We start from the raw sequence: 66,842 nt of genomic DNA, 5'->3' as shown, positions 1-66,842 counted from the left end.
GAGACATAATAAAGCTCTCTGCGGTCAGGGCGTGACAGTGACAGAGACATGGTTGTTGCATTCATTAATTTTCCGTCCTGTGGCTTTCATCAAGTGAGATCCTAAGTGAATGAGGGTGTCATCAAAATGTAATTATTAAGACAATACAATACACACTACAGGACAATACAATACATACTTCAAAAGGCCTTTTTTTGAGTGCCTGGTTTTAGCCTAACACAGTGGACTGAAACTCATAGTTTACAGGCCACACCAGGCCTGCAAGACACATTATATTGGCTCGCAAAGTGATGTGTAATTCCTATTAAGCCAAAGTGGGGACATCCAGCATTTTGAATATTAATTCCACAGCAACCTGCATTCAGAATGACTGCCAGGGTCGGGAAGACTAAGATATGAGACTGCCTTAAACATCTTAACTGGAACAACCATTTCTGTAACGGGTGCAAAAAGTCCAAGTAACAGATTGCAATAGTTTAGAAAAATGTATAAGATTAATTAGTCCATCAATGTAAAAAAACATATATCTTGAAACAAACAATTGTAAAAATCAACCTGCAATAGCACGTGCTGGGAAATATGATAATGATGGGCAAGGTTTTGGTTCAACTCTGGTTATTAACACCGACACTGAGCTTCTTTTACACCACTGCTTTTTGAATCATCAGGATGATGTGGCAGTTGACACTTTGCTTCTTGAAAGTCCAACATCTTGAAAACTTGACTACTGGCATGCAAGACATTTTGGGACTGTATTAACAGTGAAATACCAACGTGTTTATTTTTGAAAGGAGTTTTCCTTATGAAGGAACCTTATGAGCTGAGGAAGAACCATTTAAGAATGTTTCTTTTTTTCTGTGTAGGGAAAGGGGATGGTAATGGTAAAAATGCTTCCAAGACCCAGAGTTCTCTCTGAATGAGATCATTACTGATTGTTCTTATCTGCTCTCGAGATTCTAATGTAAAACACGACACTAATCATTTTATGTGCTTGGAAAGCTAGTTTTTGAAGGAACGTTGTTCTAGATATTTTTTTTCCAGTATCTTCTAATGCAATGAATGCTATCAGCTTTTCAACTTCCATCTTGAGGAAGAAGTTGCTCATAGGGAAAGGAATTTGGACACCAGTGATGTTAAGTAACAAGAACAGCTACAGCTGGATTGTTGCGTCACTTGTTCTTGAAATGGCAAACGGCAGAGTACCAAATTACATAGCCGCTTCTACTGACACTGTTCCCCCATACTTCTGCCTAACTACAGCCTCTGTCAGAGGCCTGTAATATTCTCAGCTGAAACAGGCCTAGAACTAGTGACTAGCAGCTGTGTGTGTTCCCTAGCATGTGTTCTGACTCATCCAGTGACTCACTGGATCACGTGACTCATCCAGGTGACCTACGCAATCCTGCTCCCTCCTCAGGGATGTTCAGCTGCCATTTTAAAATCCAAAAACCCTTCCAGCAGCTCATTCACTCACCTTATTAGTCCAGCCAATCTGTCACAGCTCGGCTGTTGCTACAAGTCTGGTGTGACGGCTGGTTGCCCACGGCAGGTGTCTGACAGGGTGATTAGTCAAAGGGCCAATCCCTGGCTTCCCAGGGTGAGAGGTGACCTGTACTGGGAAGCAGGTGTGTCTGTGTAAATCACTGGGTACAGTAGTCACCTGAGGGCTGTCACTCATCATAGTGGGGATGGAGCTCTGGGCAGTTAAACAGCTATGGGCCAATGCCAATGGCCAGACAAAGGTAATTAAGAGTAACATGAGCCTGCGTTCCTCGTCCATTTGCGGTCTCCTCTCCTCTGAGCCGGACAGTGCTAGCTGCTAGCAGTAACGAGGCTCATAGGTCCAGGCAGGGGCCAGAAATCACCTCAGCGTATATGTAGGTCACCGGCACGGAATGCGTGTGGCTTTGGCTGGGATCCGGCCTAATCTAAGGGCTTTTTCTCCAGTCAACCACTTTCATCTGTGGTGGAGATGGAGCGTGTGTTTGTAGCCCTCCACTCTGCGGCTGGTGGTTTAGGTTTAGCAAGGCTGGCTGGCTGCAGAGACGCTGGCTGTAGTCCTGTGATATTTCAACCAAGTGGAATGAATGATATTCTAACTCCGGGGGCCAGAGATTCCTCTCTTTAATCACCATTCCTGCTGTTCCTTTAGATCTCGCTCTGTACTTTGAGGTGCATATTAAAAAGCTATATCTAAGACCACATGGACCTGTTAGAGTAGTATCGTTGCATGGTGAAATATCTAGCCTTTCCTCTCCTTCAACGCCTGTCCTGTACAATTCTCCTACCCTCTTTCCTCCTTGATTAACGATTCAGCAGCTTCAGCGCGAGCAGGCCAGTCGTTGAAACAATGAAAAACCATCTTAATGACTTCTGTTTGGCTTCCCTCCCCTGGCCTAGAATGGGACGCAGGATTCTCTGGAAAGTTTGACTGTTGGGTTTGAAAGGCTCTGCATGGCTAAAACGCCAGTCGCCCATCAAGACATCTGCAGACCCCCTCTGGCTCAGCTTCCTGCTATCTTTCTGTTTCGGCCCAAGATGCACTGGAGTGGAGCATCATGGGATGGCATTTTGTTCAGCTGTATCTGAACTCCAGAATGTTCTGTAGAATCACTTAGAGTTTTTAGCTGTCTGCTACAAATTCCGTCTGGTCGTCAGAGTCAGACTGGGTTGGATGCGTCAATGTGACCTGCTGGGCCTTCAACAGTAATGATATGGGAAACGGTTCCACATGGCTGAAGTGTGTGATTATTATCAATGGAAAAAGTAGATGATTCTTGATATTGCAATAGTAAATCAAAGACGGGATTTGATGACATAACAGATCAAGGAGCATAGAATATGGCCATCATGTGGAGCTAATGTAGTCAGCTTCATTTATTGACAAAGCACGGTGACCCTTTGACATTCCATGACCCCCAGCATGGGTATCCACTCCACTGTGTTTGCTGGCTCCTGGTTTGAAGAGAAAATGTGACTCAAGAATTTCTCACTGTGGCACCAAAGACTCACGTGAACGGAGCAAACATGACATTTCTGTTTATCTTCCCAGAACAAACCTTGTGCCCACGCAGACAGGAAAACACCTGGTCAGTCTGCTCCTTTTGAAAGCAGGGATGGTGTTTGTTTGTGTCAGGGTCAGATGTGCCTTTGGAATGTCTCATGCTTCCCCTCTTCTGCCCTTTCTCCCCACACTCTCGTTATGCGCTTGGTGGGTCTCTGGGCATTGCATGTGTTTGTGTTCAGTTGGGAGTGACTGAATGTGCATGTTGGGCTTGAGCGTCTAAGCACATACAGTGTTCACTACGACAAGAGTGTGCACTTTTGTTTGACAACAGCCTACTAAAGTGCAAATATGGACCTAAAAAATGTGGGTCTTTAGTATCATAGTGTTTCAATGAGCGTGGAGTTCTGTGCATGTGCAGACACAACAACAGTGGCTTGGCTCTGGATATCAAACAACTTATGTCTCAGAATGCGTGGTTTCTGTTACCCTGTTATCCTTCATCAGCACTGCTAGAGCAGACCCCAGGTGTGGGAATGAATATTTGTAATACAATACAAATGTGGGTTGTGCTGCTAAACTGCACGATATTGATTGGAATAAATCATGGCAATTTGGGAATATGAGGCAATTTAGTCTATGGGGCAATTTCAGATGTGTTCAAACTCTCATGTAGAATGAAAAACTCATATGATAAACAATTAATTTTTATCAGAATTTGTTTGTTTTTTACACAGCTGTTTATTGGTCACTACCTTATTATATAGGAGTAAAGACAAGTACAGTAAAATGACAGAGTACTGTAAGTCAATACAAAACAGTGACTGCTGTTAGTACTGTGCAAGTACGGGTAGGCTGTAAGAACAACTTAATGTTAAGTGTTCCTATAATGACAGTAGTCAAATGAATTTAAAGGAATAAATGATACTGTTTTTATAGGCCAAGCCAACACTATACTTTTTTATTGTATCCATATCATGTTTACTAGGTGAACCCCCACATGGTTTCCTGACGTGTCCAAGACAACCTTCTGTGTTGTTGGTAATTAAATACCTGTGCAGATGCCGGAGTACATGAGTTGACTGTGGGAGCCCCAGGCTATGAGTGAGGACTCACATCGTTTCACCTAGTTTATGTTGCTATGTCTGAACCGTGACTGACTCACATCACATTAGGAGGATTTCGCAACTATAGGCTTTTTGTGTTTCAGGGGAAGATTTATATATATATATATATATTTTCTTTTTACATACTGTATATTAAGTAGACACTTAAATAATCTTAAGCATAATCTTTCAGTTCAAAATTTTGATTTGGTGTTTATTTTGTAAAGCATATGGATTTCACTCTTTTAAAATGTTTTTGCCTTGTCTCACAACTAGACTTTTAATATTCTGTTATATATTATATTTAGAAAAATTCTGATAATTTGAAAATATGTAATGCACCTGTTTACGAAAATACCATATAAATATTTGATGTGCATAAGCCGTTTGTTACTTTATTTTAAAAAAATACTGTCGTCTCACAGTATTTCGTCATGACCATCACTCTGAACAAAACGATTAATTCACACACAAACTGGTAAGTGACTGAGGAGAACAAGGACATAACAAGGAGAGTGTATGATATTATATTTCCACGTATCAAATGACAGCTGATCATATTAACCAAGTAAACTTTACTACCTGGCAGTCAAATCCCAAAATGGTGCAAATTGTCATTACAAACACTCATTACTAAAACAAAATGTGTCTGTAATGACGATTTCCAGGTTATTGCCATCAGAAAGTAGCAACTTTTTGTATAACTTTTGTATAAAATGGGTATACCCCTGCTCAATACTGCGTATCAAATTGTACAGTATTTTACTGTCTTTATAGCAATCAGTGATATTGTAGATATCCATTTCCACCCACTAATGCAATTTAACATTACCCTGTTATTTAATGCCACACAGTCATTACCACCCAGGGCCGCCAGGGGGCCCCCAACCCCAAAAATGTAATAAAATACACTGCACTTTAATAACAAATGGGCCTCACAATGGGCCTCCGGATATCGTCATGGTATTTCTGTGCATTCAAATTGCCATCGATAAAATGTAAAAGTGTGCCTGCCCATACCGTAACCCCACCGCCACCATGGGGCAGTCTGTTCACAACGTTGACATCAGCAAACCGCTCGCCCACACGATGACGTATACATGGTCTGTGGTTGTGAGGCCGGGTTGGACGTACTACCAAATTCTCTAAAACTGCTTACGGCAGAGAAATTAACATTCAATTATCTGGTAACAGCTCTGGTGGACATTCCTGCAGTCAGCATGCCAATTGCACGCTCCCTCAAACCTTGAGACATCTGTGACATCTGTGGCACTGCACATTTGAGAGTGGTATTTTATTGTCCCAAGCACAAGGTGCACCTGTGTAATGATCATGCTGTTAAATCAACTTCTTGATATGCCACACCTGTCAGGTGGATGGATTATCTTGGCAAAGCAGAAATCCTCACTAAAAGGGATGTAAACTAATTTGAGCACAACATTTGAGAGAAAAGCTTTTTGTGCATATGGAACATTTCTGGGATCTTTTATTTCAGCTCATGAAACATGGGACCAACACTTTACATGTTGCATTTATATTGTTGTGTATCTGTGACCAACACATGCATGTCTGTATTTCCAGTCATGTGAAATCTATAGATTAGGGCCTAATTTATTTGTTTCAATTGACTGATTTCCTCATATGAACTGTAACTCAGTAATATATATATATATACAGTTTATAAAAAGAAATTAAACTAAGTCGGGGTCTCAATTTACTATTGAGAGTAGAAATAGTACAATAAACCATGTGCAATTTCAAAATTTGGTTGTGCATCAGCAGTTTTTCTCTGGTTATGTCAGAAGTGTTGGTGCCCAGAGTTTTACCTGGTTCGGTTAGCCTACAAGATCAGGAAAACACTACCCCCGTCCCCTCCACCACTCTGGGATGCCACCTCTGAAACCAGCACACAATGTTACAAATTAAGAAGCATGTGTGATCTACTGTCGAACATTTTACATACTATCTCAAAATGCTGACGTAGTACCTAAACATTTAGACTCATGTATCTCGAATTTTCGACTTAGTATATAAAAATGTTGTCTTGCGTATCTCTTAAAACTTTTTAAAAAAAACTGAAGCTGAGTATTTTTCTAATTTAGTGGAGATTTTGTTTTTGTTACATTCATTATTTTTGTATTGTGATGTATCAGGGGGTGCTGCAGCACCCTCAGCACCCCTAATCCCCGCGGCTATGCACACAGGCCTACGATTCGACACTTACTATAATACTATTAGTGTATCTGTAATATAGTACTGGCAATTAGAGACGTTCGCGAAGCCTTTTCAAGGAGGAACGAAAGGAAAACCATATATGTGCTTGAGTTTTCAGAGGCGGTGGGAAATCGGACTTTTCCTCGGCTCGGTGTACTTTGATCATACCCCTTCACTTTCACCAGTGCTGAGCTACATTGATGTGCCACATTTTCCCGGGATTGTCATACAATTGCGAACGCGGATGTGAAACCGTTACTTTATGGGGATGATCCATCAGGTGAAGCAGTGATTCAAGCCAAAGGGGATGGTTCTTGGCATCAAGCAGCAAGCGAGGCTTGTGCCAAGAAGGGGGAAGACCAAGAATTGAAAGCGGAGTTTAATTTCTCGTTTTTTGGAGCTCTTGTGTGCGGAAGACACCGAAATAAAACTGTTTTCCTTTTAGGGAAACGCGTTATCCACCCCAAAGCGTCCGGACTGTGTGATAAATCAACAACATAGCAGAGTGACAAAGTACAGGTTGAGTCAAAGGAGTTTATCGGGCTGCGGTTGGAAGAGGAACACTGATCAAGACAGCAGTGCAGCGGCATAGGTTCATGTCTCCTCTCCACACACCTGTAAAGGTAAGTTTATGCTCTCTATAATAATGCATTATTAGATGATAATGCCAAGTGATTTATTTAGTTTCACCACAGGATGACAACATCGCATGTTTAACACCGCTGGACAAACCTATGATAAAAATATGTTTATGTTTTTAGTTTTTCTGTTTGATGTACATGTTAGTAATAGCTATCCCCTCAATCTACGTACATTAGGCTTCATGTTTCATGTTATTAATGGCACGTGTTTGTCTGCCACAAAGTGAACGAGGATAGCCTTTGTATAGCAGATAAGACACAGACAGTACAGTATAGGGTGTTACTGATCATATACATGATTTACTGGTGTAATAATAACAAACTGTCTGAGCATGTCAAACAAAACTAATTCATGTGACTGAATACCGGGCAGCCTCATTGAGTCATTGGTAGCATATTCTAATTAGTGCGCAGAGACACAGTTTAATAAAAAATACTTTTTTTGGCACAGTAACATTTCTGTAGCTGTTCACCATAATCTACACCACAATTTCAAGTGTTTAAATGAGTCTTTCTTTGCCGGTTTTGATTGCCTGCACCCCGCCCTTTTGCCAAAACCGCACTTTAGCCTAGAGTACTGCAAGCAGGAAAATGTCCAAGATCTCACTCAGAGATGCTGAAACAATGTACTCATTGCGGACTTTTTGGTCTGGTTTCCTGGACAGAGATTAAGCCTATAGTCCTGGACTAAAAATAACTTTAAATGGAAATGATCCTTAAAGTCGCTCAGGAGGTGCCTTCTTGCTCGACCAACATGAAGTTATCCAGCAAATCAACTGGAATGTCATCTATCCAGAGTGAACAAATAAAACATCTCATGATCCCTTACGATTTTAATTAAAGCCATGAAGACTCTATTAAATGACAAGAGGGGCTATGTCATAATCTCTCACAATGCCATAATGGGGCAAAAATGGCAGCCATCTAATTGCAAATGAATGGCAGTAGAGGCTAGGTGATGCATTTCCTGCGTTTACTTATGCAGAAAAATAAAAGTAAGGCATGTGATGTATCAGAATTGGTGTAATAGAATTATAGTCAATCTAAAATATTGTCATATACAGTTGAAGTCGGAAGTTTACATACACTTAGGTTGGAGTCATTAAGATTTGTTTTTCAACCACTCTACAAATGTATTGTTAACAAACTATAGTTTTGGCAAGTCGGTTAGGACATCTACTTTGTGCATGACACAAGTCATTTTTCCAACTATTGTTTACAGACAGATTATTTCACTTATGATTCACTGTATCACAATTCCAGTGGGTCAGAAGTTTACATACACTAAGTTGACTGTGCCTTTAAAAAGCTTGAGAAACTCCAGAAAATGATGTCATGGCTTTAGAAGCTTCTAATAGGCAAATTGACATAATTTGAGTCAATTGGAGGTGTCCCTGTGGATGTATTTCAAGGCCTACCTTCAAACTCAGTGCCACTGCTTGTCATCATGGGAAAATCAAAAGAAATCAACCAAGACCTCAGAAAAAAATGGTAGACCTCCACAAGTCTGGTTCATCATTGGGAGCAATTTCCAAACGCCTGAAGGTACCACGTTCATCTGTACAAACAATAGCATGCAAGTATAAACACCATGGGACCACGCAGCCGTCATACTGCTCAGGAAGGAGACCTGTTCTGTCTCCTAGAGATGAACGTACTTTGGTGCGAAAAGTGCAAATCAATCCCAGAACAACAGCAAAGGACCTTGTGATGATGCTGTAGGAAACAGGTACAAAAGTATCTATATCCACAATAAAACACTTTCTATATCGACATAACCTGAAAGGCCGCTCAGCAAAGAAAAAGCCACTGCTCAAAAACTGCCATAAAAAAAGCCAAACTACGGTTTGCAACTGCACATGGGGACAAATATTGTACTTTTTGGAGAAATATCCTCTGGTCTGATGAAACAAAAATAGAACTGTTTGGCCATAATGACCATGGTTATGTTTGGAGGAAAAAGGGGGAGGCTTGCAAGCTGAAAAACACCATCCCAACCATGTAGCACGGTGGTGGCAGCATCATGTTGTGGGGGTGCTTTGCTGCAGGAGGGACTGGTGCACTTCACAAAAGTAGATGGCATCATGAGGCGGGAAATGATGTGGATATATTGAAGCAACATCTCAAGACATCAGTCAGGAAGTTGATGCTTGGTCGCAAATGGGTCTTTGAAATAGACAATGACCTGAAGCATACTTCCAAAGTTGTGGCAAAATGGCTTAAGGACCACACAGTCAAGGTATTGGAGTGGCCATCATAAAGCCTTGACCTCAATCCCATAGAACATTTGTGGGCAGAACTGAAAAAGTGTGTGAGGCCTACAAACCTGACTCAGTTACACCAGCTCTGTCAGGAGGAATGGGACAAAATTCACCCAACTTAGTGTGGGAAGCTTGTGGAAGGTTACCCAAAAAGTTTGACCCAAGTTAAACAATTTAAAAGCAATGCTACCAAATACTAATTGAGTGTATGTAAACTTCTGACCCACTAGGAATGTGATGAAAGAAATAAAAGCTGAAAGAAATCCTTCTCCCTACTATTATTCTGACATTTCACATTTTTAAAATAAAGCGGTGATCCTAACTGACCTAAGACAGAGAATTTTTACTAGGATTAAACGTCAGGAATTAGTGAAAAACTGAGTTTAAATGTATTTGGCTAAGGTGTATGTAAACTTCTCACTTCAACTGTAATTATAAATACAATTTATACCGTTTAATTATTATTTTTTTTTAACACATTTACAGTATAAATAGCCTCTACAATATATTTATAGTATGGCATTGTGGGTACTTGTTTCTGATTGAATGCAATGGCTATAGTTAATTCCTATTGTACATGAACTATGTTTCAGCTGCTTTTAAAAACATTATTGGCATTGTTGTATTCGATTTTCATAATAGTGAGCTAGGACTGATAGTTTGGTTAGCTAAACAAGCAAGTCTGTTTGTTTGGTTACCAAGGCAACTACTGTAGCTATCTAGTAAACTCGCCATCTCCTTCAGTGGATGTTGAACACATTTCTACCAGCAAATAAACACATTTCTAGCGTTGACATGTGTTCAATTATGGCAGTGGTATAAAAGGGATAATCAACTTGGCGCTCTATCTGTTCTCTGGAAAATAATGCAACTCCTTGGAAGATTAGTTCCAAATCCGCTAGCAAGTGGTTGAACACACCTTCCATGTAGTTCATTATTTTGCATAGAGTGCATAGTTGATTATCCCTTACGTAAACAGACCATAAATGTCTCAGATTTTGTTTTCTCAGAAAGTTGTGAGTCCTATTATATGATACAATATCATTACTTGTTACATTTACAACTTCTCTAAGTCCTATCGTAAATGAATTCGAACCAGTGTATGGCTGTAAAGATTGACTGGGTTGTTTGAATAGAGTGTTGGCGTATTGGCAGTTCATTTGAAAAAATGTATGGAATCATTCCTCTAAAACAGACAGGCTAGCTAGATAACACACACACAGTGCAGACATTTTTTCACTTTCATTGTTTTACACAATATCTTATCACAGCACTGGCAAACCAACTCCCTGACCAAGATGGCTGACCTTTGGACCATGATAAGAAGGTTCATTCCCATTCTAGTATTCTAATGCCTAATTCTGTGTTTGAACACCCCTTATTAGTCATGGGAGAGATCCCTATCATGGCAGAGAGTGAACTCTGAATAAGTGTAGTAATACTTTAATCTGAAACGACCACAGTCATATTTATAGTCAACCAGGATGAATTCATCTCAGCCAGGTTTTAAGCGGGGGATCAACTGGTTGGAGCTATTTTCAGGGGAACATCCCTCCTTCAATGTCACTCACTGCCAATATAAACGGGCAAGATTTCCCCTGCAAACATGTTGTGTGTGTATATGCACCTATTCAATAGCAAACACAGATTATTCACTGGCACTGGACTGAACTGAATTAGAATTCCTTGTCTTCTTTGACAAGCCTTCTGAAGATCTTTGTTGGAGGATTTCCAAACGTGCAATTCCTAATTATCCTTTGTGAATCCCTCCAACACAAATGTTTTTCACAACTGTGTTTTTTCTGTCTCTTACTTACAATGCATTCGGAAAGTTTTCAGACCCCTTGACCTTTTGCACATTTTGTTACATTACAGCCTTATTCTAAAATTGATTAAATTGTTTGTTTTTTTACTGATCAATCTACACACAATACCCCATAATGAAAAAGCAAAAACATGTTTTTAGATGTTTTTGAAAATGTATTTAAAAAAAATATATATATATAAATATATCACATTAACATAAATATTCAAACCCTTTACCCAGCACTTTGTTAAAGCACCTTTGGCAGCGAATACAGCCTCAAGTTTTCTTAGGTATGATGCTACAAGCTTGGCACACCTGTATTTGGGGAGTGTCTCCCTCAATCCTGACTAGTCTACCAGTTCCTGATGTTAAAAGCCATCCCCACAGCATGATGCTGCCAGCACCATGCTACACCATAGGCATGGTGCCAGGTTTCCTCCAGACGTGACACTTAACTGAGCAGAGAATCTTGTTATTCATGGTCTGGGAGTCTTTTAGATGCCTTTTTTGGCAAACTCCAAGCAGGCTGTCGTGCCTTTTACTGATGCGTGGCTTCTGTCTGGCCACTCTACCATAAAGGCCTGATTGGTGCAGTGCTGCAGAGATGGTTGTCCTTCTGGAAGGTTCTCCCATCTCCACAGAGGAACTCTGGAGTTCTGTTAGAGTGACCATCGGGTTCTTGGTCAACTCCCTGACCAAGGCCCTTCCCCCCCGATTGCTCAGTTTGGCCTGGCTGCCAGCTCAAGGAAGAGTCTTGGTGGTTCCAAACTCAGTCCAATAAGAATGATGGAGGCCACTGTGTCCTTGGGGACCATCAATGCTGCATACATTTTTGGTACCCATCCCCAGATCTGTGATTCAACACAATCCTGTCTTGGAGCTCTACGGACAATTCCTTTTGACCTCATGGCTTGGTTTGTGCTCTGACATTCACTGTCAACTGTGGGACCTTATAGAGACAGGTGTGTGCCTTTCCAAATCATGTCCAATCAATTGAATTTACCACAGGTGGACTCCAAGTTGTAGAAACATCTCTAGGATGATCAATAGAAACAGGATGCACCTCAGCTCAATTTAATAGCAAAGGTTTTGAATACTTTTGTAAAAAGGTATTTCTCTTTTCTGTTTTTAATACATTTGCAAATATTTCAAAAATACTGTTTTCACTTTGTCATTATGGGGTATTGTTTGTAGATTGATGAGGACATTTTTTAAAAATTTAAACCATTTTAGAATAAGGCTGTAACGTAACAAGATGTGGATAAAGGAAAGGGGTCTGAATACTTTCCTATTGAACTGTATTTTGAACATGGCCGTGTAGCGTGACCTTATACATAACCTTAGAGCTGGACTGAAGCTGGAGTCTTGGGGGAGAAAGGGTATTGTTTGGCTTTTTGGACCATATCAAATGGAAGAATGGGAAATAGGAATTGGCCATGGAATCTGAACGGAGCAACAGGATGCGACCCAAACCCTCCCTCTCCCTCTCTGAGTGTTCAGGCCGCTGCAGTCTGGAGCTTAAATGCCAATAAGTCCTGTTTGCTTTGAAAGCTGGCATTCCGTTCCTTCCTCAGCCCAGTTCCATCCTTTTTGTAATAGAAACAGACCCCTCTCTTTCAGCAACTTGTCCTCTCTTCGTTCCCCCTAACCCCCTAACTTCAGGAGTGTGAACCCCCTTCCTCCAAATGCTCAGAGGGAATAGGCTTAATCCCCATTTCCTCCTGAAGGAATTTGGACTGATGAGCTTCCCAGCTCTGTGCAAATGGGTCCCCCAGCAGAAGTAAAGAGAGAGCCAGCCAATACCAGCAGGGCACATTTGAATATACAGCACAGCCAGAAACCTGCACACAACAATGCAGTCTTGGCTTTGGTCTCTAGATTTTTATTAGATCAGTGATGTATGGAGACAGAAGTACAGTATGTGTATGTGTCTCATTGGTCTATGTGGGTTTACCTGCCTATGATGAAAGTATGTTCTTTGAATTGCAAGATATGGTGATCTGTATTTTGTGACTGTCTGACACTCCTTTGTTTTGTCCATTGGAGCTGACACACTCGGCTCTGATTTGTCGGTCACTTTTTAGGACTCTCTAAATCCAAATGCAGAATAATAGTAGAGTATTTGTTTGGGACAGAGAAATAACTAACATATTCCTCAATGCTGTTCAGAATGAGCTCTAGCGGCGACAGTGAGAGAACGGGATACTCAGAATGAGCTCTAGCGGCGACAGTGAGAGAACGAGATACCACAAAATGACAGACCTCACAGTTTACTCAGTGGCCAGGAAGCTTTTTAAAGGGCTGTCTGGTTCGAAGATGTGCTAAGAAAAAGAGACAGAGAGAGAGGGGAGGGGGGAGAGAGAGAGTGATGTGTTCACTCTGATTTGATAAGCCATTTAGTTTTTTCTTAGAGGCAGCTGTGTGTGGTTATGTGATTTTATTCCCATGTACAGGTGTGTATATTGTGGGTGTGTGTGGCTGTGAATGTGTTCCTCTGTCTGTCAGGTGACTCAGGACCAGACTGTCTCTTGGGAGTGTTTTCCATGAGTCATCAATCCCTCCTCTCCCTCTCATGCACACACATACATGTGTCTCCTCCCATGGGTCCAAGGCCCCCACTATTTCCTTGCAACGCCTTCATTGTAAATAACCCGTCTCCCCATCCACAGTACTCCAACTTTCAGCCCCATCTCCCTCCCAATACCTCTTCATCTCCCTCCCAATACCTCTTCATCTCCCTCCCAATACCTCTTCATCTCCCTCCCAATACCTCTTCATCTCACTCCCAATACCTCTTCATCTCCCTCCCAATACCTCTTCATCTCCCTCCCAATACCTCTTCATCTCCCTCCCAATACCTTTTCATCTCCCTCCCAATACCTCTTCATCTCACTCCAAATACCTCTTCATCTCCCACCCAATACCTCTTCATCTCCCACCCAATGGCTCTTCATCTCTCAACCAATGCCTCTTCATCTCACTCCAAATACCTCTTCATCTCCCACCCAATGGCTCTTCATCTCTCAACCAATGCCTCTTCATCTCCCTCCCAAATACCTCTTCATCTCCCTCCCAATACCTCTTCATCTCACTCCAAATACCTCTTCATCTCTCAACCAATGCCTCTTCATCTCCCTCCCAATACCTCTTCCTCTCCCTCCCAATACCTCTTCATCTCTCAACCAATACCTCTTCATCTCCCTCCCAATCCCTCTTCATCTCCCTCCCAATACCTCTTCATCTCCCTCCCAATACCTCTTCATCTCCCACCCAATACCTCTTCATCTCCCTCCCAATACCTCTTCATCTCCCCCACAATACCTCTTCATCTCCCCCACAATACCTCTTCATCTCCCTCCCAATCCCTCTTCTTCTCCCACCCAATACCTCTTCATCTCCCCCACAATACCTCTACATCTCCCTCCCAATACCTCTTCATCTCCCACCCAATACCTCTTCATCTCCCTCCCAATCCCTCTTCATCTCCCCCACAATACCTCTTCATCTCCCCCACAATACCTCTTCATCTCCCACCCAATACCTCTTCATCTCCCACCCAATACCTCTTCATCTCCCTCCCAATACCTCTTCATCTCCCTCCCAATACCTCTTCATCTCCCACCCAATACCTCTTCATCTCCCTCCCAATACCTCTTCATCTCCCCCACAATACCTCTTCATCTCCCACCCAATACCTCTTCATCTCCCACCCAATACCTCTTCATCTCCCCCACAATACATCTTCATCTCCTACCCAATACCTCTTCATCTCCCACCCCATCCATCTTCATCTCGCCCACAATACCTCTTCATCTCCCTCCCAATCCCTCTTCATCTCCCACCCAATACCTCTTCATCTCCCCAACAATACCTCTACATCTCCCTCCCAATACCTCTTCATCTCCCACCCAATGGCTCTTCATCTCCCACCCAATGGCTCTTCATCTCCCACCCAATACCTCTTCATCTCCCCCACAATACCTCTTCATCTCCCCCACAATACCTCTTAATCTCCCCCACAATACCTCTTCATCTCCCACCCAATACCTCTTCATCTCCCACCCAATACCTCTTCATCTCCCACCCAATACCTCTTCATCTCCCACCCAATGGCTCTTCATCTCCCACCCAATGGCTCTTCATCTCCCACCCAATGGCTCTTCATCTCCCACCCAATGGCTCTTCATCTCTCAACCAATACCTCTTCATCTCCCTCCCAATCCCTCTTCATCTCCCCCACAATACCTCTTCATCTCCCCCACAATACCTCTTCATCTCCCACCCAATACCTCTTCATCTCCCACCCAATACCTCTTCATCTCCCTCCCAATACCTCTTCATCTCCCTCCCAATACCTCTTCATCTCCCACCCAATACCTCTTCATCTCCCTCCCAATACCTCTTCATTTCCCACCCAATATCTCTTCATCTCCCACCCAATACATCTTCATCTCCCCCACAATACCTCTTCATCTCCCCCACAATACATCTTCATCTCCTACCCAATACCTCTTCATCTCCCACCCCATCCATCTTCATCTCCCCCACAATACCTCTTCATCTCCCTCCCAATCCCTCTTCTTCTCCCACCCAATACCTCTTCATCTCCCCCACAATACCTCTACATCTCCCTCCCAATACCTCTTCATCTCCCACCCAATACCTCTTCATCTCCCTCCCAATCCCTCTTCATCTCTCCCACAATACCTCTTCATCTCCCCCACAATACCTCTTCATCTCCCACCCAATACCTCTTCATCTCCCACCCAATACCTCTTCATCTCCCTCCCAATACCTCTTCATCTCCCTCCCAATACCTCTTCATCTCCCACCCAATACCTCTACATCTCCCTCCCAATACCTCTTCATCTCCCACCCAATGGCTCTTCATCTCCCACCCAATGGCTCTTCATCTCTCAACCAATACCTCTTCATCTCCCTCCCAATCCCTCTTCATCTCCCACCCAATACCTCTTCATCTCCCACCCAATACCTCTTCATCTCCCACCCAATGGCTCTTCATCTCCCACCCAATGGCTCTTCATCTCCCACCCAATACCTCTTCATCTCCCACCCAATGGCTCTTCATCTCCCACCCAATGGCTCTTCATCTCCCACCCAATGGCTCTTCATCTCCCACCCAATGGCTCTTCATCTCTCAACCAATACGTCTTCATCTCCCTCCCAATCCCTCTTCATCTCCCCCACAATACCTCTTCATCTCCCCCACAATACCTCTTCATCTCCCACCCAATACCTCTTCATCTCCCACCCAATACCTCTTCATCTCCCTCCCAATACCTCTTCATCTCCCTCCCAATACCTCTTCATCTCCCACCCAATACCTCTTCATCTCCCTCCCAATACCTCTTCATTTCCCACCCAATATCTCTTCATCTCCCACCCAATACATCTTCATCTCCCCCACAATACCTCTTCATCTCCCCCACAATACATCTTCATCTCCTACCCAATACCTCTTCATCTCCCACCCCATCCATCTTCATTTCCCCCACAATACCTCTTCATCTCCCTCCCAATCCCTCTTCTTCTCCCACCCAATACCTTTTCATCTCCCCCACAATACCTCTACATCTCCCTCCCAATACCTCTTCATCTCCCACCCAATACCTCTTCATCTCCCTCCCAATCCCTCTTCATCTCCCCCACAATACCTCTTCATCTCCCCCACAATACCTCTTCATCTCCCACCCAATACCTCTTCATCTCCCACCCAATACCTCTTCATCTCCCTCCCAATACCTCTTCATCTCCCTCCCAATACCTCTTCATCTCCCACCCAATACCTCTACATCTCCCTACCAATACCTCTTCATCTCCCACCCAATGGCTCTTCATCTCCCACCCAATGGCTCTTCATCTCTCAACCAATACCTCTTCATCTCCCTCCCAATCCCTCTTCATCTCCCACCCAATACCTCTTCATCTCCCACCCAATACCTCTTCATCTCCCACCCAATGGCTCTTCATCTCCCACCCAATGGCTCTTCATCTCCCACCCAATGGCTCTTCATCTCCCACCCAATGGCTCTTCATCCCCCTCCCAATCCCTCTTCATCTCCCCCACAATACCTCTTCATCTCCCCCACAATACCTCTTCATCTCCCACCCAATACCTCTTCATCTCCCACCCAATACCTCTTCATCTCCCACCCAATACCTCTTCATTTCCCACCCAATACCTCTACATCTCCCTCCCAATACCTCTTCATCTCCCACCCAATGGCTCTTCATCTCCCACCCAATGGCTCTTCATCTCTCAACCAATACCTCTTCATCTCCCTCCCAATCCCTCTTCATCTCCCACCCAATGGCTCTTCATCTCCCACCCAATGGCTCTTCATCTCTCAACCAATACCTCTTCATCTCCCTCCCAATCCCTCTTCATCTCCCCCACAATACCTCTTCATCTCCCCCACAATACCTCTTCATCTCCCATCCAATACCTCTTCATCTCCCACCCCATCCATCTTCATCTCCCCCACAATACCTCTTCATCTCCCTCCCAATCCCTCTTCTTCTCCCACCCAATACCTCTTCATCTCCCCCACAATACCTCTACATCTCCCTCCCAATACCTCTTCATCTCCCACCCAATGGCTCTTCATCTCCCACCCAATGGCTCTTCATCTCCCACCCAATACCTCTTCATCTCCCCCACAATACCTCTTCATCTCCCCCACAATACCTCTTAATCTCCCCCACAATACCTCTTCATCTCCCACCCAACACCTCTTCATCTTCCACCCAATACCTCTTCATCTCCCACCCAATACCTCTTCATCTCCCACCCAATACCTCTTCATCTCCCACCCAATGGCTCTTCATCTCCCACCCAATGGCTCTTCATCTCCCACCCAATACCTCTTCATCTCCCACCCAATGGCTCTTCATCTCCCACCCAATGGCTCTTCATCTCCCACCCAATGGCTCTTCATCTCCCTCCCAATCCTCTTCATCTCCCCCACAATACCTCTTCATCTCCCCCACAATACCTCTTCATCTCCCACCCAATACCTCTTCATCTCCCACCCAATACCTCTTCATTTCCCACCCAATACCTCTACATCTCCCTCCCAATACCTCTTCATCTCCCACCCAATGGCTCTTCATCTCCCACCCAATGGCTCTTCATCTCTCAACCAATACCTCTTCATCTCCCTCCCAATCCCTCTTCATCTCCCACCCAATGGCTCTTCATCTCCCACCCAATGGCTCTTCATCTCTCAACCAATACCTCTTCATCTCCCTCCCAATCCCTCTTCATCTCCCCCACAATACCTCTTCATCTCCCCCACAATACCTCTTCATCTCCCACCCAATACCTCTTCATCTCCCATCCAATACCTCTTCATCTCCCCCACAATAACTCTTCATCTCCCCCACAATACCTCTTCATCTCCCACCCAATACCTCTTCATCTCCCACCCAATACCTCTTCATCTCCCACCCAATACCTCTTCATCTCCCACCCAATACCTCTTCATCTCCCACCCAATGGCTCTTCATCTCCCACCCAATGGCTCTTCATCTCCCACCCAATGGCTCTTCATCTCTCAACCAATACCTCTTCATCTCCCTCCCAATCCCTCTTCATCTCCCACCCAATGGCTCTTCATCTCCCACCCAATGGCTCTTCATCTCTCAACCAATACCTCTTCATCTCCCTCCCAATCCCTCTTCATCTCCCCCACAATACCTCTTCATCTCCCCCACAATACCGCTTCATCTCCCACCCAATACCTCTTCATCTCCCATCCAATACCTCTTCATCTCCCCCACAATACCTCTTCATCTCCCACCCAATACCTCTTCATCTCCCACCCAATACCTCTTCATCTCCCACCCAATACCTCTTCATCTCCCTCCCAATACCATCTCTCCCTCCCTATACCTTTTTATCTCCCTCCCAATACCTCTTCATCTCCCTCCCAATACCTCTTCATCTCCCTCCCAATACCTCTTCATCTCCCTCCCAATACCATCTCTCCCTCCCTGACTCCATGCACAATGTATGACACCTCTCTACCTTTCCTGGCACCTCTGTGCCCACTAACCCCCCACCCTTCTGTCTATGGTAAAGTGCTAAAACAGAATACTGTGTTGTCACCTCCTACAGTACAATACAGTGACAGACAAGACAGACAAGACAGACAAGACAGACATACAAGACAGACAGCCAGACAGACAGACAGACAGACAGACAGACAGACAGAGACAATACATCTCAGCATCTATAATTAGTCCCGTGCATGCACGAAGAGAAATGGAATTTCCCTCCTGGCGTGTTGTTTGACTGCCTCTTGGATCCTAGTGCCTTCCCCATTGCCTTTCTTTATGGCCCCATTCTTTACTCCAGCCGATGACACATTTATAGAGGTCCAGAAACTTTGGATGTTACAGCTTTCCCGGGCCAATTTGATGGATTTACTTCCTCCCTTATGGAAGCTCTTTAGGGGATTGATGGCCTTTGTGTGCAATCATGACACATCCCAGAAAGGAACAGAACACAGGATCATTTTGGTCTCTCGTCTCTGATTGCTGACGTCACAAGGTCGATGTCAACTGCCCCACCCATGCCAGGTAGTGTCACAGTTACACCTACTTTTCCCTGGTGACATCGCCACATTGTTTACTCGGTAATTGCTCACATGTAGCATATTACTGAAGAACACAGCTGCTATTTTGTTGGTGTGGCTGCTTGACGTAGTTAACCAGAAGTGCAACTTCTCAGTTTTGGACAGAGGAGCCTCTGAGAGTTGTAAAGCGGGCCTACATAGGCCAACAGATGTTGATTCAACCCAGCTCAAAATAGAAAGCCTGTCCATCACACCCAATTTCAAATCTTCTCAAATCACATTTAGTGTTCGTCATTGGCCATAGCAGCACGACTGTGTCCATCTGCTTCAAATAACTTCAGGTGACCAGTCCAGATCATAAATAAATTGTCTGCTATGAAATGGCACATATTACATCTTTATATTTAGATAAACTTTAAACCAATGAGCTTTTAACCCTTAATCCTAAAAGCCACCGGGTCTCCTGTAATCCACCATGACTCAACCAAACTCAATGTATTATCCGCTACTGGTCAGCTGCTAGACAGAGAATATTGTCTCTGACTAGAATTCTGAGGGTCATGTTGATTTAGTGGTTGAGACGACTGAGTGTTCAGCTCATTAATTGAGCGCCCGAGATAACAAAAGAACAACTGCTGCACGGCAGACCACATACCGGGTTCCCTACATTCAGTAGCCTAAACACCGGCATGGGACCAGACCTCTTTAAACTATTGCTCTTACCTCTCTTGAGCAAACACTTTCAGTTTATTGTATGTGCCTGTGTGTATATTTCTGGGGGCGAATGTATGAGTCTGTGTATGTGTGTTAGTGTGTGTTCCGCGTGCCGCCCCCCTACCCAGCGTTTTCCATTATGATCAGGGGCTTGTCCAGCCCTTCCTCCCCACTCCCTCCCTCACACAAAAGAAGCCCTTTGTTGTCTGAGAGAATAAGGAGGTGGCAGGAGAGAAGAGTCTGGGCTGTGGCCCACTGTATGGGCTGCTGGGCCTCTCTGACCCAGGGGGAACATGAAGGTCAGCTGGTCCTCTGACAATGGCCACTGCCCGCCCTGCCTTTGGATGGACAATGGAGCAGCCTCCCTGTCGCTGACGCACGCCCCCGTTGTTGTGGTCCCCAGCGGTCATCGTCCCTCCCTCTCTCTCTGTATTTATTTATGTTTTTGTAGCACCCCCCCCCCCCCCCCATCCACCCTTCCTCCAAACCTGACCCCCTCTGTGACCGTATTAACTGTTGAACATCCCAAGGTTGCCCCCCCCCCTCCCCACACACATACTGTATGTTCAAGAGTACTGTGTGTGTGTGTGTGTGTGTGTGTGTGTGTGCGCGCGTGCGTGCGTCTCTGTGTCTGTGTGTGTGCATTCAGTTGTTCAGTAGGTTGACCGCTTCTCTCTCATCATATCCTTGACACAGATTGCAGGGAAGTTTGATGAGGTCACTCTGTATGTTTTTGAGAGATGTTTGGATTGTGGCATCAATTATCTCAAGTTAGTAGAGCTATAAGCTGTCAGCTCAGATGGTAGAGCTGAGGAACCAATGGCAGTGGATGAACCGCAGACGCTTCAGAATATATACATATTTTTTAAGTAAAAGCAGCTGATCAGTTTTAGAGATTTAAAACAGTTAAATGTTTGTTTTATTGTTTCTCCTCACTTAGCTAGTAAAATTAGCTAGCTAGCTTGCTGGATAGCCAATTACTGTTATTTAAATCTGTTTGGAATCCTATCTTGCGTCATGCCTATAATTTTGAGATGGGACCAGTCAGCCGGCCAGACGGGACCGACCGGATGGAATTGTTAATAGGAATCAGGCAATTGTTTATTATATCATGCAATTGGTAATAGGAATCAACAGAGTAAAGTAATGGCTCGACTGACATCTGCATTGTTCTGTGGATTGGATCAAAGAGTTCAACAGCATAACAGACACTTGATCAATGAGTTCAACAGCATAACAGACACTTGATCAATGAGTTCAACAGCATAACAGACACTTGATCAATGAGTTCAACAGCATAACAGACACTTGATCAATGAGTTCAACAGCACAACAGACACTTGATCAATGAGTTCAACAGCACAACAGACACTTGATCAATGAGTTCAAAAGCACAACAGGCACTTGATCAATGAGTTCAACAGCACAACAGACACTTGAGTTAGAATAATGAAGTGCAGAGCATGATAGTTAAGCTGACTTCAGAAGATTCACTTCAGAGTAGATGTCGGGAATTAGAACACAAAGTCATTTTTGTTGGATTTTTCCCAGCCATACAACCTTTTGTTTTAACTAGGAATATAGCTTCATAATCCCTTAATCCATTTTATTATGGCCTTAATGAGCCACATTATGGTTTGTTTTTTAATAACTGTTTTATGGAAAAGGAACACATCCGTTGCTAAAACTGTACATCACTATAGAAAAGTACAGGCTGAGCCTGAACTATGTTAAAAATATACAACTCAAGCCTGTAGTCAGTGAAAAATGCACATCTAGTGCAATTTTATTTCACTCACGCAAACAGGCATACACCGATACAATCACACACAGACACACAGAACAAACACACAGAGCACACACAGATGCATGCACACGCGCATACATACACACACACACACACACACACACTCTGAAGCAACTGTCCAGCTGTTCTCTCCCGTATTTGGGTTCTGTCAGCGCAAAGGTTGATTTCTATCCGTTGGCCGCGTCAGATAGCATAGCCGAGCTGAAAGCGCTCTCGGATGCACCTGGAGCAGCAGCACGAGCGATCCGACCACAATGTGCCAAATTACAGGGCCTGAAGAGGCCTCTCACAGCCTATCCTTCATGATGATAAAGTGACATGTACCAGGAACATGTTTGAGTGCTCAGAGAACAGTACAGTGTACACTGTTGTACAAGGGGGATTGGGGGTGGCTGCTACGCTTCAGCAGAGCCTCTTTATCCTGACTGTAACCTCAGAGTTAACCAGCTGTTGGCCCGGTTCCACCCCTCTCTCTCAAACAACCCAACAACTTGTACCCCCCCACCCCACAGACAAACACTATTAGAAACTACACTTAAGAAGTTTTGGGGGGGAGGGGGGGGGGAGAAAAGTTCATTCTTACCACAATCCTGTTTCTGGAATTCAGGAATTTCACAGCAAACAAGCGGTGGAGCCAAGAAAGTATGTTTGGGGTAGACCGGCAGGGCCGAGCGGTGCTCTGATGTCTTCATCGTAGGAAGAGATGTGGCTTTTAATGAGGTAATACAGTACTGGAAACAGGCTCTGGAAGTGAAATGGGGGAGTTGTGGTGAGATATGTTTTTGAGGACACGGCTTGGAATAGGTCCAGGGCAATTTCTACATTTCTCATGGCTGCAAAAAGTCCAGAGCAGATCATTAAACTTGGCTAATGAAGTAACTTTTGACTTCCATCACAGACATGAAGCATTATGATAGATGGAGAGAGGCCTCTATGGCCTGCGTCATGCCAACACAAACACAAAGACATGGTTCTTTGTTCCCAATATTGAAGATTTCAATTTGAACTCCTACACAACCCACAGAATGGTGCTCAGGACAATGACAGATTAGAGGGATTGCTTCATTCCCAGTAGATGAAGCAATTTCCTTGCTCTGTCATGCTGTGAAATTCTTTGCAAAACAAGCAAGTTAGAAGATTTTCGAACAGAAATGTCCAATTTCGGTGTCAAGAACATTTCCCTCCGATACTCGACTTGGAGTACCCTAATCGCTGCCACTCGCCATACTTCCTCGATGATGTTTCGGCTGTGGAGTTTTTTTTGAGAAGAGTCTTTACAATGTAGGACATCCCTGCTGTCTGCAGCTGTCTCGCGAAGAAGTGAAAGATATGGGTCAAGAGAGATTGACGACCGGGGCAGGTGCCGAGGAAGTCAGGGCCCTATCTCCCAGCCATAAACAAACGCCTCACATCTAACACGGAGCGCTGAACCTTTCCTTGTCTCAGTCTGTCATCCCCACATGTTTTAGGATGACTTCCATCATTCCTGTTCCCAAGAACGCAAAGGCTTCTAGCCACAATATGACTAATGCCTTGCACTCACATCTGCAGTCATGAAGTGCTTTGAAAGGCTTGCTATGGCACACATCCACTCTAGACCCACCCAATTTGCATACCGCCCCAACAGATCCATAGACAACGCAATCTCAATTGCACTCCACGCTGCCATCACCCACCTAGATACAGTAAGAGGAGTACCTATAGTATGTGAGAATGCTGTTCATTGACTACAGCTCAGCATTCAACACCATTGTCCCCTCCACACTCATCACCAAGCTTAGGACCTTGGGACTGAGCACCTCCCTCGACAACTGGATCCTGGTCTTTCTGACGGGCTGACCCCAGGTGGTGAGGGTAGGCAACATCACCTCCGCCACACTGACCCTCAACATGGGAGCCCCACAGGGGTGTGTGCTTAGTCCCCTCCTGTACTTTCTGTTCACGATTCCAACACCATCATCAAGTTTGCTGACAACACGACTGTGGTAGGCCTGATCACCGGCAATGATGAGACAACCTACAGGGAGGAGGTCAGTGAGCTGGCAGTGTGGTGCCGGGACAAACTTCCCCTTAACATCAGTACGACCAAGGAGCTGATCGTGGACTACAGGACACTGGGAGGCGAGCACTCCCCCATCCACATCAACGGGGCTGTAGAGGAGTGGGTCGAGAGCTTCAAGTTCCTAAGGGTCCAAATCTCTAAGGACTTAAAATGGTCCACATGCACAACCCTCAGGAGGTTGAAAAGGTTTGGCATAGACTCTAAAATCCTCAAAAGGTTGTACAGCTGCACTATTGAGAGTGTCTTGATTCGCTGCATCGCTGCCCTCGAACGCATGGCGTTACAGAAGGTGATGTGGACAGCCCAGTACATCACTGGGGCTGAGCTCCCTGCCATCCAGGACCTCTATACCAGGCGGTGTGAAAGGAAGGCCCGGCAAAATCGTTAAAGACTCCAGCCACCCAAGTCATAGAATGTTCTCTATGCTTCTTCACAGCAAGTCTGACACCAACAGGTTCCCGATCAGCTTCTATCCCCAAGCCATGAACCTGCTAAATAGCTAACAAAATGGCTTCATGGACTATCTGAGTTGACCCTTGTATTTGTCTCTTTGCACACTCACGGGACTCTATACACTCACTGACAGTCCAACACACACACACACACACATCCCCATCTTCATTTACGCTGCTGCTACTCTGTTTATCATATATCCTGATGCCTAGGCCCCTTATCTACCTATATCGATATATATGGTATATCGATAAATATGGTACTGGAAAGGATCCTTTATATAACTTCTTACTTTCTCGTGTTCTTCTTATTATTTGTTGTGTGTTTTTGTTCTACCTTGTGTTATTTTTAGTACAACATTGATATTGATTTTCTGCATTATTGGGTTTAGAGCTTGCAAGAAAAATTGCATTTCACTGTACTTGTGCCCGTGACATTAAAACGTGGAACTTGAACATTGCTCCTAAAGACCGCCGGCACCACAGCCCTGGTCCCCTGCCTCCGCAGCACATACTCAACACACTGCTATAGAACCAGAGAAGAGCACATTCTTGTCTCACAGCCAAACATGACATAAATTATGTTTGTGTGTGTATGGAGAAAGAGAAAATAATTCTTCCACGCGGCAGTGTCTGCCCTCCTCCTCCCTTCCTATTTCCCAAACAGCAACTTTCACGTTTCAGCCTTTTAATTGCTTTAGCTCCAAGTTCTGCTGTCTCCCCCCCCCCTCCCCCTCCCCTTTCTACACCTTCCTCTTTGAGTGAAAGGAGCGGAAGGCACTTCGGCGCTGATAAAGATCCCTTTTGGCTTCGCTCTGTCTAAACCAAAGAGAGTGGGCTTCACTGGACTGGAAATGTAGCCGGAGAAAAGGCCTTTCTGAATTCGAAGCTCATGCAACTCTGGTACTTTCTCAGGTATTTGTTCCGTGTCTTTGTTTAAGAGGCCTCAGCAGTGTCACCCAACCAGTAGAGAGAATGTATCCATGGAACATCCACTGTGTGTGCTGTACAACTGGTGGAAAACAGCCACCTGGAAGCGATGAATGGTGAAAGAACACATTCTCTGCTAGTGCACATTGCAGAGACCTTGTTGTAGTCCTGTGACGGCTGTTGGAGGAAGAAGGTGAGGACCAAGGTGCAGCGCGGTGCGTGTTCATTCTTTTCTTAATGGAACTGAACACCGATTAACAAAACAACGACGAGAACAACCGAAACAGTTCTGTCTGGTTCAGACACAAAAACATTAAGCAACTACCCACAAAACCCATGTGGGCAAGAGCTACCTAAGTATGGTTCTCAATCAGAGACAACGATAGACAGCTGTCCCTGATTGAGAACCATACTCGGCCAAAAACAAAGAAATACAAAAACATAGAAAAAGGAACATAGAATGCCCACCCTAGTCACACCCTGAACCAAAATAGAGAATAAAAGGCTCTCTATGGCCAGGGCGTGACAGTCCCAACAAAATGAAAGTACACTGTAAATGGGGGTCCAGGTCAGATTTACTTAGGTACACACTCTCTTGTGGGCAACGGATAGAAAAACCATGCTTTCTTCGCAGTGTTGTCTACCCTACAGTATGTCCTATGTTGCGCAATGACAACTGTATTTTGCTCATTTCTTTCGTGATGTTTTGGTTGATTGCCCTTTGCAGGTTTCCACTTCCTGCGATACCATCACACCATGCCTGAGGGGGCGGGCCGAGGCAGCCAGAGAAAGCCCAGCAACCAAGGTCAGAGGTCAACACTGATACTCTCACACCTGTGACGCTATTGTAGTTTTAACGTCAGAGTGTTCTATTCAACCTCAGATGTTTTAATATGCTCCATGTCAATGTAAGATCACATGGTCAATGTGTTTACCTTGTTTTGTTATTGTTACCGTAGCAGGTTCACACTGTAGCTACAATATGGTAAAAGATGCACTCTGGGATCTGAAGCACAATACATGTGTAACGAATTGGATTCATAACATATCACACCAATTGCAAAATTTGTATGAAATCATACGAATTTTGCGAAAACGGGGACCCCCTTTGGCTCGTGAGCACCACTTTCAAAACGATTGGCTGAAAATGACACAAACGGTTGAGAGTGCATCTTTAATGATAGGGATGGAAAGAACTCATTAATGAGATAGCACCATGAAGAGCCACCAAGGCTGATTGTTGGTGTAACATTGGAGCTCTTGTTAAGGGTGTGGAATTAGACTGCGTGTTCTGTATGCTGTATGTTTCGTTGAACAATGTTTAGGGGTAAAAAGAGAAGAAATCTCCCTCTGCACGTATGATTTATACACGACAAATAGGCTACAGAGCACGCCCAAGATAAGGGTGTCCGGTTAGCATACAAATGACAAAATGTCCAAATTGTCAAATTGACGAGAGGGAAGTGGAGAGACCATGGGAGGGCACTGAGCGCGACTATATTTAGGCCTTAGTTTGTCCCCCTTCCAAACCCCAGTTTTTCCCAACAAAGAGAGTGCTTATATTAGCGGAGTCAATCATGACTGAAAATGTTGTGGAACTGGACAGGCAATTTGGATTGTTTAAGGGTGTTCACTTCTTATTGGAAAGTCCTCTGTAAACATAGGGAAGTTGGGAAGGCCTTCGAATGGCCTAGCTTTGGCCCGGCATTGTGAAGGGTCACAAGATAACATTTCTGGGATTTATTGTTACTGCATTGCACGGTTATTTATTCCAACATAGAAAATACTGTTTCACATAATGCAGTAACATTATATTATACTGCTTTTATAGATTAAAAAAATAATAATAATTGTGTTTTCATTTTTTATTTAAACAGGAAAGCCTTTTAGTCACTAAGGGGTCCACTAGAGTTTCACTCACTTCAGGGGGTCTCCTTATATGATGTTTTCTTTCAGGTTACAGTTACATTCTCCTCACTAATTTGTCCCGTCTAAAGCATTATCCTTCACTGACTGCCTGTCCCTCAGGTGTATTTAGCTCAAGTGAGAGTGTTTGTTTTGCAGAATGCCCAGTGAGTTTCATCTAGATTAGCACAAAGAAACACAGCGTGCTTGTTCGTCTTACTCGCGGAGCCCAGTGGAGGCCCACCAGGCAGCCCACGGCACTTTTGGTCAAACAACATCTCACAGAGACTGAGCCAGAGGACAAGAGAACTACTGTGTGGCCCTGTGAGCACTAGGTCAGCGTGACTTGGCCAGTTTGTGGTTAGTCAGCGAGGCAGGGACCAGGGTAACTCCCTACAAGTTTGTTGTTGCTGATCAATCAATCAAATTCATTTTTACATCAGCAGATGTCACAAAGTGCTATACAGAAACCCAGCCTAAAACACCAAACAGAGAGCAATGCTGTTGGAATCTGCTAATGACCCTTGAAATTCCAACTAACACGTCTCTCACTGAGCTCATTTGCACTTTTCCCCTGTCGCCCCTAGCAACTGCACCGAAGTCAAGCGTGCTCTCAGCTAAAAACTGTGTGTTTTGGTTCCAACCACATCCTCTGATGGGTTGTCAGGTGCAGGCCTCGTTCAACACACACAGGCTGTTCTGTTATGTCAGCGAGCAGAGGACCATCTCTCCCCTAAACTATGTCATCTGTTTACCTTCTCTTTCTGAAAGGCCGTCTTTGACACACACACTGACTTGAAACTCCCCCAAATAATCAGTATTCCAAAACACCAAATAAGGTGAACGCAACATGAAAAGCCAGCATGTCCTTTTGGTTTTCTCTGCGGGGTCCAGAGCTTGTTTTCTGTTTCAGAAAGAGCAGAAAATAGCAACTGTGCCAAGCTTTCGCCTTCTCTCTGCCCTTGCTTCATCATTGGCTTGCACCCTGAGGTGTACTAAAACTGGAATAAAATAAAAAAATAAAATAAAAAAAAACCTCTCTCTCTCCCTATCCCTATGGTGGTAGGGACTATGGTGGTGAAAACTCTCCTGCAGCTACCCTTAAACCCTACCCTCCTTTCTCCTCTGTTTCTCTGGTTGTCTCTGTCCTCTCACTCTTCTGCTCCATGCTCTCTCTCCTTCTCTCTCTCTCTCTCTCTCTCTGTCTCTCTCTCTCTCTGTCTTTGTCTCTGTCTCTGTCTCTGTCTCTCTGTCTCTCTGTCTCTGTCTCTGTCTCTCTGTCTCTCTGTCTCTCTCTCTCTCTGTCTCTCTGTCTCTCTGTCTCTCTGTCTCTCTCTCTCTCTCTCTCTCTCTCTCTCTCTCTCTCTCTCTCTCTCTCTCTCTCTCTCTCTCTCTCTCTCTCTCTCTCACACACACTCTGCATGTCTCTTGCTAACAATGACAGTTCCTGTCTCTGTAGTCTCTGTAGTCTCTGTGGTCTCTGTAGTCTGTACAAAGTCAGACTCACAAAGTGCTCTAAGAGAGGCCATTGCCAGATGAACGAGGTGAGATGGAGGTGTGTTGTCTGGGGGGAAAAAACGATCAATTGTAATAACTGTTAGTTGGTTGAACGGCGGGCGGGCGGTGGATCCAGGCCAGAGGGTTCAGTGTGGGGTGTGGAGCTGGCTGGTCAGTGGTCTGAGAACTCTGCCTGTATGGGACTGTAGCAGCAGCAGTGTGGTGAATTACTCTTTGATAGGGACATGGCTGTGGTTTTGGATCCCGTAGTTTCAACAGGCTGACCTCATGCGTTCTGGAGGCCAAGGGAGAGGCTGAGCTCACTCTTTAGCAGGTAGGGGACTGTTGCTGTTTGCTGGAGTAGGTCTCTAATAGATTATAATCGTCAGTAGATGAAGGCAGGCCCCTGTTTGGCACTGCAGGAGACTTTTAGCACTGGTGATTGAGTTAGTAGGGCTGTCCTTAGCCCTCATTGGACCATTACTTGATAAATGGAAAGAGTAGACTGTTCAAGGCCTCCACTGACCAGTGTGGTTATGCTTTATTTTACAGTGATATTTACTTGATTTGACTTTCTGGTTACATGGTCAATTGTAATTACACAATTATTATAGCTCATTCTTGTTTTTTATGGAATTACAACAAGCACCGCTGCGTACCAGTTTGTAGCAGGTAGTTTAACAATACTGTGTTTAATTGTTATATACTGTACCAGAAATGACCCGTTTCTGCAAAATGTCTTAACAAATACTAGGGAAATGGCAGCTGAAACAAATAAACCGCTGTACATAAAACTCAGCAAAAAAATAAATGTGTTCTCACTGTCAACTGCGTTTATTTTCAGCAAACTTAACATGTGTAAATATTTGTATGAACATAACAAGATTCAACAACTGAGACATAAACTGAACAAGTTCCACAGACATGTGACTAACAGAAATGGAAAAATGTGGGGGGGTCAAAATCAAAAGTAACAGTCAGTATCTGGTGTGGTCACCAGATGTATTAAGTAATGCAGTGCACCTCCTCCTCATGGACTGCAATAGATTTGCCAGTTCTTGCTGTGAGATGTTATCCCACTCTTCCACCAAGGCACCTGCAGGTTCCCAGACATTTCTGGGGGGGGGGGGGGGGGGGGGGGGGGGGGGGGGGGGATGGCCCTGCCCCTGCCCCTCACCCTCCGATCCAACAGGTCCCAGACATGCTCAATGGGCTTGAGATCCGGGCTCTTCGCTGGCCATGGCAGAACACTGACATTCCTGTCTTGCAGGAAAACACACACAGAATGAGCAGTATGGCTGGTGGCATTGTCATGCTGGAGGGTCATGTCAGCATGAGCCTGCAGGAAGGGTACCACATGAGGGAGGAGGATGTCTTCCCTGTAACGCACAACGTTGAGATTGCCTGCAATGACAACAAGCTCAGTCTGATGATGCTGAGACACACCGCCCCAGACCATGACGGACCCTCCACCTCCAAATCGATCCCATTCCAGAGTACAGGCCTCAGTGGAACGCTCATTCCCTCGACGATAAACGCGAATCTGACCATCACCCCTGGTGAAACGTCAGTGAAGAGCACTTTTTGCCAATCCTGTCTGATCCAGCGACGGTGGGTTTATGCCAATAGGCGATGTTGTTGCCGGTGATGTCTGGTGAGGACCTGCCTTACAACTGGTCTATAAGCCCTCAGTCCAGCCTCTCTGAGCACTGATGGAGGGATTGTGCGTTCCTGGTGTTACTCGGGCAGTTGTTGTTGCCATCCTGTACCTGTCCCGCAGGTGTGATGTTCAGATGTACCGATCCTGTGCAGGTGTTGTTACACGCGTTCTGCCACTGCGAGGATGATCAGCTGTCCACCCTGTCTCCCTGTAGCGCTGTCTTAGGAGTCTCACAGTACGCACATTGCAATTTATTGCCCTGGTCACATCTGCAGTCCTCATGCCTCCTTGTAGCATGCCTAAGGCACGTTCAGGTGTTTTTCAGAGTAAGTAGTAAGGCCTCTTTAGTGTCCTAAGCTTTCATAACTGTGATCTTAATTGCCTACCGTCTGTAAGCTGTTAGTGTCTTAACGACCGTTCCACAGGTGCATGTTCATTAATTGTTTATAGTTCATTGAACAAGCATGAGAAACAGTGTTTAAACCCTCTACAATGAAGATCTGTGAAGTTGTTTGGATTTTTACGAATGATCTTTGAAGGACATCGTCCTGAAAAAGGGAAGTTTCTTTCTTTGGTGAGTTTACTACTATGACTGTTGGGTAGGTTAGTGTGCACAGGACTGGTCAACTCAGATATGGCTTTGGCCATATATCCTGCGTTAGTACAATAATGTTAACATGTTTAACCCTGATTGTGGCAGTATTATTTAGAGTATTACTCAGAGTATCCACTCCAGACCTTTGGGCTCCCTCTCCGACCTTTTCTCTGATCTCATCTCAGCCCACGTCTGTGTTTTGGTGGGCTGTCTTAAACATTTTGACGCCAGGGAAAATACTACTGTGGAGCAGCTTTGGTGATACGTCAGTGTAGAAAAATCTTCCTGAATGTTCCACTTGAGCCCACATGGGTCTCTTGAGTTGAATCCATTCTACTCTCATGACTCAATTGCCAGTTTTCCCCAAAAATATTTGATTACGGTGACATTACTGTGTAAAAGGGGATTAGTTGAATCAACAAAAACCTACTCAGCCATGATCAAAGGGTTCCAAAAGGGTCCTCCGGCTGTTCCCGTAGGAGAACCCTTTTTGGTTCCAGGTAGAACTCTCTCAAAAAGGTTCTCAAAAGCCTTCTCCTATAGGGACAGCTGAAGAACTCTTTTAGGTTCCAGATAGCATCTTTATTTCTAAGAGTGTTAGTTTTTCTGAATGGGAGTGTTGGAAAACGACAGCTGCCACCCAGGCTCCAGGGAGAGGATAAAGACAATGGGTCAGGTATCAGCTTTGACGAGAGCAATATAGCACTGCGTAATGCAGTGATTTGACTTATGACCATGGAAACTCTATCCATATACACATATTGCAAGTTTATAGTCTGTGTTAGCCTCAAATAAGGTAATTCCCAATTGGGCAGCCGTGAGGTTGAAAATTAAACTTTGGACACTCTCCACGGAAAACCACTAAGATTCATTGTGTAAAATGTCAGCAATTAGAAAGTATAGTAAGATTTTGGAGCAATTATACTGATTATATCATTTTTCTATATAATTATTGGTAACGATGCATCTGCCCTTTTGCAGTCAAGTGTCTTAACATAAATATCCAGTGTGTTTATAGAATAAGGGCTGTTTGACCTCCTTTTAACCGATTGTAAAAACAAACCATTTTTTTAAAAAGTTAATGAATCCTTGATTATAATAAAATTGACTTTAATAGGATAGTTTATCATAATTGATCTTTTTGTTTCCTGAAGTGATACGATTTTTTTTTCATGCACACGTGCACAAGGAGTCTCACCCGGCATTTTACTAAATGGAGATTACCCCCAGTCAAGCATTCACATCTATGTTAAGCTGGAGGGCATATTCTGCTGTCTTTCTCTATTTTCTCTACTGAAGCCAGGTCATTTTCCGTCCATATAAGACTGGAGTCATTCTACTGCTTTTCTTGGAATCAGCCCAACGTAGATAAACACTGCCCTTCAAGCAGCTCATGAGTTTACTTAAATCAAATTCAGACAATTCATTCTGCCAAAATGCTTTAGAATCGTATGTGAATGTCCTCGAGCAAGGAAACCACAGTGAATCCCTGCAACAGCTAATGGTTAAATGAAGCTTCTGATAGATGGAGAAACACACCTCGGTCACAGACAAACAAGGGATTCCTGATTACATGGTGGGATTCGGGTAGCACTTTAAGAAGAAAACAGTGGCCCTGGATTCTGTTGAGGATGGCATACAGTAGCTAAATAAGGAGTTGTTGTTTTCGTTGTCGTCATGTAAAGGTTCGTGAGCGAGAGAGGGCATGTACCAGTCTTTTAAACTGAACCATTATGCCGCAGGAAGTGATGGATTGTTCCTCTCGGTTGGCCCTCCCTTTCTAAAGTGGGCAACCATTGTAGCACCACCAGTTCTACATTTTACGCTCGACACAATGAAACTATTTCTTCGTAGCCTGGGCTTATTTCATGCTCATTTACCATGACAACCAGTCTATTTTCTCTCAAATTGTTTGATTGCAGACAGAACCTTTCTCTGTCTAGTGTTCTGTTTCCTGTGTTCAATTGGCCTTGCCTGACAACGCTGAGATGGTCCTAATAAAGGGGGTCACTGGGGCCTCACCGAATTTAGTCCATCGACCGGCAGATCAAGCTGGGGGGAGGAAATTGTTCTCTCTGTTTCCTGTTAGCCCTGAATTGGCTTTGTGTGTTTTTGCACAAAAGTGCAGGAGGTTGCCAGAACAAGAAGATTGACAGCGAGATTGTAGCAACCAAACTGTGAAAAATGGTGATTATACCTTTTTTTGACACCCCTTGTTTCCTGCATGGCAGCTTTGTGGTCATGTTCAGAGGAACACAAAGTAAGCTGTTCAGTCAGCCTGCTCTGACTTTCATGGCAGAAACCAACCTACATATTAGTCTTGTAGCTGTACTGTAAGTATTTTGTCTAATTCTTCCCTAAAAGATGAAGGCAAAGTCTTCTAGCACCTGTGTCAACCAATTTCCCAACTGCTGCTGGCAGCCCAACCTGGTCATTTGAACTGATTTATTTTAATAGACTTCAGCGAAGTGTGAAAGTGATCCAAGAAAAGCCTGTCAGGTTAAAACAGTCCTGCGTGGTTGGTTGGTTGGTTTGTTGGTTGGTTGGTTGGTTGGTTGGAGTTTGTGTTGATTTATGTTGACATGACATTGACCGTCTCCTCCTTTTTTCTCCATCTTCTCCCTTCTCCCCTCACCCAGCTGCCAAGCGCCCCTCCTCCGTGTCCTCCCTGAGCAGCATTGTGGGTAGGATGACCTCGTCGGAGCGCGCCTCCCGCGGGAGCTGCACCTCGGTCAACACGGTGTGCTCGGACAGCGACCGCACAGCCAGCCTCAGCTCCTCTGCCTCCTCCGTCTCCCTGCAGGACGGACACTCTTCCTCTTCCTCCTTGCTGCCCTACGGGGCCGTGCCTGCCTACCCTTCCTCGCCGCAGCGCAACGGCTCCGACATCAGCCTGGACCTCACTCCTCTCTCCCAACTCCCAGCGGGGGTAAACCCTGCCACCGCCGCGTCCCTGCCCAAGCTGTCTCGCTTGGAGAGGGTGGCGCTGGAGATAGTGGAGACGGAGCAGGCATACGTGAGGGACCTGAAGAGCATCGTAGAGGTAAGAAAGAAACGCTCCCCTCCAAACCACTCTCTTTTCCTCTCCTCCTGTCCTCAGTACAGTCAGTGTGTCTCCTCTCTATGCTCTGGCCTGCTGCTGATACTGGTCTGAGGTCAGCATTACCTCTTCATTCCTGGTACTTGGTACCATATTGACATGGAAAGAATAGGGTTTAACATGATCATCATATGGTTTACATATTGGCATGTATACAGTTTACAGTATACATATTGAGTTGATTATTTCTGAATTGGAAATAGCACAATGCCTAATGTCTATAGTGAAACTGGAACTCATGGATACTGTAGTTGTGTCAGCAGTTTTTCAACCCCTTTCCGACGAGGAACTCCTCGACTCTCCCACCAGCTTCCTATTAGTAAAATGTGAACAATGCTTTCATCCCCTCTTCGTTCGGTGGCCATCTTGGAGCCCTGTCTGGCCTCCCCTTGTGCCTCTGTAGCTCCATCCATCAGTGGCCCAGGTGGAACACGAGGAGGGCAAGAGGAGGGCATGGCACAGGATGAAAGCAGCAGTAAATCCAAGTCATTACTTCAAAAGAGTGTTTCACACTCTTATCCGATAGGGTCAGCTGGCCTGCGACAATGAGGAGTCTGTGACTGATCTCTCTTTCTCTCTCACACACACACACACACACACACACACACACACACACACACACACACACACACACACACACACACACACACACACACACACACACACACACACACACACACACACACACACACACACACACACACACACACATACACACACACATACACACACATACACACAGAGGGAGAATTAGTTTGATAAGGAACAGAGTGGGGTTTTTGAGTCAGGGGCCCTCTGAGTGGACGGCCGTCAACACTTTTATCATATTGCCCTTGGAAGCGGATGGATTTAGCTGTGGCCTCTAGTAACTCCCCATCCCGGGTCCGGGAGCATAATCATCGACTGCCACTAGCATAACGAAACGGACATAAATATTCCTAGAAAATATTCCTATTCATGAAAATCACAAGTGAATATATTGAGACACAGCTTAGCCTTTTGTTAATCACCCTGTCATCTCAGATTTTCAAAATATGCTTTATAGCCAAAGCTAGACAAGCATTTGTGAAAGTTTATCGATAGCCTAGCATAGCATTTTGTCCAGCAGGCAGCAGGTAACTTGGTCACAGAAATCAGAAAAGCAATCAAATTAAATAATTTACCTTTGATGAGCTTCGGATGTTTTCACTCACGAGACTCCCAGTTAGATAGCCAATGTTCCTTTTTTCCAAAAATATTATTTTTGTAGGCGAAATAGCTCCGTTTTTTCTTCACGTTTGGCTGAGAAATCCCCTGGAAATTGCAGTCACGAAAATGCCGAAAAATATATATTTTTAAAATAGCTCCATAATATCGATAGAAACATGGCAAACATTGTTTATAATCAATCCTTAAGGTGTTTTTCAAACATCTATTCGATAATATATCCACTGGGACAATTAGTTTTTCTGTAGGACCGATTGGAATAATGTCTACCTCTGTATTTTACGCGAGAATCACTCTGGGAGCCATCAGGTGACCAGTTGCGCAATGTAGCCTCTTGCGGGTATTCTTCAACATAAATGCGTAAAACTACGTCACAATGCTGTAGACACCTTGGGGAATACGGAGAAAAAGTAATCTGGTTGATAGCCCATTCACTGCTCAATAGGGACGCATTGGAACGCAAGAGCTTTCAAAAGATGAGTCACTTCCGGATTGGACTTTTCTCAGGCTTTCGCCTGCAATATCAGTTCTGTTATATTAACAGACAATATTTTTACAGTTTTGGAAACTTTAGAGTGTTTTCTATCCCAAGCTGTCAATTATATGCATATTCTAGCATCTTGTCCTGACAAAAGATCCCGTTTACTACGGGAACATTATTTTTCCAAAAATGAAAATACTGCCCCCTAGTCACAAAAGGGAATTAAGACAGGTCAGGAATCAGGAGTCTCTCTACGGGACTGAGGAGGAAAACAGAAGAAAGACAGTCTTAAAGGAAGTGACATCACTTTAATGGCTAATTTTATGGGAGGCCAGCACTCCCTTGAAAAAGTAATTAGGAACTCTTTTCCTGGTTTAGGGTTAGTTTGACATTTACATGTAGGGTAGCAGTTAGGGTAAAAGCCAATTTATTCGTGATCCAAAAATGTGGTTGGCGGTTTCATATGGAGGGTGTGAAGCAATTGCGGAGCTCCTGAATGCATGCAGGGGCCAAATCAAGCTCTGTCATGCATCTTCATGCGCCTCTCAAATTTTGTAACAATGCGGAGAGCTCTGTATTGCTCCGCATTGACGTGACTGATTGACAGTAGGTGAGGGCGTGAGGTCCTGTCTAAACACAACCTCACTTCCCTGACAACTTCCTTCACAACAGCTTTGCTCCGCTAAGCACAGGAAGTATGAAAGCCCTGACGTCTAATACACACAAATCTAAAGGGGTGAATGAGAATATGTACATACAGTGCCTTGCGAAAGTATTCGGCCCCCTTGAACTTTGCGACCTTTTGCCACATTTCAGGCTTCAAACATAAAGATATAAAACTGTATTTTTTTGTGAAGAATCAACAACAAGTGGGACACAATCATGAAGTGGAACGACATTTATTGGATATTTCAAACTTTTTTAACAAATCAAAAACTGAAAAATTGGGCGTGCAAAATTATTCAGCCCCTTTACTTTCAGTGCAGCAAACTCTCTCCAGAAGTTCAGTGAGGATCTCTGAATGATCCAATGTTGACCTAAATGACTAATGATGATAAATACAATCCACCTGTGTGTAATCAAGTCTCCGTATAAATGCACCTGCACTGTGATAGTCTCAGAGGTCCGTTAAAAGCGCAGAGAGCATCATGAAGAACAAGGAACACACCAGGCAGGTCCGAGATACTGTTTGAAGAAGTTTAAAGCCGGATTTGGATACAAAAAGATTTCCCAAGCTTTAAACATCCCAAGGAGCACTGTGCAAGCGATAATATTGAAATGGAAGGAGTATCAGACCACTGCAAATCTACCAAGACCTGGCCGTCCCTCTAAACTTTCAGCTCATACAAGGAGAAGACTGATCAGAGATGCAGCCAAGAGGCCCATGATCACTCTGGATGAACTGCAGAGATCTACAGCTGAGGTAGGAGACTCTGTCCATAGGACAACAATCAGTCGTATATTGCACAAATCTGGCCTTTATGGAAGAGTGGCAAGAAGAAAGCCATTTCTTAAAGATATCCATAAAAAGTGTTGTTTAAAGTTTGCCACAAGCCACCTGGGAGACACACCAAACATGTGGAAGAAGGTGCTCTGGTCAGATGAAACCAAAATTGAACTTTTTGGCAACAATGCAAAACGTTATGTTTGGCGTAAAAGCAACACAGCTGAACACACCATCCCCACTGTCAAACATGGTGGTGGCAGCATCATGGTTTGGGCCTGCTTTTCTTCAGCAGGGACAGGGAAGATGGTTACAATTGATGGGAAGATGGATGGAGCCAAATACAGGACCATTCTGGAAGAAAACCTGATGGAGTCTGCAAAAGACCTGAGACTGGGACGAAGATTTGTCTTCCAACAAGACAATGATCCAAAACATAAAGCAAAATCTACAATGGAATGGTTCAAAAATAAACATATCCAGGTGTTAGAATGGCCAAGTCAAAGTCCAGACCTGAATCCAATCGAGAATCTGTGGAAAGAACTGAAAACTGCTGTTCACAAATGCTCTCCATCCAACCTCACTGAGCTCGAGCTGTTTTGCAAGGAGGAATGAGAAAAAAATTCAGTCTCTCAATGTGCAAAACTGATAGAGACATACCCCAAGCGACTTACAGCTGTAATCGCAGCAAAAGGTGGCGCTACAAAGTATTAACTTAAGGGGGCTGAATAATTTTGCACGCCCAATTTTTCCGTTTTTGATTTGTTAAAAAAGTTTGAAATATCCAATAAATGTCGTTCCACTTCATGATTGTGTCCCACTTGTTGATTCTTCACAAAAAATACAGTTTTATATCTTTATGTTTGAAGCCTGAAATGTGGCAAAAGGTCGCAAAGTTCAAGGGGGCCGAATACTTTCGCAAGGCACTGTATAAGTATATGGATGAGCGATAGCCGAGTAGCATAGGCAAGGTGCAATAGATGGTATAATATACAGTATAATATACAGTATGTACATGTGATATGAGTAATGTAAGATATGTAAACATTATTAAAGTGGCATTATTTAAATTGGCATTGTTTAAAGTGACTAGTGGTCCATTTATTAAAGTGGCCAGTGATTGGGTCTCAATGTAGGCAGCATCATCTCTGAGTTAGTGAATGCTGTTTAGCAGTCTGATTGTCACGATCGTCGTATGAAGCAGACCAAAATGCAGCGGGGTATGTGTTCATGATGATTTTTTAAATAAAAGAAAGCACTGAATACTGAATACAAACTATACAAAACAATAAACGAAATAACGACCGTGACGCTATAATGAGAACTGTGCTGACACAAGCAACTAACATAGACAATCACCCACAAACAAACAGTGAAACCCAGGCTACCTAAGTATGATTCTCAATCAGAGACAACTAATGACACCTGCCTCTGATTGAGAACCATACTAGGCCGAAACATAGAAATCCCAAAATCATAGAAAAACAAACAGACTGCCCACCCCAACTCACGCCCTAACCATACTAAATAACGACAAAACAAAGGAAATAAAAGGTCAGAACGTGACACTGATGGCCTTGAGATGGAAGCTGTTTTTCAGTCTCTCGGTCCCTGCTTTACTGTACCTGTACTGACCTCGCTTTCTGGATGTTAGCGGGCTGAACAGTCTGTGTCTTGGGTGGTTGTTGTCCTTGATGATCTTTTTGGCCTCCTGTGACATCGGGTGGTGTAGGTGTCCTGGAGGGCAGGTAGTTTGCCCCCGGTGATGCGTTGTGTAGACCGCACCACCCTCTGGAGAGGGTTGCGGTTGAGGGCGGTGCAGTTGCCGTACCAGGCTGTGATACAGCCCGATAGGATGCTCTCGATTGTGCATCTGTAGAAGTTTGTCAGGGTTTTGGGTGACAAGCCAAATTTCTTCAGCCTCCTGAGGTTGAAGAGGCTCTGTTGCGCCTTCTTCACCACGCTGTCTGTGTGTGTGGACCATTTCAGTTTCTCGGTGATATGTACACCGAGGAACATAAAACTTTCCACCTTCTCCACTGCTGTCCCTTCGATGTGGATAGGGGGGTGCCCCCTCTGCTGTTTCCTGAAGTCCATGATTATCTCCTTTGTTTTGTTGACATTGAGTGGGAGGTTGTTTTCCTGACACCACACTCCGAGTGCCCTCACCTCATCCTTGTTGGCTGTCCCGTCGTTGTTGGTAATCAAGCCCACTACTGTGTCGTCTGCAAACATTTTGATTGAGTTGGAGGCGTGCATGGCCACGCAGTCGAGGGTGGACAGGGAGTACACGAGGGGGCTGAGCACGCACCCTTGTGGGGCCCCAGTGTTGAGGGTCAGCCAAGTGGAGATGTTGTTTCTTACCTTCACCACCTGGGGGTGGCCCGTCAGGAAGTCCAGGACCCAATTTCACAGGGTGGGGGCGAGACACAGGGCCTCCAGCTTGATGATGAGCTTGTGAACCTGTTGGGGCGGGATGCAAGCAGTTATCTTTGCCTTCTTGGGTACAGGAACAATGGTACACATCTTGAAGCATGTGGGGACAACAGACTGGGATAGGGAGCAATTGAATAAGTCCGTAAAAACAGCTGGTCTGCGCACGCTCTGAGGACGCGGCTAGGTATGCCGTCTAGGCCAGCAGCCTTGCGAAGGTTAACGTGTTTAATTGTTTTTCTCGCATCAGCCACGGAGAAGGAGAGGGGGGGTGCACAGTCCTTGTTAGCGGGCCACGGCGGTGGCACTGTATTATCCTCATAGCGGGCAAAGAAGGTGTTGTGATTTAATTTAGATCCTGTCACTTACCTCTTGTGTCTGAGCCGTTGAATTGCGTCTCCACCTTGTCCCTGTACTGGCATTGCGTAGTTAAGGGGTTCTGCCTCTGCTTTGATGTGGAGAGAGGGGGAACGTTGCCAATGCTGCCCATTAGCAGGTGGAGATCAGCAGGTGATGCAATCAGCGCTCTGGGAGAACAGTGCTGAGAGCGGAGGGGTAAATGTGCTTCTGTGCGTGGTTGAGAGAGAGAGAGAGAGAGAGAGAGAGAGAGAGAGAGAGAGAGAGAGAGAGAGAGAGAGAGAGAGAGAGAGAGAGAGAGAGAGAGAGAGAGAGAGAGAGAGAGAGAGAGAGAGAGAGAGAGAGAGAGAGAGAGAGAGAGAGAGAGAGAGAGAGAGATATATATCTCTATAGTTCTTCAGGACATATCATATCATGCCTGAAATGTAACCCCATTTTTGAAGCTCAGCCTTTTAAGAGCCAGTAAAACGAGCAGGCATTTGACAGAGCTGGCCTGTGCAGGGACGTCCATACATTTGTTTATGCGGGACAGGGATTTGGGACAGAGCGCAGCTGTGGGCATCTGAGTTGATGGAATGGAGTTAGTTGTCTGTTGTCCCAGACTGCTGACTGTGTGACTGCTGACTGTGTGACTGCTGACACATGTGATGTCTATCGGCTCGAGCGTGCATTAGGCTCAGCCTTTACAGCTATGGAAATCTGGTTTTGATCCAGGGATGATGTCAAAGTTGCAGTGGTAATAAGAACCAAGTATGATGATTGGAGTCAGTGTGTGTGTGTGTGTGTGTGTGTGTGTGAACAGTTTATTAGCTTGCCTTCTCGTGTTTGTGCATGCGTGAGCTCTCATATGTATTTGCTCATATAGGTCTTGAATGTGCAGTATACAGTATGTTGGAAGACACAGGAGGAGAAAGGTGGAGAGAAAATTGGGAGAGCCAGGGAGAGCGAAGCCCCCTTTCGTTCTCGTTGTACTCCTGCCAAATAGGACAGGAAATTGGGGGGTGGTGGTTTAGGGGGAACGGAGTGTTTTTTTGCCTCTCCTTGGCTGTAACCCCCCAGTTTGGGGCACATGCGGAGGGGATGGAGGGGCCCTCGCAGGCAGCACAGAGGGACAAACTCCTTTCTCCAAACTCTGACCTAGTTTCTCAGACAAAGAGACCAAAACCTGCCGGCTGCTCCAGCCTCTCGATCTCTCTCTCTCTTTGCTTTCATTCTAGCTGTCTTTCTTCCCTTTCACAGTGAAACATGTATCTCTTTCTCAGTCCTTTCTGTTCTTGTGCTCTGCGTTTAACCCTCTTATGTCTCAATTTCCCCCTCAAGTCTCTTCCTCATTGTTCCGGTCTTCTCCTCGCTTCTTCTGTCAACTTCTCACTCATCCATCTGTCTCTTGCTCTCCTCCTCTCTTCTCGCTATGGGTCCTCCTTGCCCTCCGAAAGGAGTGTGTGTGTGTGTGTGCCTGCCTGCGTATGTGTGTCTATCTCTCTGTCTTTGTGTGTAAGTGTGTGCCCGAGGGGGAATTCTTGTTCACCCGTGACTGTCTGTAAGTCGACAGTAATTACAGTGCCAGTGTTCCCTTGCCTTTAAAAGGTGATGAATGTGGCGGAGCCCCCCTTATTTTTCGTCTCACTTTTCCCCACCTCGGTCTGTTTGCTTTTCCCAGAACCCCGGTGGCTCTGGAAACAAACACAACTGGAGACAAAGAAAAAAAAAACATTTTACCATCCAGGAATGTACCCTGGAGCGCTCCGCTCCACTCTGCTCGGGCTCTATCAGGGTTAGGGTACATTGAAGCCCCCTTCCTGGTCATAACGCCCTGCCATCCCCACCTCTCACTCCCTCCCACCCCCCTGTACTCTCACGCATACTTTGTCTGTTTGTTTATTTAAACCCGTTTATTTTTGCAATTAAATTGGCTTCATCCTAATTTAGCCCCTCTTTGTTTTTCTGTTGTTGGCTCGTGCTCGCGGGCCAGAATGGTAACTGGGTCTCTGGGTGGACTCTGTTAAACTCAGACCAACAGAATGAACAGCAACCCTGGATAGGATCCTCTGTGGTTTCTCCATCGGGTTGGCATCTGGAGAGAGAGAGTTGTCTGTAGGATGTGGCTTTATCAGATGGGCTTGTTGGCCACTTAAAAAACATGCTGATTACGGGACTATTGGACCCTGGAGGCCTCTGATAAAGTGCTGACAGCTAGCCTATATAAGGTCTTTTAGCCTAACTAATGAACACTACATTGAAGGTGGTAGACTTGGAAAGTACTGTGCTCTGGGCCAGACACATTTTGAAGCCCCTGTCTTTCTTAAGGCCCAGGTCGGAATGCTCTCTTCCAGGTTTCGCGGAGCAACGTGCCCTGTGGGTGGTGGTACTTGGGGATGTTAGTCTGTGTTTTTAGGGGGGGGGGGGCATATCATACTCATGAGACTGGAGCATGGCTTTATTTCCCAGGTCAGAGAGAGGAGCACGAAAGGAAAATGAAAAATATTGTAACAACGAGGCCTTTACCACTGCATTAATTGCCAGGTTTGCTTTCTTGGGCTTCTCGGTGCGTTTACAGTAAGGATTGATGTAGGGCTCAAGTATCCGTTTTTTCTATAGAAAGAAAGCCTTCATGATAATTCAATTACAAATAACCGTAAGACAGCTATCAGAGAATCATTTGGAAGATCTAAAGCTACCACGCTGGGGAGGGACGAAGAAGGAACTTTTGTCCATTTGAGCAACTATGCTTAGGCATTTTGTGTTATGAAGTCAGAAACAAACGAACTTGAAGTATGAATCTCTCTCTCTCTCTCTCTTCTCTCTCTCTCTCTCTCTCTCTCTCTCTCAGGACTACCTGGGTTGCATCATTGACTGTGGGGACCTGCCACTCAAGCCGGAGGAAGTCAGCACTCTGTTCTGCAACATTGAGGACATCTATGAGTTCAACAGGTGGGTTAGTGTGTGTTCTCTCTGTCTGCTTACACGTTAGACCTACTTCATCCTCACTGGTCGCCACAGCTGTTAGACTGTATCAGCCCTGAACTGGGGTCGATGACATGTGTCCTCGTGCTTTTGTGTAGATCTTAGCTTCTGTCCATGAAAATGTTGGAGGTCTTTTGTCCCAGTGCAATGTCTAATTGGTGATCAATACTACCACTTACCATCAACAAAAATTGCAACTTTTTCCATTTTACTCGGCTCAATTTCACTCAGCACTGATTCATGTAAAATTATACAACTATGGTGGTGAGAACTCTCCTGCAGCTACCCTTAAACCCTACCCTCCTTTCTCCGCTTGTCTCCGTCCTCTCACTCTTCTGCTCCATGCTCTCTCTCGCTCTCTGTCTCTCTCTCTCTCTCTCGCTCTCTCTGCCGAGGCAGCTTGTGTACAGCCTGCAGCCTGGGTGGCAGTGATGTCCGTTTAATGTGCTGCAGACACAATGGCTGGCCCAGACCCCAGGCCTCCACCAGACAGACAATGTGCAGACACAGAGAGAGATAGAGAGAAACAGAGATAGAGAGAGAGAGGGTGGGAGAGAGAGAGAGAGAGAGAGAGATGCAGGCAACAAAGAAAAAGACAGCGAGAGGGACTTGGAATAAGTGATACTATCCAGCGAGCCCAGTTATGGTCACAACAGCTCTCAAGGTTAAGGTATACGTCTTAAGTCATGGCTCACTGCATTTCACATTCCACAACCAGAGAGGAGGCTTGAGATTGCTTATATGTGTGAGATGATGTTCCGTACACAGTGGCACGGCAGCGTATCTGAGATGCTCTCCAGCTAGATGTTTTCAGATTGCTGTTTACACTGAAAGTAAGAGATCCATTTCTGTTTCCTGGAACCTGTTTTACAGGAGGGTAGGGAAACAACCATTTGGGTTGCTCAAGCGATTGGACTTTGTTTAACTGTAGCCTGATTTTCATCATTTCCCCATTTCAGGAGTGATGCATTGGCACGGTATTTCTGTTTATTTGCCTGGAATAGCGAATGTGTCAATGAAAAGCGTCAATCATTCCCATGTCATGAGTTCAGTTCATTCAGTGATGGGAACGTTGTGTAGGGAGAAATGGCAGGGATGAGTTTGGCCTCCCGGCAGCTTCCAGTGAAGCCCTGGGAAGAGTACCGCTCATATTTTTCCTATTTCCTCAACGCTCCTCGCCCTGCCCCCCTGCTGACACTTGTTGTTTTCACACTTCAGTCTCAATGCCCGTGCCAAGTCGGCTCTTTTCATTACATACCTCCCTCTACATGAGTAAGTGCTCCTAACCTGCCCCCTCCTTCTCCAAATCCAATATGGCTTCCTGCCCCCGGTTATCATGGGAAATGGCCTCACTGTTGCAGAAAGAAACAGAGAGAGTGAGGGATTTCTCCCATCTGCCCCAGGCTCTGTGCAGAGTAACTCATTGAAGTACAGTAGAGTATGTGCATCAGTGCCAGGGGTTTACCCCCATTGCTCGCTGCCGTGGGGCTAGCTAGTCCATAAATTACATTTGTTTGTAATGAGCAGAATGAGAGCAGTCAGTTCCCTAACAGGCTCCCAGGGAGAATTTTTTTGTTGTTGTTGCTAACTCTCTTTTTCAATTTTTCATCACTCAAAGTAGTGCACCGTTCATCTGAGAGAGGAACAAGGATAGACTTCACCTTTATCCTCTTCTTGCCCCAATAAGTAGAGAAAAAAACTTGACCCTTTTCTCCCTCGTCCTTTCTCTTGTTCTGCCTTTCCTAAATCTCATCTCCTCATCGCTGTGGTATGCAGCCCCTGTATCCTCACTGGTGTTGTTACGTCTACTTTATTGGCCTGTTCTCCAGGCAGCATACGGATGTCGTTCGCCGTGGCCCGCCGCGGTGGACAAAGCCCGGGGTTAGAGCTCTGGACCCTGCTGTGAGCCGACCGCACCGCGGCGAGAGACAGGGCACAGCCTGGCGAACACCACAGCCAGGACAGACAGACGTGCTCTGTACTATTCTAGTAGTTAGTGCGGTAATCCTGTCCATCTTTATTAGATTCGCGGCTGAGTAGAAACTGTGGCTGAACGGGCCACTAGGACAGTCAGAGAAGTGCTGGAATTGTCTAGTCTGCCAAGGAAAAAGGATCCGGCATCACATATAGATTTATCTCTATGGATACGTGACAAATACGTTGGAATCGTGACCTGTAACTTTTTCTAACCCAACCCATCATGAGAGACCAAGAGACAGACACAGAGACAGAGAGATTAGTCAGGCCTGAGCTTATCAAGATGGCTTAACCGTCTCTTGCTAAGCACCTCTGTCCATCCTCTCTTTCGTCTCTCTGTTCCAAATCCCTCATATGGAAAGTTTGCCGGAGACGTTGAAATCCTCTGTAGTCTAATACAGCGCATGTGAGAAACACAGAAACAAAGAAACGGAGAGACAGAGAGCGATAGAGACTTTACTACAGCACATGAAGATGTTCAATTGCATTGTCTGAGTTCCATGATTTATCTCTTGTGTCTGTCTAAGGCCTGGTGCGAAGCCAGGCCACGACTCGCACGCGAAGTCAATTTCAACTAGAAACATAGACCTTTCAAAAGGATTTTTTTTTTTTTTTGGCGTGCAGCTGCTGTACTGTATAATGATAATGAGAAGTAGAGGATCTGTAAGAAAAAGCCTAATAAGAAGCAAATGTTCTGTATAGTATCACGGGTTTCAATGCTGGCCATGGACAGCGCACATTGATAGTGCATGACGTTACAGTATAAACAGATCAATTACCTCCAGTGACTGTGGATAATGGTTTTATTACCCGTTTGGTGTACCACCACTATTTCCTATACTGCCGGTATTTAAGTTGTGCCATAGAGTTGAAGTCTATTGGAATGTGGACGCGTGGCACCATAGAAATATAGAAGTAGAACAGTTTCCCTGTTCTGGTAATTATATTTCTATGTGTGTCTAATTCCTTCCATTTCTCATGGAGTAGACACGTTGCTTGTTTAACGTACATTAAGGGGCTGGGCTCCGGGGCCCATCGCTCATATCCCGGGGGCGTCCCGTGTGCGGTGACGTTTAGTCAAGCCTGTTTAGATTCCTCCACTACGTGTGATTTAGACCTCACTGTGACCCCTGCATGCTTGCCTGGGGTCACGGCTCCCATGAAGTCCCACACAAAAGACATAACCCCTCAGCCTCTCGCACCTGACCAGACTGAGACAGTCTGAGTGCTCAGGCCACCCACCCCTTCACAGTCATCCTTGTGACCCGGAGAAGTCTGCCTGGCTGGGATCCCCCTAAACAGCCCTGGATCCATGCTGTCTGCTTTTATCTGCCGTGACTCGTGTGGGAGTGGGTGGTGTTGCTGAGGATGTGGTGTCACATGAAAGAAGTTCTCACTTTTGAGAGAGGCGGTGAAGTCAGCGTGTGACGATACTCAGGGATGGGATTGGGAACACAAGGCCAGCAAGGTTCAAGTGCATATAAACATTCTCTGAATGAAGTGATCTAGATAGGTCTCTGTTGCTTTTGTTGCTGGCACTTACTGTGTAGTTACTGAAGAGGAAAACAGACCTGCAAGTGCTTAAAATCTAATGCAAAGATCGCACTCCATGAGAGAGGGATGATTATTAAAGGAGATGAAGGAGGGAAGTGAGGAGTACCGGAGGGAAAGAGAAGGGGGAACAGGTCGTATGGAAGGTATTACCTTATAAACACAATGAAAAGAGGGGTTCAGAAGTACGGACGTGGAAAGAACGGAACAGAGAGAAGTGAGGGAGCGTGTGAGTTCATTGACAGTGCGCCTCTCAGGTGACTCCCCTGTTTGACTGTAAGTCCTCGTGAAATATATACGACTGTAAAGGGATCATCTGGAGGAAACTCCTCTTTCCCCTCACGGTTCACCCTCGATCTTAGAGGATCAAATGCGCGTACTTCAAATACCAGCTTGTCGTGTGTCATATTTCACAGGGAAGAACAATGCGCGTACGGTGAGGAGATCAAATCAGTAGGCGTGACTTAAAACTGGACTTTTCCCCCAGAACTCAAATATGGAGCATCTCTGTTCAAAGTCTATGGATGGAGTGTTTTCAAAATGAAAAGCTGGGAAAGTAATTAGTAGGGTTGGTTACAAGCATAACTCAAGTCCAAGGTCCTGACAGCCAAATACATTCCAGGGCTTTTGTCTTAAAGTACCAGGCCCTTCTAGTAAGTGCCAAGCCTTAATTAAATCCAACGTGAGGATACAAGTTTGCAAACATGCTGCAGCACTGCAGATGTAGTCTTGTTGAAAGCCCTTTGCTCTTGCAGATGGAGGGGAATGTCTCTGTGGTGGCATGTTCTTTGTTCCCTCTTTCTCTTTGTCTTTGTCTGTCAACAACAGGATTCCCACATCAGTCAGGGCCAGTGGCACTCAGAGACACCCTGCTCTGTGGCCATTTGGTAAAAAACCACCCATAACTCCCCTCTGCTTCCCCCGAAACCCTAATGACGCCCTCTCACCGCGGAGGGCAGCCGCGAAACAAGCCTCGTCTCCGAGGGAGGAGAGAGCAAAGCGAAAGAATGGAGTGCTGCGGTTTCACTCCGAACTTTTCCCCCCGGCCGTATGAAGGCGAACTCCGGGTGTTTACAGAGCGCCTCTCTGTTTTCCTTCGGAAGAGGGGGGATCCCGAGAGACTGGCCAGTCCGGCGGCCCAGGGCCTCTCAGAGATGCAGGGAAGTTGGGCTTTGCTAATGAACTGAGTGTGACTGGGGCTGCTCATCACGTCGTGTAACCTCAGATACGGGCTGATGGGACCGCGGCGAACGACACCCTCAGTTTCAGCATGCTGTCCAGGAATGTGAGGCTAGTTGTCCCTTTCGATATGTCCCAGTAATCACTAGAGACGGCCATTACATTAGCTACGTCAACCTCCATCCTCTCCTAATCGGAGTCAGAATTCAAACCGTCATCACTATCCCCACTCCCTCAAATCTCCCCTCCTCACTACTATTCCTTACCTTTTCCACACTCTCCCGCCAAGAAAATCTTTCACCGATCATTTTGATTCATTCAGATACTGAAAAGAGAGACCCTCCGCTCTCTCCCTCCGCTGATATCCACGAAGTAGGATGTTAATCAAAAGTTACCGGGTCCTGGAGAGAGGTTGCGTATGTGTTTCATAAGATGTCTTTCCATGGTGATGAGGAGGCTAGGGTGAGCTTGTGGCACGGGGCCAAAGGTGAAACGGGTGCACGTGGTTATTTGACCCTTGAAAGCAAACACCCACCCACTCTCCCCTGTTAAAGGCAGTCTGATTCAGGTCTGTGTTTGTAAAGTGCGGGTGTTGCGGAGGGGGGCGGGTAGTGGGACAGCTGGAAGGGGGTTCTGGTTGGGGTTGGCTGATGTGAAGCCAAGGCTAGATGTGTCCCATCTGCATGCATTTAGGAGATCGTTTGGAAGGATCGGAAGGGGAGACATAAATGAATCCTTTGTGGAAATGGAGTTGGGATTTGGGATCCATCCCTGCCAGGATCGTCTTCAACACCAGCTCCAAGAGCCTCGATGGAGACGGAATAACAGTCTCCAAACAAATGGGGGTGCTCAGTTCTCATGAACTGTCCTAGGCCTTGACAAACTCACATGCACTCATAAGCACTGCACAGTGTCTACCAAGCAATATCTGCTGTCCATTTTACATAGCAGTTTATGTGCTCATCATCATGCGTTATGAGTAGTTGTTACATGAATGTTACAGTATTTGACAGTGATATGTTTAATCATGACTGAAAGCTGTTGTACTGATTCGTAGAGCATGAGTCCCAGGAATGTAGACAAGTTCCATGACCTCTGTGTGTTTCATTGATAAGTTTACATTGCTGCACTGGTGTTCTCATGGCCCATAACTGACCTCTCTCTCTCTCTCTCTCTCTCTCTCTCTCTCTCTCTCTCTCTCTCTCTCTCTCTCTCTCTCACTCACTCACTCACTCACTCACTCACTCACTCACTCACTCACTCACTCACTCACTCACTCACTCACTCACTCACTCACTCACTCACTCACTCACTCACTCACTCACTCACTCACTCACTCACTCACTCACTCTCACACACACAGTGAGCTTCTGGAGGACCTGGAGAGGAGTCCTCATGCAGCAGCCATCGCTGAGTGCTTCGTTGAGAGGGTGAGTCACCACATTGCTATGATAAAGCACAAACAACCCGTAAATTCACATTGCACATTTTTGGTGGGTATTGCGATGACCTAAACCAGTGTTTCCCAAATGGTTGGTCACAGCCAGCCCCTGTTGGGTCATGGCTTAAGACTGGCTCGCTGTGTAGGCTAATATGGTGCTTGTATTCAGTAGCTCTTTTGTTCTCTGGATGCAGAGCGCTGCTAAAATATCAAGCAAGCAGATCGTGTGAAACAAACTTTTGTTTTCGGCCAAATAAAGAACCACAGCTGTTTGAAGTGGGCCGCTGACATTGGGCAGTGTGTCAGAGGAAATGTTTGTACTTGGGCTATGTGAGTGTGTGCAGGCCCGTGACCAGGGAGATGTCGTGATTGGTTCTGAAGCGGTGGTGGCGGTGATCCTTCAACTTGTGTGCTCACTACAGTTGAGTGGGTCTGCACACCCTCATGGTGCTCTACTCTAGTCGTCTGGGTAATGACACAGAACCACCGCTGACTAAACAGGAACAGTGAAGGGTCCAACCAACCAGGGGAAACAGGCTCTCCTTTGTGTCGGCTGGGAGAATGGCCAGCGTCTATGTCCCTGACTCCCAGGGTACGCCTCCATATGTGGGGCTCCAGACTGACACGCCTGGCCCTGCCAAAGCCGGACCAAGACACAAGAAGCAGAATCCCATTTGCGGTCCAGGATCCAAGGGTGCCTATTCTTAGTCCCTTCTCCAGCCTGTACTTTCCTCTTTGGAGCCCAAACCCTCTTATCCAGCAGGTCCCTATAGTTCTCTGCTATTGATTGGGCTACTGTTGTGGCCAATTATAGATGGCTGCGGAAATGCAGAGTACATTTGATTAAGCCATTACCGGCAAGGTTATTCTGGGTTTTGCGATGCTTCTCTGAGCTAGACTAACCTCTTTAAACAGTGTGAGAACAACGCTACCGCAGAGTGGAATGTGGGAAACGCAGTTCAAATGTGACCGTTTCTGCTTGGAATGAGGCCATACGTGCTCTTAGTTTAGGTGCAGTAAGACACGGGTCTGCATGGAGTCAGCTGTAGCCTGTAACAATTCACCATCTGCTAAGCTATGAATCTCAAACCCTATACCTGCTGGCCATATGTAAGACTGAGTGGTAAAGACAAGTATACATGTATACACAACTGTTTTGGAAGGTAACATTCAGTTGACCTCACGGAACCGTTATCTAAACCTACTTAAATATAAAATGCAATTATTTTCTCATTCCTTTGCTTTCTGAGATGAGATGTTTAGATGAGATGTTTCTTGGATGAGAATACATGTTTCCATAAGTCAGGGAATGGGGTTTTGCTACGAGATAGAAACAAAGTATTTATTTCTGAGTGAGACCTGGAGAATGACCCTGGTGTGAGGAGAGGTGTCACATGATCACAGGGGGTCTCTCAGATGACAGTGATTTGTAGCAGAGGGAACATGGAGACCGACGCTCGGTGTCGCTGGTCTTTCTCACCTGTCTCTCTTCTCCCCACTAATGTAATCGTTTTTTGGGGGGTTTCTCTTTCTCTTGTTTAGAGCGAAGCCTTCGACATATATACCCTGTACTGTATGAACTACCCCAAGTAAGTCACACACACACACCACTATACTGATGTGCCCTTGGGGCTGTCATTCGACCTGGATCATTGCATGGTAGCTATAGTGAAGTGACCTGGGGTGAGAATGGAATGAATTCAATACAGTGGACAAGTAAGGTTCAATATACACATTTTCATTTGTTATTTCAATAAGAATACAATTGTATATGATGGTGGGGGGGGGGGGGGGGTACAGTTGTAATCACCATCCTTTGTGGAGAGACATTAGTGAAAGGGAAATGACTTTTATGGACATTGATCACATTTACATGCACCAGTAATAATTCCATATTAAACTGATTGTGGCAGTAGGTCAAGTATGGCATTAGTTGTGTAAACACCTCACTCTGCTGATCTTAACCGGAGTACGGTCAAAACCGAAGTAAGCATGAGCCGATTAAAACGCCTGATTTTCTGAGCCATCTTTCAAATGATTAGGACATGTAAACACCTAAATCAGCGTTCCAGCGGTGTATTTGATCTGTCCATGTGCCAGCCCCGGGTAGCGCGGGCCTCCCTCTTATGCGGCAGTGAAGTGAGTCCTGAAAAACTGTACCTATGCATCTTGTAAATAGTTTTGACATACAAATGTCCGAACTCAGAATCAAAAGGTCTTCGCAAAAAATAACATGGCCACTGTGGTAGAACGTTTATTTTGGTTAGCGATTTTCTGCACTAGCCTGATTTCAGATGTGTCATGTAAACAGGATTATTAGGGAAATCATTCTTCTTGAAATGCACGTCAACGTTTTAAACAAACTATTATGTTAACCCGACTATCCACAATAATCACATTATCGCGTGCATGTAACCGTGCTCAGGGTCTTGATTAGCTTGAACTACTCAGTGGTCGGACAGACAAGTGAAACTAGGTGAATCCAACGAAAGACGACAGTGACTGACTTAATGATCGCGGTAAAGATTCGGTCACTGCTCATTCAGGCTAATTTACAGTATATTGTGCGTGTAAAAATACAAACGCATCGCGAGCCTTTTGGAAGCAGCATCTTTCGCGCCACATCAATTCTAATCTCACGGGCCACTACTATTTGACTGGCAGATGTTTGAATAGCACTGGATCGCTGCCCGTCACCATGAAGATGTGGTGTTCTACATGTGCTCTATATAAACAGCCTTTCATGTGTCTGTCACAGAGAACCAAATTAGATTTGTTATGAGATGTCGACGGTGCCGTGACCCTGTACCTGAGCTGTGTGCATTCATCCACTGATGTCTTAAAAAGACCACCTTCGTAGCTCAACCCCGAAAAGATGCTGTTAACAGATATCTGAGCTTTTGCCTAAGAAAGACATCACAGTCGGACAGCAAGGGGAATGAAGCAGAATGTTCTAGTGTGCGTAAATAGTTGCGTTCAGACAAAAAAAGAGGCCCCTCTGAAGGGGGGACCGGAGGCATACGCTGAACACATTACTGTATGCTTTACCATGAGATGAAGTACTGTCTGGCATAGCGATGAGCCAACTGATGAGTCTTACTGTGGACCCCCCCTCTTCCACCCCCAACATCCACCTCCACTCCTCCTGGATCTCTTTCCCCAGCTCGGTGGCTGTTCTGAGGGACTGCATGAAGAACAAGAGCCTGGTGGGCTTCTTCCAGGAGAGGCAGACCACCCTGTGCCACTCCCTGCCCCTGGAGACCTACCTGCTGAAGCCAGTGCAGAGGATCCTCAAGTACCACCTCCTGTTGCAGGTCAGTATGGAGACAATATGAGAGAGACAATATGATGATACTGATCCAATACTATCAATGTCAAACTTATTCAGAGAATATGTACAACTCCTCTATATTGTACACAGAGGAAAGGTACAGGCCCCATTGTAGACTGTTTCCCTTCAATCCAAATTATCAGAAATCATCCTGTTTCTTACTCTGAACTCCTTGCTTTTATTGGTGTGTGATACTCAGCAGACCAAGGGTACAGCTAGCGAGTAAATGAAGCATAGAGATTCTGTGAAATGAAATAAGGATCCTATGTTTAAACGCACACTCACAACTCATGGCATTTAACTAGCTGTGTTTGGACACTGATCAACGACCTCGGGTTCTCTCTCCAAGCCCACCTCTGTGGTGGTTATTCTCAAGTATGGGTAGCTGCAGCACAACATGGTGTGGGTGTGTCGAAAGGAGTATGGAAAGAGAATCAGCTCATTTCAACGTTGATAAACCAGTGCGAATGAGGGAGTTATATTAACCTGAGCAACGGTGCGCTGGTCTATGGCCCCATTGGCCAGTGACATGAACGGGCAAAATCGAACAATAATCTGTGCCGTTCTATCATGTTGTCAACAAGACAGCATGGTGCATCGTCCAGAAACATACAACATATCTTTCCCATCAAATATATGTTTGAATTTTCAAACTAGTTTTCATTGGGAAGGCAGATGAAGCGTTTTTTTTATCAACAGCAATCACGTTTGCATGTGAAAACACAAAATCCTACTCATTATCTACATGCTTCATCTAACCTAGGCTAGGCTTTTGTTTTGAGGAAACTTTTCCGTGGGCTTTGAACGGAGCATCTTAATCACACCCGGGCCAGATAATCGAATCCCTTCATTGACTGGTGCACCGGTGTTGTGCGGAGCTGCTTGCCGACATGAGGTGCTTCCCACTGAGCAGCTGTACCACAGTGTTTGCAGGCGGTAGCTAACGTGGTCATTTAAAAATATATTTTTTTTACCTCCTTTGATTTTATTTCAAGTACGATAGCAGCCTACACAAGAAATAACTCCTATTGAAAACCATTTAGATGTCACCTTGATACATACATACAGTCGGCAAAAACACAGAGGCACAATGCCCTTCGCTCTCGCTTGCCAAGCACTACTGTCCCGCAACGGTGTGGGAAGGAGATGCCTAGTAGCCAACGTTAGGGTGGCAGTGACAGTAAGAACACACGCATGATCAGTACTTTTAATGTAAAAAAATAAACAATCGTCAGTTTTATAACCGAACATGTTACATTGCCTTGTAGTTGCCTTGTTACTCCTTTCCTTTCGACACACCCACTCGCCCATACTCCGGTCACCATATTGAGCTGCAGCTACCCCCTTCTCGTTATACTGACACTAACGCTTCGAACACACCGACTGTATTATCTGGATGTGTATGTAAAAAACGCTTCACATTCCCCATCTGCTACCATTTCTGTCAAGCCGTCTACGCAGACAGTTTGACGTATTCGTTCGATAAATCCAACATATGCCCCACACCGAACGCACTGCAACTGCCTCTGCAACGCAATGCTGCAAGGCAAACGCAGCGTTTCATTGGAAATGAATGTAATTCTGGTGTACCAAAATGCAATGACACTGATGGTGTGATCGAAGCGTAATAGAAGCCTAACCTCACTATCGCCCCCGTGTGGCAGGAGCTGGCCAAACACTTTGATAAAAGTGACCCTGGCTACGAGGTAGTGGAGGATGCCATCATCACCATGACAGCCGTGGCCTGGTACATTAACGATATGAAGAGGAAGCAGGACCACGCCGTCAGGCTGCAGGTATGGACCACCAGTCACTCACTCTGCCCAGTCACTCACTACAGCAGTTTGTCATTGAACATATAACACAGAAGTTAGCTTTTGTTGCTGATCATAATCTATGACCCTGAACTGGCTGTAGAGGTCAGAGGTTAAAAGTCAAAAGAGGTTAGAGGTTGCAGAGGTCTTTGGACACCTCAGTCTCCACTACATCTGGAGGTCTTTGGACACCTCCGTCTCGACTACTGTTTTTGAAGATCAGAGGTCAAGCTGAGGTTAACACAAACACTGTTTTTCTTTTGACTCTGGCAGGAGGTTGAGAGCTTGTTGACCAACTGGACAGGTCCAGACCTGAGTGGCTTTGGGGAGCTGGTGTTGGAGGGTGCCTTCAGGGTTCAACGGGTCAAGAAGGAGAGGGCATTCTTCCTCTTCGACAAGATGCTGCTTATCGCTAAAAAGAGGCTGGAGCATTTCATCTACAGCACCCACATATTTGTGAGTGACTCGCGGACACCGGAATGAATTGATCAGATTATTGTGTTTCTGTAAATGCTAGGAGCATGTATCATTAGAGATGACACCTACACCAATCAAAAAAGTAGCATGTTTTCGTTTTTGTTGCTTGATTCTCTATCATGTACTGACATATTTCCCCTCCACTGTCGTTCCTCTCGTCTTTCACTCTCCCCTTTCCCTCATCTCTCTACCCTCCTCTCCATTCAGTGCTGTAACCTTCTTCTCGTAGAAACCATGAAGGACCCCCTGTGTTTTAAGGTGTCTGATCAGACCATCCCCAAACAGCAGCACATTGTACAGGTACGAGTAAACCACTATCAAATTACAAGTGAACCACTATCAAAGAACAGGACATTGTATTGTGTCAGGCCAGTGTACTTGAACTACCCTCCTACCCATGTTACAGACCAAAAACCAGGAGGAGAAACGCCTTTGGCTGCACTACCTCAAGAGGCTGATAGTGGAGAACCATCTTGCCTCTCTACCCCAGAAGGTAAGGCTTATTGTACATTACTGTAAATGTTGCCGATATGAATGGCAATACTTTTCAGCCAATATAACACTGAAGGCTGTGGCTAAACTGAAACAGAGAATATTGTAATCACTCTGTTAGGATGTGCAGCCACCTTGTGGCTGTTTATAGTTACCGCGAACACTGTCACAGGTTGAGCAATCGTTGAAATACCCGGATGTATTTTTCAGGCAAGGCAGGTACTCGGTGACAACTTCTGTCAATGTGAGTTTCATGTCATTTCAAACCATCATACATTCATACACCTACACTTTGCACTTTCAATTTACACTGTATTTGACACCAATTGTGCACAGTTTACAATCATGCACAACTCAGTAACTCGCCATTTATTTTTCACAGCTCCTCAGTTTGATCAGGATCGTTTAAAAAAATCATCTCCAAGATGTGATGAATACCATCGAGGGAGACGCCAATCAGGTCAGGACAAGCCATTCTTACCTGTAATGCACCTAGTGTCTAATTTGTGTGTCAACAACTTTACTGGTTTTAAGCATATTTTTTTACCCCAAAGTTGGATGAGGGTGATGGCTTCTTCTTTGTCATAAATCTAACAAATAACAAAGCCATTTTGCCATGTGCCTGTCTGGTCTGTGTTTGTTGAGTTAAATTAATTCTGTGTGTGTGTGTGTGTGTGTGTGTGTGTGTGTGTGTGTGTGTGTGTGTGTGTGTGTGTGTGTGTGTGTGTGTTTCCAGAGCCCCCAGAGTTCATCTACACCCCAGAGAAGGCCAAGAAGAGCCTTCCCCTGCTGCTGGAGGGGAACCTGTCCCATCGCCGTGGCAGGAGGCAGTCTGGTGAGACTTCATGTCTATAGACCAGGACCTGTCCACAAAGCGTCTCAGAGTAGGAGTGCTGATCTAGGATCAGTTTAGCCTTTTAGATCAGAATAAAATAAGATTATATGGACAGATCCTAGATCAGCATTCCTACTCTGAGACACTTTGTGGATATAGGCCCAGGGCCCACATACATCAAGAGCCTCAAAGCAGAAATGCTTATCAAGGATCAGTTTTGCCTTTTAGATCATATTTGAATCAGATTATATGGACAAGGAGGACCTGATCCTAGATCAGCACTCCTACTCTAAGACGCTTTATGAACAAGGGCCCAGAGAGGAATCACTCACTGCACAGGACTTGGACTAAACATACAGAGCTTGAAAATATGAATTCATAAATGTAATAATTGGAAATGACTCATTCTTAAATGCTTATGGCTGTTTCTTTCCAGCTCCAACTAAAGACTTGGAAACAGCATATCATGGTGAGAATTTTCTTAAAGGATTCTTGTTTATCTTGTTTCCTTGTAGTGCTTCAGTCTGTCAGGGCTGAAAGATTTGGTACGTTTTTAATGGAAAGTAAACACACCCTTGTTTGTTTCCCCCAACTATTCCTATCTTCTCATGGAATCCAGTCTCTTCAAAGGTAAGCTTGATTCAGACTGATTTTGCCCCTATCCACCCACAACTGTCATACACATCAGATGATATCTCATTTGCAAGAATAGTACATGAGTAGTACACCTTCCCTTCCTGACATTCTCCATCTCAGTGTTGATGTTCATGTCAATCTCCACAGGCTGGCAGCGAGGGGGAGCTGTGTCCTGGGGCAGATAGCCTGGGATTCTCAGGCAGCACCAACACCCTGGCCTCCTCTGTGATGGAGGTGGAGGATGAGGCAGAGCGTCCGGACCCCTGCCTGGGCCTGGAAGAAGAGGACCTACCCCCCCTGAGCGCCCCGCCCACCCTCTCCATCACCGAGGAGATCATGCAGTTCATTAACCAGAGCCGCGTGCGAGAGGGCATGGCCGAACTCAAGCCTGACATAGTATGGGTAGGCTATACTCTCTTTCACAATTCACACATTATTAAACAGCTGCCATGGATTTGAAGCAACCTGTGTCACTTGTCTAGTCACTAGACGTCAGTGTCTAGTTTTATGAGCTATCAATTTAGTGCTGCATTACTTCCCCATGTACGTATAGTAAGAGATGCGGGGATGACTGACTTTTTTTGTGTCTGTTTCTGTCTCTCCACAGGATTCACCCCTGGATGAGTCTCTGGAGGACCCAGCAACTGAGCCACATCCATGTCCACTTGCTCAGCAAGGAAATTACCTGCTGCTTGCTTCCCCTACGGAGGAGACTTACGAGTCGCAAGCCCCCCATTCCAATAGTCCAGAGGAGATAACAGTGCAACTGGAGGGGAGCAGAACCAAAATGGAAGACCAAACTCTTCCACCATGTCTGTCCAGGGAATCGTCGGAGGAGGGTGGTTGTGAAGAGGGAGAGTCAACACCTTTGCCAGCTGATGTTATAGAGGAGAGGCCTCAGGAGGAGAGCACATCAGCCAAAGAAACCGGGAAAGTTGGGGAAAGAAATGCATCAGAGGTGGAGGACGAGCAAACGCCACTCTCTCCTGTAAACCTACCAGACGAAAGAGAGAGGGAGAAGGAACTCTGCTCTGACCTCCTCAACGAGGACAAGCCCCCAGAAGCTCCTCTCTCTGTCCCAGAGCACACTGTACAGAGCCCTCTGGTGCCCAAGAAAGAGACCCAGCTCACCAAGTCAGACAGGCAGATCATCGAGAAGATCCGCAGCTACTACGAGGCGGCTGAGGCCGAGGCAGGAGAAGCAGGAGAAAGTGAAAGCAGCCCCACCCCCAGGAGAAACAGCTTCTCCCTCATCATCCCCACCGGCCTGGTCAAAGACTCCGTGTCCCACTTTGCTGTCTTTGGCCACCAGGACAGCCTGTGTGACTCGGAGAGCGGGCGCTCCGATGGGGGGGCAGAACCAGAGCCTGAGTCAGAGCTCCCCTCTCCTCTTCCGTCAGTTCCTGACCAGGGAGAGGGAGCCCTCAGCCCAGATTGTTCCTCCACTTCTGCTGCTGGTTCCCAGGAAGACCACAGCCAGGCACCAGGTCAGGGTGAGCCTGCTCTGGAAAAATGTAGCAGGTTTGAGCCAGGGAGTGAGCTGCCCTGCACAGAGCTGATGAAGGATTGGACAGAGAAGGAGAAAGTAGGAGCCCCTGTTAGCACAGAGAGGGAAATCATACCAAACCTGTCAACAGACATCACCAAAGAGCCCTCATTCAGCGACGAAGCAGCCAAAGTGATCACAAAAGACCAGCAGGTAATCAACAGCCACGGTCCAAGTGATCTGGACTCAGAACCTAAAGAGGCCCAGAAAGTCTCCACTGTCCCTCCACCTACAGGTCTTCATGACAGTAAGACCGCCCCAATGTCCCAGGCTGGGTGGGGTAGAATCAGAGACAGGAGCTCCCTCACTGGGAACCTAGAGGGCCTACCCAGCCAGATCAAGGTGGGCCGCTGGTCCCGCCACTGTAAGATGGTATCCTCCAGCCGGACCCTGTACGAGGGGGCAACGGTCGCAGACGTGGCGGGGATAGGCCTGTTCGAGGCCAGCCCCGGTGATCCATGTCTGGTGGAGAACTCGGAGAGGATCCTCAGTAAAGTTCAAATGCTGGCTCGAATGTACAGCGCCAAGGCCAGCATCATGAAGGTGCCACTTCACCACAAGAGGGTGTGTGTGGGTCATGCACCGTGGACCGGCACCACCAGGTACAGCGTCCCTCCTCAGGCCCAGCCGCCACAGCAGCATCAGGAGGAGAAGATTACAGTAAAACGAGCTCAGAGCCATTCCACTGGTCAGTACCTTTAGCATCCTGTATAAATGGCTATGATTTGATTAGATAGTGTTGTGGTGAGGATATGTAAAGACTTGTTGGTGTCTTATTGTTGAATTTGAGTTGTTTTAGTAAGCACTGCTAAATAATGGAAGAACACATATAAACTGTGATTTACCATGTTTGATAGTGAAAGTAAAGCCTTCATATGGTTGGTCAGGAAACACAACAAATAAAACATGACATGCAAAGACTCCATATTGTTTATCAGTGAATGACAGTGTTTAGGCTGATTTTTATTTTTTTATTTACAGGCTGCCAGGAGATGACTTCAGTTTCCTCAGAACCCCAGCTCTTTGGCCACATCCTTGTCAGTGAACAGCTGTCCCCCACCTACCGCCAGCAGGAGAACAGCTGCGCCCTGACCGGACCCAGGGACAGTGTTTCCAACCTGGAATCCACATCCATTGCCTCTCCCCCTTCCTCCCCTCTGACTACCCCACCAAAAACCTCTCAGGTTAGGCCTGAGGAGGTAGTGACTACTGCTCTGGAGGGGAAGCTTATGGAGAACCAGTCTGAGGAAGTAATCTCAGGAGCTGAGATGCGGAGGCTTCACCCCAAGAGGGCCTCCCCAGTCCAGGAAGGCCCCATCCAAGGGGTAGGGATGGAGTTTCCAGCTGATGGTTATCCAAGGACCCCAGAGAGGTCTGTGAATCTCAGCAGGACTTGGGCAGAGCAGAAAGGACATAATCTGTACTCCATTAGGGAAGATCCTGCTCTGGGGGTAGCAGCAGCCTCTTTAGCAGGCCCATGTGGGAACAAAGACAGGTCTCCAGGGGTTGGAGCTGCAGATGAGCTACTGAAGACCATTCAACAGCAGGCTCCAACTGAACCAGAAACAAGCCAGGTGGTGAAGCCAGACGAAGCCAGTTTAAACACCAAGATAATGCCGCCTTATGTGGCCGGTGGGGCTGAGAGGGGGAGCTCACCCCAGATGGCCCCTGGTCATCAAAGCGAAGCTGAATCCACCAAAGCCAAGTCACAAGATGGCACTCTAGATGATCGGGATGTTTCATCTGCGGCACCAAAGATTTCCTCTCACATCTCTGACACATCTCCCACACAACAGAGGTCCATCTCTGGGCTAACTGAGGGGTCAAACCCCTTAGTGTGGAGTCCCACTCAGTCGCCTATGACTGAACCCATGCAAGTCACACATACATCTGGTCAGAGAGTCAAGGAGTGTCAAGTCCCAGAGGATTCCAAAGGAAAAGAGGGGGACATGGTTCCCCGTCCGTGGTCATCGCTCCAAAGCCTGATGCCTACACCTCCGCCAGGGGTGCAGTCCTCTGACTGTCTGCCTAAGTTCACCAGCCAAAGACCACCCAACCTGCACCTGCCCACTACCAAGGGCAGAAGGAGCCTTCCTATGAGTTGGAACGGATCAAACAACGCCACACTCCCCAGCCAAAGGTACAGTATTTAATAGGGCTTAATACAGTAGTAACACAATTTCACCGGTCCATAGCTTCATTCTTCCACTAAGAGTTCTTGTAGAATAATAGGCAGAATCTACTACATACCCTAAACCGATTTGTGAAGGTAATGGGGGTGAAATGTAAAACTGGAGAAAGATTAAAGGAATGTGCCTCTGACCGGAAGTGTGCAAATACTGTTTCCTGTTTCTCCACTACGAGTTCTGAAATAAATTCTATGAATCAGATAAAACAGTGTTATTCACAGAGTAGATGGAAAGAAAGCATTTTACAGTGCCTTCATAAAGTATTTATACCTCTGGACTTATTCCACATTTAGTTGTGTTACAGCCCAAATTCAAAATGGATTAAAATATATTTTTCTCTCACCCATCTATCTACACACAGTACCCCATAATCACAAAGTGAATACGTTTTTAGAAAATTTAGCAAATTTATAAAAAATGAAATACAGAAATATCCAATTTACGTAAGTATTCATACCTCTGAGTCAATAGATGTTAGAATCACCTTTGGCAGCAATTACAGCTGTGAGTCTTTCTGGGTAAGTCTCTAAGACCTTTGCACAACTGGATTGTAGAATACTTGCTAATTATTATTTTTAAAATTCTTCATGCTCTGTCAAGTTGGTTGTTGATCATTGCTAGACAGCCATTTTCAAGTCTTGCCATTGATTTTCAAGCTGATTTAAGTCAGAACTGTAACTAGGCCACTCAGGAACATTCAATGTTGTCTTGGTAAGCAACACCAGTGTTTTAGGTTATTGTCCTGCTGAAAGGTGAATTTGTCTCAGTGTCTTTGGAAATCAGACTGAATTAGGTTTTCCTCCAGTGTTTTGCTTGTGCTTAGCTCTATTCCGTTTACTTTTTTTTTTTTTACTCCCTAGTGCTTTCCAATGACAAGTCTACCCATAACATGATGCAGCCACCATGCTTGAAAATATGAAGACTGGTACTCAGTGATGTGTTGTGTTGGATTTTCCCCAAACATAACGCTTTGTATTCAGGGCATAAAGTTAATTTCTTACCCACATTTTTTGCAGTATGACTTTAGTGCCTTATTGCAAACAGGATGCATGTTTTGAAATACTTTTTATTCTGTACAGGCTTCCTTCTTTTCACTCTGTCATTTAGGTTAGTATTGTGGAGTAACTACAATATTCTCTTATCACAGCCCTTAAACTCTGTTAAATCACCAAATGCCTGAGTGGTTTCTTTCCTCTCTGGCAACTGAGTTAGGAAGGACGCCTGTATCTTTGTAGTGACTGGGTGTATTGATACACCATTCAAAGTGTAATTAATAACTTCACCATGCTCAAAGGGATAGTCGATGTCTGCTTTTTATTTATTTTTATCCATCTACCAATAGGTGCTCTTTGCGAAGCATTGGAAAACCTCCCTAGGCTTTGTGGTTGAATCTGTGTTTGAAATTCACAGCTCGATTTAGGGACCTTACAGATCATTGAAATCATGTTAAACACTATTATTGCACACTATTAGTCCATGCAACTTATTATGTGACTTGTTAAGCAGATTTTTACCCCTGAACTTATTTAAGGGTTTGAATACTTATTAGCTCAAGACATTTCAACTTTTCATTTTGTATTAATTTGTAAATATTTCTAAACGCATAATTCCACTTGTATATAATGGGGTATTGTGTGTAGGCCAGTTACACAAAATCTACATTTTATCAATTTTAAATTCAGGCTGGAACACAACAAAATGTGAAAAAAGTCAAGGGGTGTGAATAGTTTCTGAAGGTACTGTAGATGCAAAGTATGTGAGAAGGCCCCTGACATGGAAATAACTGTGTTTTGTCATGAATGTCCAGGTCGTATCGAGTGGGAAAATGTTCAACAGTTCCTATTTGACTGTATATTAAAAAAAAATATTTTGTGTACATTGCAGCTAAGAGCTCAATTGCATATACAAATGTACAAACGTACTATCAATGTAGCTTATTTTCAGAAGACTGAGTAATCGCTGCCTGCACTCCTCTCCTCTCAATTCTGCTTCTCCTCAAGCCAAGTTTTGTGGCAGTGGCATTAATCAGTCCCTCCAGGGTTTCACAGGGATTTTTAGTGATAATATGCATGGCAATATGCAATGATTTAGTTGAATTTGTAGCGAAAATGCACTGACGAGGAAAACAGTTTGTTAACATGTGGCTTGATTGAAACATATTATGTGGTGAATGTGCAATGATTGGTTGAAATTCCGAGCACTCTTTTCGTACTGCGTTGATGGGTCAGTTCTATGAGATAAGATTGTGATGATTTGGTTTTTCTATGCTGAAATAGTGCGGTGATTGGTCAGATTTGTAACCCCTCGCATATTGTGTGTGAAATTGTTGATTTTGCATAACAAATTGCCATCACAGAATCCTGGAGGGACTGATTAATGAAGTCTATTCATTTCCTCTTCTCTATGCTTTCCTTTGGTTATAGACTACCACCTTCTCCACTGAGGTCCAGAGAGCCAGGTCAGGATCCATCACTCCCATCCATCCAAGCCTCTGGGTTGTCCCCCGTCAGACGGCCTTCCTCCCAGCCCTCACTGGAGAGATCAGCCACCATGCTTCCAGGCATTGGCCAACCCATGGATGCCAAGCCCCCCTCTGCCTTCAGCCCCAGTCTCTACCAGCACTCTCCCTCCCCCATCAGGGGACTCCCCTGCTCCTCTCCCACCCCTTCTGCCTTGACCAAGTCCCTGGCTGCCTCCTGCATCAGCCAGTCCATCAGCCAGAGTCTTGCCAAGAAGAACACTCGCCTCCAGGACCATGCCACCCCTCACCCAGACAGTCCTGCCCCTCTGGCTCCCGCTCCCACTGCATCCCCACTCAGGATGAGGTCTCCCTCCCCCAAACTCACCTCTGGCCCTAGCGCCCCCCCTCTGAGTCCTGGCTATGCCCATGCTTCCTACACCAGAGATGGGAGCCAGCCACCTAAGTGTCCCCCTTCCCCTCTCCGGTCTACTTCAGTCCGCTCCAGCCCATGCGCATCCCCAGCCCCAGCCCTGTCCCCCCCACCGTATCGCAGCCAGCACTCAGTCTCCCCAGCCCCCCCAGTCAGCCTGCATCACACCGCCTTTTCCTCTGCCTCTCCACGGCCCAGGCCTGCTGTCCTACACCAGCCACGCCATATTGGTTTGAATGGAAACAGTAACAATAATAATAACAATAACACCACTAACGGAGGATGGGTCGCGAATCACCGGAAGCCACCGTTAGCGAGTGCCAATAGTATACCCCATCCCCATGATCCTCTTTGGAGTGGTTCTACTCACAATCTCAACAGGGTGGCAAGGCCCTTCTCTGTCTCGGAGCCCAGCTCACGAGTGCAGTCCCCATCCCCTTCTCCCTCCCCATCTCCATTCAGCAGGATCTGCTCCCCGCCCCCAGTCCAGAATCATACAGGCCCCCTGATGAACAAGCCCCCCAACCCTAGAAGCACCCGGGCAGGAGGGGCTTGCCCCTTCAATCACCTGGGCCTCTCCCTGGAGCTCCCCAGGGCCTCCTCAGCCTGCTCCTCAGGCATAACCTCCCCCCCGCCCATTGGGGTTCCTGCCAATGTCTGGGGAGTCGCCGCTCCTCAGCCACGGAATGCTAAATTGGCATTTCCTTTCTCCTCCATTGCCTCACCCACATGGATAGATGTTTATCCCCCCTCCATTCAGAGAAGCTCCAGCACCACCTCCCCTCCCCCATCTGGTTTCTCCCCATGCTCTCCAACCCATTCTCAGAACCTGCGGAGGACCAAGGGAAGCAGCCTGCCCTCCCTTAGCCTGGCTGACCGACCACCCAGTCCAGTCAGGAATGGGAGGGGGTCTTGGGGAGAGAGCGAAGGGTGCAGGTCTGTGGGTGCGGAGCAGGAGTCTGGGTTGATAAGCCCCCGAGGGGGATCCTGCTCCTACAGTGGCTCCCCATCCTGCATCAGCCCCGGGGCCTTGTCCCCTGTCAGACTGGCCCCTGGGAAGAGCATCCACGGCGAGCAACACTTCACCAGCATTGCCTGGCCCGACGTGCGAGAACTCCTGACCAAGTATGACAGTGGGGACAGCCCTGACCAGAGTGCTCCGACCTCCCCTGTCTGGCCTCAGGATGAATGGGGTGACCCAGACCTTGGGGAGGACAGTTGCCGGAGCCACCTGATCTGTGCCTATGTGCCTCGGGCCTCCCCAGCCCCAGACACGGGTGCGCCCATCCAGTACCCTCACAGGAGTGAGCCAAAGCCAGAGGACACCTCCTCAATGCAGGCAGCCAGAAGGACTCTAAAGACTAGCTATGCTACCACTGTGAACCTGCAGATTGCTGGCAGTGGACGTATCACTTCCTTCAGCAACACCCAGGTGAGCCTGAACCAGACCTTATCCCCCGTGGTAGACAGCCAGGGCAGACGGAGGGTCAGCATCAATGCCTGCAACTTTACCCTTCCCGTTCCCCAGAACTGCAAGAGGCTGTGAGGGGCTACGACTGGGCGACCTCCTCCAAGGTGCCTTATGCCTCAGTGAAAGTCTAAATAGGCACTTTACCCTGAAACAGTGGTGTTCATAGGGATCCTATGAGATATAACTCCAGGTAATATGGTAAAGAATTACATTAGACTTAATTGGACAGTAGACTGAATCACCTGTTCTTTCAGATGACAATCTGACAATGTCAGGAATTCTGCAACCAACCCCACATATCACCGCCCGGCCACCTAGATCACTGTCCAACAGGACACCGACTGAACCCACAGACAAATTAGTTTGCCAGTGTTGTTTTTCTTAGTCTTTTTGTTGTTTCAAAATCAATTCTGTTTATTCTGTTCAACAAAAGAAACAATGTCTTGTTTATCAAACTCCTGCGTTTGTGCTTGTGGCTGGCATGGTAAAAATGGTCCATTCTTTTTTATTTTTTTTTATTTATGAACTAGTCTTATTTTGTCTGCATTTCTGGCACTTAATTGTATGTCTTTATTTTGCACAATGTCCTCAGCTGTGTGCGTAGTTAAGACGTGTCTGTGAAGGTAGCTTTTATTTCAGACCAAATCACGATGTTGATGTTTTTATGTGTTCTAACCTATGTAGTTTTACCAGTGGTTCATGTTGAAAAAATACATGATTTATTTGGTTACACAAGAGCAGAAAATAAGGGAAAATAAGAGCAACAAATTTCAGGGAAAACAAAGTGCAAGAAAATGAATGGTGACTCGACCAACATGCATTTTTATTGCTACACAACACAGTGTTTTCAGGCTACATTGGCCCGTTTTGATAGCATAGGCCTAACTACTTTTTTAAGTACAGTATTTAAATATCAGATTTGAAATTGTGTGAACTCCTGTGGTCAAAAGACTCAAAGAACAACCACTGTCTATTACTGATGTGCATTTCAGTTATTTGTACTCCTATAATAATAAAAAAATATTAAAGACCCTTTGATGTTGTCTGTCTCCTTTATAAATCCTCCAATTATACATTATGATATTGATTAGTCAACATCCTGGAAAACATAGCTATTGTTGTGGAAATTCACCACCTCTCTATCCCTGATTGAGAACCATACCTGGCCAAAATAAAGAAACTAGAATGCCCACCCTAGTCAATGCCCACCAAAATAGAGAATAAAAGGCTCTATATGGCCAGGGTGTGACAAAAGCAAAGCAGTGCGACAAAAACAACACAGAGTTACACATGGGATAAACAATTGTACAGTCAATAACACAAAATCTGTATACAGCGTGGGCAAATGAAGTAAGGGGGTAAGGCAATAAATAGGCCAATAGTGGCGAAGTAATTACAATTAATCAATTTACACTGGGATGATATGTGCAGATGAGGATGTGCAGGTAGAAATACTGGTGTGCAAAAGAGCAGAAAAGCAAAACAAATATGGGGACTTGGTTGGATGGGCTATTTACAGATGGGCTGTGTACAGCTGCAGCAATCGGTAACCTGCTCTGACAGCTGACGCTTAAAGTTAGTGAGGGAGATATAACTCTCCAACTTCAGTGATTTTTGCAATTCGTTACAATCATTGGCAGCAGATATCTGGAAGGAAAGGCGGCCAAAGGAGGTGTTGGTTTTGGTGATGACCAGTGAAATATACCTGCTGGAGCGCGTGCTACAGGTGGGTGTTGCTATGGTGACCAGTGAACTGAGATAAGGCGGAGCTT

The 66,842-nt window shown here is 45.6% G+C and overlaps 2 protein-coding genes across 2 annotated transcripts; both read left to right on the top strand.

The window, feature by feature from the left end:
* Positions 1-6,737: 6,737 nt before the first annotated feature.
* LOC139382686 (pleckstrin homology domain-containing family G member 3-like) lies at positions 6,738-56,894 on the top strand. Its single transcript, XM_071126778.1, has 15 exons — positions 6,738-6,947; positions 26,326-26,403; positions 33,895-34,298; positions 43,107-43,207; positions 49,311-49,377; positions 50,931-50,977; positions 52,552-52,702; positions 54,384-54,515; positions 54,807-54,989; positions 55,218-55,310; positions 55,417-55,503; positions 55,713-55,746; positions 55,885-55,962; positions 56,239-56,337; positions 56,774-56,894. The coding sequence occupies exons 2-15, from the start codon at positions 26,355-26,357 to the stop codon at positions 56,872-56,874; spliced, it is 1,626 nt and encodes a 541-aa protein (XP_070982879.1). The 5' UTR covers positions 6,738-6,947; positions 26,326-26,354; the 3' UTR covers positions 56,875-56,894.
* A 21-nt stretch (positions 56,895-56,915) lies between these two features.
* Positions 56,916-66,105, top strand: LOC139382231 (proline-rich protein 36-like). The gene is made up of 5 exons (XM_071126104.1): positions 56,916-56,967; positions 57,121-57,375; positions 57,581-59,207; positions 59,501-60,659; positions 63,132-66,105. Exons 2-5 carry the CDS (start codon positions 57,202-57,204, stop codon positions 65,143-65,145), a joined length of 4,974 nt encoding a protein of 1,657 aa, XP_070982205.1. The 5' UTR covers positions 56,916-56,967; positions 57,121-57,201; the 3' UTR covers positions 65,146-66,105.
* The last annotated feature ends 737 nt before the right edge of the window (positions 66,106-66,842 follow it).

This window comes from Oncorhynchus clarkii, chromosome 24 (genome assembly GCF_045791955.1).
Source record: "Oncorhynchus clarkii lewisi isolate Uvic-CL-2024 chromosome 24, UVic_Ocla_1.0, whole genome shotgun sequence".
NCBI lineage: Eukaryota > Metazoa > Chordata > Actinopteri > Salmoniformes > Salmonidae > Oncorhynchus > Oncorhynchus clarkii.
This window is presented reverse-complemented; position numbering and strand designations above follow the sequence as displayed.

Bases quoted from the DNA above. Each gene is read 5' to 3' on its own strand.
- LOC139382686 (XM_071126778.1), top strand. From the start codon at position 26,355: ATGCCTGAGGGGGCGGGCCGAGGCAGCCAGAGAAAGCCCAGCAACCAA. The intron at 55,504-55,712 runs GTAAGGCTTATT...TGTATTTTTCAG, and splicing joins TTGCCTCTCTACCCCAGAAG to GCAAGGCAGGTACTCGGTGA. The intron at 55,747-55,884 runs GTGAGTTTCATG...TATTTTTCACAG, and splicing joins CGGTGACAACTTCTGTCAAT to CTCCTCAGTTTGATCAGGAT.
- LOC139382231 (XM_071126104.1), top strand. From the start codon at position 57,202: ATGGAGGTGGAGGATGAGGCAGAGCGTCCGGACCCCTGCCTGGGCCTG. The intron at 57,376-57,580 runs GTAGGCTATACT...GTCTCTCCACAG, and splicing joins TCAAGCCTGACATAGTATGG to GATTCACCCCTGGATGAGTC. The intron at 59,208-59,500 runs GTCAGTACCTTT...TTTTATTTACAG, and splicing joins AGCTCAGAGCCATTCCACTG to GCTGCCAGGAGATGACTTCA.